Source organism: Dermacentor albipictus, chromosome 5 (genome assembly GCF_038994185.2).
Source record: "Dermacentor albipictus isolate Rhodes 1998 colony chromosome 5, USDA_Dalb.pri_finalv2, whole genome shotgun sequence".
Classification (NCBI taxonomy): Eukaryota; Metazoa; Arthropoda; class Arachnida; order Ixodida; family Ixodidae; genus Dermacentor; species Dermacentor albipictus.
The window spans coordinates 20,309,314-20,381,402 of NC_091825.1; the positions used below are offsets into that span (position 1 = coordinate 20,309,314).

Below are 72,089 nucleotides of genomic sequence, written 5' to 3' on the forward strand. Positions count from 1 at the left end.
AAAGAAAGCTTCACTTTGAAACAGCACCTTCCTTTCCACATTGTTTGTGGCGTTGACCACTGCGTATCGCCCCTAGCTGGGTTTGAACGTATCCGACGCATACTCCATTGTTCCCGTTCATATTGTTCACAATAGTACCAATGCAGCTGACAACCAAGCTAGGTTGCTATTATGCAGCCTTATCCAAAGGGCCACTGCTTGTTGCAGACTTGGAATAGGATGCAAAGTGTAGCGTCTCCAGGAAATTTTATAATTGTCTGCATCACAAAAGAACAAAACCTCTCATAAAGCAGGTTAAACGTAACTATTAAATGTTGGACGAGTAAAATAAATTCATATAGTAATTAAATAATGCTTAATTGGTTTACTGAACCACACACGACTGAAAACTCATTCCAGCATATCAAAAACGGATCTATGGACTTCGTGTTAATTTTTCCAAGCTGAAACACGAAGTTTGAGCTATCAAGCTCAGCACAGGATGAATACATAGGGCTTTGTGGTGTCAACATTATCAAACAAGATGTGATTTGAAAGGCAAGGAATGGAAAACAACTGGCAGTTAAGCAACCTGTTTTACTTATAACCAAGATACAACCTAGATTTAGGTTTGGTGGCTTCTTTAATCACGCCCCGTAACTACAGACATAGTGCTTGCCATCGCATCATCACTTCGCTGCAAGTTCCAAACTTGACATGTTAATGGTAGGCTAGCAACAACATCAGTCGACTAAGAGGGAAGGCACAGTCCGTTATTCAGTCTTCGTCTGCATACTTTTCAATTACAAGTCGTCGTTGGCAGCGTAGCCGCACTTGGAATCGGCCTTTGTCGGTCACACGGTCGTGATGCGTGGCCAGCAGAGTGACGCGGTCAACTTCCATGAGGTTTGGATTTTGTGCACTGAACCCCAGAACGTGGTCGACCTCGTCACCGATGCAAACCTGCACAGAATAACAACAGCCAACAGAGCGCTTTGGAACAGGGGCACTAAAGGGCAACACTTGGCTCGGTCCACTTACGAGAAAGCTTGGGGGCTCCCATCTAAATGCCACACGAGGACAGAGATACTGTTTTTATCAGTGATCACTACATTGAATTTGACTAGGTTTGTTGCATATAGAAGAAAAAGGTCCTAATGACTGTAAGAAGCAGATTTCTTATTCAGGCCATCAATTGCTTACTAAAAATTAATAAAAAGTGAAAAATTTCAGGAAACTCAAATATCAAGTTTACAACTTGGCAATAAAAAGTGATATCACAATTCTGTAAACTGCAGCTAATAACGCATCTAGAGCAGACAAAATTGGTTTAGTATACACAGCTATGAAATACCGTATTTACTCGCATAATGATCGCACTCGCGTAATGATCGCACCCCTAAAATTTGTCGTCAAAATTCGATTTTTTTTTATTTCCCGCGTAATGATCGCACCCCGAACTTGCCGCAGCGATATGTCGTGTGCTAAGTCTAGCGAATAATGATCGCGCTTACCACCTGTCGAATGCTACGCGAACGACTCTTCAAGACAAGCCAAGCGGCCTGCACGCACTAAACATTCTTAAGTAGATGCCTCATTTCATTACTTTCATCACTTTCCGCACTTCCATGACAAAATGAGGTACAACCAAACTTGCCTTTATTATGGGTTGGCTTTATAATGGCTGATGTCAACAAAAACAATAAAGGCGCATTTCGATTATTTCCATCTGCTTTTGCACTCAAGCACGCAACAAATCGCGCGCTGCAATGATAGTAGCCACGTTTACTCCGATACGTTAAAAGTGTACCCTATTCATACGCCGACGCTTGTAACACAGCTAAGATATTCGCCCACCCTTAGCGGAAAGTAGTGAAGACAGATGCCGCAGTTTCCGCAGCATGCCCGTCATGTGGGTAGTTCTGAACTTAGTGTCACACATTACTTCCCCCCTTTTCTTTGGCTTCTGGATTGGATTGGCGCGGCTCGCTACGTACTTGCGCAAGCTTTTCCGAGCGCAGATTGGTGTGCGCCTGGTTTCTGCACTAGGCTGTTATGCGATCGCTTTTTTGAGCGCAGATTGATGTGAACCTTGTTTCTGCACTAGGCTTTTGCACGATTGCCTGCTTTTTGCACTAGGCTTTCAAAAGGCGAAGTGAGCGTCGCTTACTGCGGAAGTGCAGCGCCGCGGGCCTACCGTGTATGGAAGCGCGCAGCAATGCCGGGAAACATTCATACAAAAGCAAAGGGTCAGAAAAGTGCGCTTTATTTTCCATTACTATGTCACACTGGGTAGCGCCGTGCGATCGCTTCTAATAAACGCAGAAACGAGTCCTTGCAGCGCATGTGCCCATTAATCGATGCCCACCATAGCCATATCAGGTGCGACTCGAGAAGCTGTAGAGTCACCCTGTAGCCGGCGGAGTCGAGGTAGCGCTTCGATTTTCTGGGTGTGAGCGCCCGTGATTGGGTCTACAAAGTTCATGCTGTGGTTAACAGCCTCCCATTGCAAATTCAGTCTTGCTCCGTTAGCCCCCACCAAGTTCGGGATGCAGTTGTATGCGGCCGATTCATCACTGTGGATGGTGGTTCCCGGTTCAACGTTGGCTGCAATAATGGGGCCTAGCGTCGCCGCGTCTCGTCGGTCGACCTTGAATAGTCGGAGCTCCCCGGTGGTCACGCAGATCATGCCGAATACCCATGGTCCACGATCTGCAATGCCACCGTAATTTTGGCGGCTCGGCGGAACCTTGTCGCCCGTCATCAGGCGGCCTCGATTGTATTTTCGCTTGCCGCGAAGGAGGCATTCATCAATTTGCACAATCCTCCCGGGGCCACCGAGTGGGGGTCGCGCCAGCAGGTCGTCCCGCACGACCTCACGAGCGTAGTTCCTCCAGTCGGCGATGACATGGTCCGACAGATTAAGCAAGTCGCCGGTCATCTCCTTCATGAGCCACGTGCCTATGTTTTTGCTCACGCAGTACGTGAGCCAAATCACTTGCCGCCTGCAGTAAGCGACGCTCACTTCGCCTTTTGAAAGCCCAGTGCAAAAAGCAGGCGATCGTGCAAAAGCCTAGTGCAGAAACCAGGCTCACATCAATCTGCTCTCGAAAAAGCGATCGCATAACAGCCTAGTGTAGAAACCAGGCGCACACCAATCTGCGCTCGGAAAAGCGCGCGCAAGCACGTAGCAAGCCGCGCCAATCCAATCCAGAAGCCAAAGAAAAGGGGGGAAGTAATGTGTGACACTAAGTTCAGAACTACCCGTCATGTGTTTCTGTCACTGGCAGCTAAGCGCGCCCACCTATTTCTGTCCCCTCAAAGTGGACATGGCTACGTTATTGCCGCAAACTTGCCGATATTAACGATATTATTCATCACTAATACGGAAGAAACTGTTTCAATGCACGCAATGTACTCACGAGAACAAAAAAAAAATCGCGTTCGGCGCGTTCGGCTCGCTCCGCTAGCCGCCATTTTTGTTTTGGTGTCCCGCACCCGGAATCTCGCATCCCGCAGCAAACGCGGACGAAATAAAAAATTTTTTTTTTCCCCGGGAAATTTAACCCGCGTAATGATCGCAACCCTGAATTTGCTTCAATTTTTCTGACAAAAAAAGTGCGATCATTATGCGAGTAAATACGGTATGGGTCAGTATTATGTGAGCAGGACTTCTGCAAATTTCTCATAAACACAGCAACAATTTCATGTAAGCTGTAAACTTGTATATCAAGTTTGTCAATCTAGATGCTCTAATGGACACAGTTTACAAAACTGTCATGTGTTTTTGTGTGGTTATGGATTTGTAAACTTTGACATTATAATAATTTTAATACCTTTAATATTACGGATTTTCAAGAACTAAAATATTCCATGCCCTAATCAACATTCTGCTTCCTACAGTCACTAGAATTTAACTTCACCTGTCGAATGCAACAAATTTCATTCAAGTCGGTCCAGTGGTTGTCCCATAAAACCACTTCTGCATTTTATTCGTATTTAAATATGGATGTAATAGTTCTGCGAAAACCTGCAAGGTAGAGAGAGGTAACTAAGGGAAAATGAGACATCCACCCAATCATAGCAGTTGCTAAAAAGAAAACCCATACGTGTTCCTTGAAAGAAAATCCTCACAGTTGAAGAAAAATTCGTCCTGGTCCGGGTTTCCAACCCGGGACCACACCCACCGTGGTTGCTCAGTGGCTATGGTGTTGGGCTGCTGAGCACGAGGTCACGGGATCGAATCCCGGCCACGGCGGCCGCATTTCGATGGGGGCGAAATGCGAAAACACCCGTGTGCTTAGATTTAGGCGCACGTTAAAGAACCCCAGGTGGTCAAAATTTCCGGAGTCCTCCACTACGGCGTGCCTCATAATCAGAAAGTGGTTTTGGCACGTAAAACCCCAAATATTATATTATTATTAACCCGGGACCACTGCCTTTTTGGGGCAGCCGGTCTACCATCTGAGCTAACCAGGCAGCTAGTGGATGGCAGGGAGAAGCCAAATTTGTCAAAAACTCGAAGCAAAGGCAAGAGTTTGACGTAGTAGTTCTGCGGAAATCTGCAAAGTGGAGAGAAGTAACTAATTAAGGGAAAATGAGACATCCACCCAATCGTAGCAATTGCTACAAATTTTAGAGAAGCACACTAGAGACTGATGTTTAATGAAATTTCGCATGTTCATAAAATGGTTACGTGATCTCACAGCCACATACTAATGTGGCTATATGTGTCATTACAGTAAAAGCTTGTTAATTCTGAAATTCGGAGGGCTCTATTGGTCCTGGCCAAAGTGCATGTTAGTCTAAGGTACCAAACCTTCATTAATTAGAATTTGGCCCCACACCACTTACTTCGGACAAATGCCGATGGCCACTTCTACAGGAAAGTGTCAAGCAGCACTGGCACCACTGGAGTGAAACTGAAACCTGAGAGGCATTGCCATCGTCATCAATTAGTGCGGGTGATCGAAGCGTCACCGAACGTTGGCGTTTTCTTTCTTCACTCCACTGCGCCTTTGACGCCATTTTCCCTTGTGTTTTCAAGTCGACATCATCTCTTCTTGCAGAGTTTTCTTTTTATGCGAAGCATATTACTAGAGCTCAACCCAGCTCCTCAGGCGCGGCGGTGCCGCCTTCAATACCACGTGACACCGTGACGTCACGACAGAGGAGAAACGGGGCTCCAACTCGCGCCGTCGCTCGTGGCGTCGCCTTCAAGGCTGACCACGTGACACCGTGACGTCACGACAGAGGAAAAACGGGGCTCCAACTCGCGCCGTCACTCGCGGCGTCGCCTTCAAGGCTGACCACGTGACACCGTAACGTCACGACAGAGGAGAAACGGGGCTCCAACTCGCGCCGTCGCTCGCGGCGTCGCGCCGGTATATAAGCAGCTGCGCTTGCCTCTGCTAGACACTCACGAGGTGAGATGCCTCCTGGAGACAGAGCTGCTCGTTGGAATGAGAAGCGAAGGTTGCGGCGTGCTACAGAGACTGTTTCTAGGTGGCTTTGCTACGGTGCAGCGACTACGCGCCCCGCATCGGACGCGGTGAGCGTCGAGCAACGCAGCGTTCGGCGCGACAACGAAATGTGCGCCTGAGCAAGCGCCGCACGCCTGAGCCGACGCCGACGACACCGGCTTTTCTGCGACACGAGCTTGTAGCGTTAAAATAAAGGCTAGTATGCTTCGCATCCTGGGCTTAACCTTAGCTAAGCCACAGCCAGTTTTTTCGTTGTGACTGTGTTTTGCATGCCACCACCATCGTGCGCTACAGTGATGGCAACGCTGGCAATGTGGCAGAAGTACGAAGCCAAGAACTTGGTGACTCAGGTGGAAATTTTGCAGGCTTTAAAGAATGGCGAATTGCGACAGCACGTTATGACCAAGTACAACGTGAAGCGTTGGGAACAAACATGAAAAATGAACAACAGATTCTTAAAGCCTTCGAAAGTGACAAGTTTCATATATCAAGAAAGCGATTGCGAACCGCAGCTCATCCCCAGCACGAAGAAGCTTTGCTCCAGTGGGTTACTGACTGTCGCAATGCGCATCTGCCTTTGAGTGGACCTCTCATCCTGGCACAAGGTGAGAAGTACGCTGCAATGATGAACATTGAATCGTTCAGAGCTTCAGATGGGTGGTTCGCGAGGTTTTGGGAGAGACACGAACTCGTCTTCAGAAGTGTGTGCAGTGAAAAGGCCAGCGTTGACGGAAGCGTAACCACCCAGGGGAAAAATGTGAAGCTGCTTGAGCACATCGCCGCATATTAACCAAGTGACGTGATCAATGCAGACAAAATTGCTCTACTTTTTCAGAGCTCTGCCCGACAAGACGGTGACTTTCAAAGGGGATCCGTGCATTGGTGGCAAGAAGTGCAAGCAAAGGATAACTGTGCTTCTTGCCGCCAATATGAGTGGCACGGAGCGCTTGCCACTTGTTGTCATCGGGAAGGTGCATAAGCCATGTTGTTTTAAAAACATCAAAAGCCTTCTTGTCGAGTACAGAGCGAACAGGAAGGGTTGGATGACCTGACATTTTTCGAGGGTAGCTGCAGCAGTTTGACCAGCACTTCACGTCTAAGGACCGCAAGATAATTACAATTGTTGACAACTGCAGTGCACATAACTGTACAGTCGAACTGAAGAGCGTCAAGGTAGGTAGTTTTTTTGCCGCCCAACACTACATGTGCCCTTCACCCGATGGACCAGGGTATCATTCACTATGTGAAGTTGAAGTACCGAAAGCACCTGCTACAGTGAATGATCTTAAGCTCAGAAGTTGGAAAGCTATATAGGCTTACTCAGCACAGTGCCCATCATCACCAACTGTTTTTGGCACAGCGGTTTTGTGAGGCCCAAGCATGCGGCAGTAGCCGACGAGGTGTCGGCTCAGTTCACCGATGATGACTGCCCCACCTTCGATCCTGTCTTTCCCACAGATGTGACCCTTCAGGACTACATCACGATTAATGATTGTGTCGCCACGACTGGTCTCTTGACCAATGGAGAAATTATTAACGCTTTAACAGTCAATGACATAAATATACGGTGCCGCGAACAAGTCCAAAAATGGTTGATGCCGTATATTTACGTCACCGTCTGTACGTTTAAAAAGCGCGCCAATTTCCTAACTATTTCTTTTCTGTCATGTGCTGCCACTATATGGGGATGCCGGGAATTTCTTTTGCGTGCCTCCCTCTCTCGGTTTTCGTTGCATGGTTTGTTTTAGCGCTAGTTTCCTCCCACGCGTCTATATACTACCGCTCGCACATTGGCACGCGCGTGGGCGGGAGGCTGTTGGGATTTTGTTTCGCGGGAGGTTATGGCTTTTTGCACTTGCAAAACTGATGTCTATCTCGTTACTAATCGCTCAAAGGACAACCGCTTGTTTCTCACTCGTTTAGTGCTCATAGGGGTGCGCATAAGAAGGACGTCGCCATGCATGCGTTTGTTTCCTTTCTTTTTTTTTTTAAGACTCGCGAAAACTATTGCCCTAGGTGGTTGGAGATAAAATGAAGATTAGTGCAAGTTCACATGTGTTGCTTTTTTGTTGGGCACACAACCAAACAGTTTTTCTGAGTCCGCGTACCTACGCAGTTCGATTACGCTATGGACATACATATTAGTGTAAGAGCAGAAACATTTGAAACTTGTGAAATATTCTCGTGTGCAGATTTTCAAAGCCTTGAACCATGTGCATGAAAATGCATCAAATTTGTAATTCTGATACGTTTATTTCCTTTTTTATTGTTGTTATTCATCAATGAAGAGTGCATATATACCAACGCAAAACATCTTTTCGGTCACCCTAAAAAAATTACAGTAAATTTTTTTTCGAAATAAGTTCCTTAGATGAATTGGAATCCGCAAAAAAAAAAAGACGACCCTGGGCAGTCGCATATGGCGAAAAAAATCGACCCTCAAAAAGTTAATGATGTCACGGGCACCCAGGAAGACCATGATTCAGACGAGTCATGCGAGAAGGTGCAGCCGCGACCTCATCGCACCTCACGGAAGTCATGGAGGCGCTTTTGATATTGGAGGACGTTTACCTGAGCACTTCCGACAGTGGGCAGGCCACTTGGAAGAGTTAAAGGGAAGCTAAAGAGTCTGTCGAATTCAATAAGGCACTCATATACGGATGCAGGAACCTTATGAACCATGCACAAAATTTTGTTTTGGGCGGGATTTTTCACTTGGGAATGACGTAATCGCCGGTTAAAATTGAGCTGTCGCTCCGCCCCCCGTCGAGCGCCGCGGGCTGCTGCTGACGCTGACGATGCAAGTGGAGACCGGCAACCGCGGCGTAGTGACGTCAGTCCTAGTGTTCTGCTCCTTTGCAGTCTCCGCGACCGTGCCTGACCGTGCTTGTTTCTGCGTGCGTGCCGTCATAATCTGCTTCGCTCAAGCCTGCATTCCTTTGTTTGTTAGTATGTAGAGTGGTAGTTGATGTGCGCAGCATCAATTGAAGTGGTGGGCTGATCATGCCGGCGTTCTGTACAACCTACAGTTGCACGAACACCAGCGGCCGCGACAATGTTCCATTACTTCCCGCAAGACAAGAAGCTTGCAGCTAAGTGGGAGGTTGCTGTGAATCGAAAGAATTTCAAGCGCTTAAGAACAACAGTGCTGTACTCTAACCACTTCTGTGACGACGATTACTACCAGAGTTTATCAATAATGCGTGAATTAGTGAGAGTAAGACTTGCTGCTAGTAGGCTTTCTAAACGCAGCGCGAAAAGGTCGGGGCAACGAACACATAAAGAGGGGACGGGTGCGGGCGGACGGATGGTAACTGGTCTTGGAAGACCTTATGAATACACAAACTCGTCCAAACCTGGATTTTGATTAATTGCTAGCTCCTTCATGTTAGCACACTGAATGGAAGGCACATGTTCATCTCCCACCCTTGACGCAGGTTTCGTCGCAAACCGCTGTTAATTTTCTATTCGCACATGTGTTGCAAAACAGCCAACATGCAGCTACCATAACCCAAGGCAAGTGTAAAGTTTTCATGTGTTAGAAAGCCAGCGCACGCCAGGACGCTGCGCTCGCCCTTCTCTCGTGCACAGAGAGAAACCGGCCGTCTCACGTAGCCGACGGAGTTCGCCGCCTTTACGTCTCCTGTTACGAGTAGCGTGCGGATGGCGCGCTTGTGGAGGTCTCTACACATGCTGCAAGAGCCAGAAAACTTTCCTGCATGTAAACCATCTGTGTAGATTGCCGACCACTTTGGGGCAGCGCACAAATGCCGATGATCACATTGCCGCTTACGTTCCACGAGGAGGCATGTAGGAACATAACAGTGCAGTTGTTTGCCCGGAAACGAACTCATTGGATCGCTGAATGCAGCTTTGCAAAAAACATACTCACCAAAGAACATTTCTAACATTAGGAGATGCTAACACTTCGCTTTTGTTCCTGTCGAAACCACTGCTTGCTACCAGCATCTTTTGCTTCTTCGAGAGGGCGGTTCCCCGCAATTGGCTCGTAGCTGTAGGGAGCAACACCAAACTCGTCAGAGAAACGCAAGCTCTCGAAATTTACCGTTACCGTCTCAGCAAAACAACAGCGCCAAACCACCTTGCACCGTGCTTCATATGTGGCGGCAGTGGCCGGTCCAGACGAACACCAATGTTGACGTCATGAGGGGCCTGACCAATCACAGGCGGAAACAAGGCGCGAGCTGCATGACTCTGCTCCTGCACTTTTCGTCGAAATAAAATCTGTTTGCGCTTTCTTTCGCTCAATTTCGATGCAATATTCTAATTCGGAGGGTTGAAAACCATTACGTACAGCTCCTCACTCATTTTTTCTGGAAAACTCTTCAGCTTCCCTTTAAGGCGTCCCGCCTTAAAGGGAAGAAAAATGAAATGATCGCGTAAAATGACCAAACAATCAATTTTTTGAAAAGCACATATTCCGTTTCTATAACTCCATTTTTATCCGGTTCTGAAATATGAACGCTGAAAATCGTGTAGAAGTGCTAAAAAAATTTTTAGTAGCAGCCAACGTGACGAAAAAATTCCGCAGAAATCACAAAAAAAGGCATTTTTCAAGCCACGATATCTCCGCAATGGTGCAACCGAGCACCGCCATTTTGCCCGTGTTGGAAAGCACATCTTTTTTTTCCCGTATTGAAATTTGCGACGCCAGCCACCTCCTCTATTCAGAAGCAAGAGCACGAAAAGCAAATGATTTAAGGCCATTCCGAGGCCTCCGAATGGCCATACGCATCACGTGGACAATTGGAGCTTCGCCATCGGTCTCGTTGGCGGAGCGCGTCTTCTGCCACCGCGCGCAGGCCGCGCCTCTCGGTGCGCGATGCTAGTCTGTATGAGCGGTGTATAGTTTCAGAAGCTTACATCTGATAACGCCCGCAGGCCGTTTATAGTCTGACAATCGCCTCGCATTGTTCATGAGCATGCACCAGGATCACCAGTACTTGCGCAACGTAGCTGACTTATGTTGTGATATGCACCTGTGTACATATCGGCTTGCCGTCTGTGCGTGAGGAGCATAGTTTCGGATGCTGGTTTGTGTTGTAATATGCTACTCTGGACATATTCCTACCTACCTTCCGTCCATCCATCCACGGAAGGTAGGAGCGTCCCCTTTGAAACAGGGTGATGGCAGTTGCCACCATGCTCAGCTTTTTATTTTTGTTTAACTGTGTTGGAAATTATTAAAATTTGCCATTTTCTTTAAATGCGTCTTCCTACACTTTTAAAGTTATGGCACCTCTCTGCTTTTGAGCCACCAATCCTCCAATCGCTTTTTGCTAATTTCCACTGCATATTTATTTACATGACTATTGTTATCTTTGAACCATAGGGCCTTGGGAAACGTGACTGTGCCCGCATCGACATCGGGATGGATACCATCACATTTAAGTATGAGGTGTTCCATTGTCTCTACAGATTTACCACACACAGTACATGTGTCGTCGTCTTTAAATTTTTTATTATAGCTCCGCGTTCTAAGACATCCTGACCTAGCTTCAAAGAGAAGGGCACTACCTCTTGAGTTATAAAACACTTCCTTCCTGATCTGCTGTTTCCAGTCTCGATATTGTTCAACACTATGCTTCTTTTCCATTTAATTTATCCAATTTTTACCTTCCGCGTTTTTAACCTGTCGTTTAATGCTGTCTTTCTCCATCCTCGTGTCTGGCATACTTACAGGTTAGCTTCCTAGTTCTTTTCCGCCATTGTGAGTCAACGCTCTTTCTGTATAGGTATTTGAATACCTTAGCTGCCCACCTGTTATCATCCAATTTCCTCAGGCGTTTTTCGTATTGGCCTCGAGCTCCACCACTGGAAAAGCTGGCGCCACCGTCGGCGTGACGTGCTAGGAGGGATCACGTGGACATAGCGGCCGCGTCGGCTGCTTCGGGCGCGCCGAAGCGAGCTGAAAACGAGTTTAAATTCCCTCGTACGCTGCGGTTTTCATTTAGTGGCGAAATTTTCCCGCTTCGAGTGTCTCCTTTACAACGCTTGAAAGCACTACAATAGGTAGTGGCTGCCTTTGAAGGCGCGCAACATGGCAGGCTACTGCTCGGTGCCGCAGGGCCGGACGCACGTAACGGAGGCCGGTGTCGGCCTTATTCACACGTAGCCGCAGGACAAGAAGCTGTGTGAAGCTTGGCTCGCGAAACATAAAACCGGCAGTCATCGGCTACAACTCGGGTATGCAGCAAGCACAGACGCGAGGAAGATTTCTGCTACAGCGCCCGGTATGCGATGTTCTGGAAACGCGCACTGAGACGCTCGCCTGAGTCCGCTGCCCGACTAATGTCATGACCGTTTGGTGTATGAACTTGTCGATACTATAGATACTGGCAAGTTCAGTGCAGTGAAAAGGCAGCGGTAAGAAGCACATTTAAAGAAAGCATGGCATATGGTCATGTTTGTGTTATGAATTAATGCACTGGATTACAAAAAAGGAGCAGCGGGAAATTGCACGCTGAGAACGCCGATAAACATACAGTGCGACGCAACTCAAGAAATAGTATTGAAAGGTCAAAGAATTTAGAAGAAAAAAAAAGATTGCATCGTCGCGACGGCACATGTCTCTGTAGGCGTCGAAGTCTCTACAATGAAATTATTTTCGAACAGCTCTGATAGCGCCCACGCAACAATGGTTGCCTGTATAATGTCAAATGCTCATATTCTGCGGCCTAAAGCTCATGGCACGGTGCGAAAACGCGCGCGCGGAGAAAGCGAAACAGTGCGCGGACAAGTATGCAGACGCGCAGTCGGTCGCTGCGAATCTGCGCGATCGCTGCATTGAGGCTTCATTCTATTAGGCTCCATTTCGTTATACAAACACTATAACAACATATTTCACATAGTTTGCTCTCAGCGTTTACCTACCTTTCACGCAAGAAGCGGGTTCGGTAGACTCCATCGTGGCGACCGCGCGCAGTGGCGTTCACTGTACGTATTCGGTAAAGAGATAGTGGCTGTAAACGATTGTGTGCTTTCAGCTTGCCCAAGATTATTATTTAGACAGTAAAAAACTTCTCTCGTTTCGAAAGTACTTACAGAAATGTCCGGGAGAGCTCGTGCGTGGTGTTTTCAGTGAGCGCTGACAGCAAAACCTATGAGGAGCGCGCCACGTGATCCCTCATACTACGGCAGCGAGGCGCTTCCGATAGAGGGCGACTCCGTAACTCCTCGCCGCCAATAGGATTTTACTCTGAGCCTCCCGTGCTTCGAAAGATCCCCATATCCCCCTGTACGGCTTCGTTTGTGGTTTTTCTGTGGGCACCAAGTGCTAATCTTCCAAAAGCTCTCTGATCTACCAGTCTCAGTCTCCAGTCTCGACTGAACCTCTGCCCTTAAGCACAGGACCGCATTCCCGAAAGTAAGCCCCGGCACCATTACTCCCTTCCAAATACCTCTCAATACCTCATACCTGTTGTACCCCCACAATGCCCTATGTTTCATTATCCCGGCATCTCTTCGCCCTTTTGCTATGAGAGACTGTTCTTGCTTTTCCATGTACCTTTGCCCTTTGTTTATCCATACCTCGAGATATTTGTATTCGGCCACTCAGGGTATTTCATGGCCCTGTATTGTAAACTCTTGATCAGTTGTATGGTTGAAATACATCCCACCGGACTTAGCTGCACTAAAACTGAAACCTAGACTGTCTCTTTCATCTCCACAGTAATTTAGTGTTGCGCTGCTAATGCCGCCTAATGGCAGGGTCACTTGGGCGCGGAAAGGGGAAGGCTCTTCCTCTTTGGCTGTGGGTCGGCAAGCGGCGCGGACATCCCGCGCATGCGCCGATCCATGCTTCTGCGAGACCGTCTCGCAAGGCCTCATTTGAACGCGCCACCGTTCGCGTGACCGCGTACGCACGAACGACCAGACGTTGGTGTCCAGCATGGGGCGAACATATTCGCTCGCTATTCGGTCGCGGTGAGTCGGACTTCCTAGATTTGTCGCGCGCCCATCGGCATGTTTTGTGGATAGCAACTCGGCTAGCAGGCAGTGATCAATGAGAGGTGCAATAAATGTCCTTGTGATTGTTTGCACTAGTACTGTGTTGTTCCTTTGTCCCAAGAGCATGGGTGAGAATCCCAGAAGCCTTTGTTACAACCCTTACCATGAAACCTTTGTAGCACTCTGCTAGGACAAGACTTATGTATTTATTCCATTTACAAAGGAGGACTGCATTAATCATGTCAAGAAAAGGATGGGGACGGCTCTACATGCTCTTATCACAAAAGGCAAGAAAGGGCAACCTCTTGAAGGGAAAGGTGGCCTCACTCAAGATTTCATAAACTGACAAATTACTATGACGTGGCTCTGCATGACAATGACAATGTTGAAGACATGCAAAAGGCTGTGATAGCAACACATTATCATATAACATCTACCGATGAAGACTCCCATCATGACCTTTGCCTGCAAGGGCCCCATAGTTGGTGCCAACGTCAGGCTGCAGAAGCAGAGAAGAAGCCTCCACCTCCTCACAAGTACTGGCTTGGAAAGCATGTTGCAGATGCATTGCTGCCCGTGTACCTTTCTGACATGCAGCTCCTAAGCCGTTGCCTTGGGGAAAAAATCCAAAACGCTGCCGAAAGCCTTCATTCGGTCACATGGTCACTGCTGCCAAAAGATAAAAACGCATCACCGGTTGCAACAGAGACAGTTGTCCATGAGGCAGTCTGTAAATACAATGCTGGGAGCCGCCATGCCTATGCTGAGTATTGTGCAACACTTGGACTGCAAATGCTCTTCGCAGAGCAGCGGAAAGGGATGTCTTGCAGAAAATAAAGTCAAGCAAGGCACACCAAACCAAAGGCAGGGCACTCAAGAAGCCGCGCACTGAAAAGGACACAATCACTACAACCCCAGTGCCTTTTGACAATGTAAAATCGAAGGTACAACTTTGAAAGCCTTTTCCTCAAAATGACTTTTCTTGCTTCCTGCTTTGCTTGTAACCACTAGGTTTATTTCAGTTCCGTTTTTTCTCCTGTATTCCTGGATGTACTGCCCAGGGCATGACACTCTTGCTCTTGCAGTTTGACTTTACTACAATGAACGATTCGGCTACTTGCTCACAGCCTAAATGCCTGTGATACAGTCACCTCTTAAAAAATGAGAACTAAAAAAAATTGCATTGCAAGTAAAAAAAATCTAAGAATGTGATGACCTCAACCATTCATCTTAGAATGCACAGTGCTTTGCACAAGTGTTCTATCAGACTTTAAGTGATTCAGGCTTGGAACAAAGCCAGAAGGAGAAAAACATTATACATAAGAAAGTTCTAAAGGTATCTTTATGAAACTTAAACAGTTGTAACACAGAAACGTTGCTGATAAATCTGCCAATTTTTATAAATATCCACGAAGAAATAAAAGTTGCTATCGAACGCCACGTCCCCCGTTAAGAAAAATTGTGATGTCAGCCGGACTCTGCGCGAAAAAGCAGACGACAATTGCAAAATACTTCAGTAAATAAAGGTATACTTCTCCAACTTGATTTTAATGTTGTTTTTTATGTTCATTTGTTAATTTGGCCTTCGGATAATTCGGACATTTTTCCTGGTCCCTCAAGATCTGAATTAACGAGCTTTTACTGTACACGGCTACGTACCAACGTGGCTAGGTGCTAACACACAGGGAATGTTCATGCGTGTGCCATCGGTTTCGTTGTCGCAAACAGAAATATTGTCACGTGGTGGTGATGTTGAAGAACACAGTAGCAATACTGTGAATGACAAAACTAACTTTTATTGGGCGAACCTGTGCCCACAAAACAGGCTACACTTATAGCACAACGATAGCGGCGAACACGGTCGGCGATCGTCGAAAATCTGATCAGCGGGTCAAGCGTGTCGGCTTTATACAGCAGTCGTCGAATGTTCCAGACTAATCGTTGGGACCCGCGTTCCTTCCACAAAGTTCTACACCATTCGCGTCACGCGATGAAATCAGTTAACACAAGGTTCGGCGACAACAGACAGCGGATAACTTTCCAGAAACTTCGGATACATGCAGGCGCGTCCCGCGCTGTGCGATAACATTTGTTAGACGGCGAAACGTGGTGGCCCGATAAGGATAAGTACACGTGTCAATATGTATGCTTTTCAAACTCCCACAAAAATAAACAGACCGTGTGCTACCCTTTAAACATCATTCACAAGTGCACTCCCACATGCCCCTTTGTGTACCACATTCGGTCCTTGTTTCAGAGCACATCCTACGCACAGCGACGTCTACACTGTTCTATAATTGGACAGGTGCTGCATCTTCGTTGTCCTGTGTGCCCCTTTTGCGCTAGGCTCCAAGTTATGGCGTGACATGGACTCATTGGCAGAGAAGAGCGCAACTTTTTTTTTTTTTCTTCTGGTTCAATTCCGTTGCATGCTGCCTTCTCCATAATTAAAGGGACACTAAAGTGAAAAATGATTTCTTCTGCATCACTAAATTACCGTTCTACAACACCAAAAACAGCAATCTTACAGCGATAAGACGTTTGGTAAGCCAGAAAAGGCGCAAGAACGAAATAAGGGTGGCGACCCCTACTTAAGTTCCCGCACCTGGGGGCTGTGACGTCTTGGATTTTGATGGCATTATCTAGGGCTTACTAATTATATACAGCGGTGCATATTGACTACACTGTGTTCTAAAGAAACCAAATATTAAACATGGCAAGTTTCGGGAACCATTATTAAGCCAACGCGGCCCAAATGCGAAAACATACTTTGGAATCCCTGACATCACGCTGACGTACCGGCGCTGGAGTTTCGGCGTGAAATTCAAACACTGATACTTGGACCTTCATTTTCTCATCTAATAATCAAAAAATTTTTTTTAAATGACTGCCTGCAGGGTTCTCACACGATGCTTCATTAGTCTAAACCGATTTATTGTTTCCCTTTAGTGTCCCTTTAAGAGCAGATAAACACTTTACGTTTGAACTCATTCATTTTGTTACGTAACATTCAGCACACACATAAATCATGCTGCTTTTGTGCATCCACGTTGCTAAGCCTGGATGCACTTGCTAAACGTAACTATTTTTTGCACGTCAGATATCTTTATTCGCAATGTTCTGAAAACCATGGAATAGCAAAAATTACAGCCTATATGAAGCCAATTATTATTGCATAATGTATCTGCTGTCAAAAATTAGCTTTGATAAGGTTAGTACAATAATCCACAGGGTTGCTTGAAGCCAGAAGGGCAATGCATATGGGCAAATCCATGTACTACTGGCAATCCTTTCCATAACCCGCCGTGGTTGCTCAGTGGCTATGGTGTTGGACTGCTGAGCACGAGGTCGCGGGATCGAATCCCGGCCACGGCGGCCGCATTTCGATGGGGGCGAAATGCGAAAACACCCGTGTGCTTAGATTTAGGTGCACGTTAAAGAACCCCAGGTGGTCAAAATTTCCGGAGTCCTCCACTACGGCGTGCCTCATAATCAGAAAGTGGTTTTGGCACGTAAAACCCCAAATATTATTATTAATCCTTTCCATAGGGGCCTTCAAAGGCCAACGACAGCTAAATTATGGAGCCCGTTGAAAGCCTAGTTTAACATTGCATAGATATAAAGGAGCCAGTGTGCAAAATTGTAAACTTTAAATACAAGCAAATTCGGCAAGAAAAGCTTGCAAAAATAGCTGGTTCTGAGGCCAAAACAGCAAAAAATGCCGCCATTACACCTCGCTGAAAGCAACACACGACCTAGAATGTACAGTTCCTCAGTATGACCTCCGAGATTATGTGTCATTTATGATCACCACCAGGTGCATGCATCTGCCTATGGACTACTTACGTACACATACATTACTTATGTTCTAATAAGAAATTTAGACACTTACCAACCCAGCAGCTTTGCAAATATTGGTTCAGTGTGATCTACTACTCTTTTAATACTTTTTTACATGGTACTCTTTTATAACCAATTTAGCCACAGCAAAATTTTGGTTGCAGTTGGCTCTTAGGAGCCATGCTCAGGAGCCACACAGTAGCACCAGATTACACTCGTTTTCAGTACATCAAAAATTTATGAGCATAGGACCCATTGCAAAGCCACAAATATGGCTCACCTGGATGCTCTTTTTGGGGACCTTCTGGCCATTTAGACGTATGCTGCCATTGTAGAAGCTCTCGAGAACTTTCCTGCACAGGAGAACAAAGCAGTCTGCATCCCTTTGTGCATTCCTCAAGGAGCATGCCTGCCAACCTGTGAACTAATATAGAGGGACAATAAAGAGAAACATGACTTCACCTATGTGAGTAAACTACCCTTATACGCTAACCAGTAAAGTTGTGCTCTTACCGAGGCAAAAGGCTTTGGTTGCCACGACACACATTTTGATGACATCTGCTTGGGCCTACAGTTAGCCTACATTGTATTCTAAAAGAGCCAAAGAGTGAGTTCAGCAAGCATAAAGAACTTCTCACTGTACAGTCACACTGATATACTGGTGCTGGTGTTTCAGAATGAAACTGAAAACATGAAGCTTTGACCTTAATTTTGTTTTCTAGTAATCAACTTCATACTGCAAAATAATGAAGAAAAAAAAGTTCAGAAAGAAGTGTCTGTCCGTCTAAACTGACTTGGCATTTATCTCCAGTGTCCCTTTAAAATTTGTGAAAATACAGACATGACAAACGAAGGGGGGTGCAAGGGGGGTACGAGGGAAGATAGCAGCAGGCATTTTTATGTTCGCCTTGAACAAACATACAATAAATTAATGAAAATTAAAGTGGATGAAGAAACAACTTGCCGCAGGTGGGAACCGAACCCACAACCTTCACATTTCGCGTGCGATGCTCTACCAATTGAGCTACAGCGTGTAGCTACAGCTACAGTTTCCCCATCCACTTTCTTGGGTACTTATGTGCCATAGTAGAACCCTGGGAATGTTAGCCAGCACCATAACTCACAGACCAATTTATTGTTTGTTTATTTCATTTAATAAGCACAAGTAATTTCCCCTTTGTTGTCCTTGGTGTCAGTGTTTGTTGGCTTCTTATGATATGACTAATAAAAATCGGCCCCTCGGTTAACCCCCTCTCTTCTCGTTTATTATATAACGAGGGTCTCGAATCCAGCAACATTGATGCCTTCAGGTAGCATGTGTGGGTTTATTGACCAGCTGCCTTCACCCAAAAAGATCACATTCTCGTGACGCCTGCGGCAGAAAGGACGTTCCACGTCTGCCACCAAGGTCTGTGAGTGGTGGCACTGGTTGACAATCCCAGGGTTCTACTAGGGCACACAAATACCCAAGAAAGTGGATGGGGAGACGGCGCCGCTGTAGCTCAATTGGTAGAGCATCGCACGCAAAATGTGAAGGTTGTGGGTTCGGTTCCCACCTGCGGCAAGTTGTTTTTTCATCCACTTTAATTTCCATTAATTTATTGTTTGTTTATTTCATTTAATAAGCATAAGTAATTTGCCCTGTTGTCCTTGGTGTCAGTGTTTGCTGGTTTCTTATGATATGAATAATAAAAATTGGGCCCCTCGGTTAACCCCCCTTCTTCTCGTTTTTATATATATATGCGTATGTCATCTATGTATATCGAGTTTTATACGTCTGATGTATTCATTTTTGTTCTCATTTTCTTTTTAGCTGCATTATCACAGCTTATTTTCTGTAATTATTTCGTATGTACCTTTCTGATACCGTTTCTTTATTATATTGCGCTACACAAAAGAAAAACAATTTACTGCCTGTACATTCATGTTATCTTTTTTCTTCATTTTCTGTAAAGTGCCTAGACTTATGTTGTTATGTACCTATATTACTGCTGCACACTGGCAAATTGTACCATAGGGGGCCGGGCTTAGTCAAGCTGCAGTAATGCAGCTTTTTCTCACCATCCCCCTACTCTCTTTGTTGAGAGATGAAATATTTTTTTTTTTAATGTGATATCTCTATTGCATGCAGACCTGTTAATGAAATAGCACACAATATTCAACCATTTATTTAGTCTTTTTTACTTTACTCTCCTATTTTGTACCATTGTAGGTATGCTAGTACATGTGTGCCCAGATGGAAGCCTTAAAGGGCCCCTCACCAGGTTTGGCCATTGCAAACCGATAAGCATATGCATAGATCAGTTGGTGACGATCCTACCTGCGAAGTATCAAAGCGGTGCATCACACAAACCCTTCATCTCGAGGATGCCTGCTTCCAGTCAGAAAGTTAAGGTCACATGCACAAATGCTTCTATGTAAAATGTACTGCTTGCAACGTCACTGGGCATGGCACACAAGTTTGGTATATCATCTAATGCCAAATGCACAACACCACAACTGGAGTGTTCCGAGCAGCAAAAAAGAAGAGAAGAAGAAAGAAGAAAGGAGGCACAGCAAGAAAGCAGCTTGCAGAGCCAATTAAATGCAAAGGAGATAGTAGCCCTGCTTGCAGTGATGCTTGTATCATATCGGGTATCAATACTTGCCTGCTATCAGCAGCCAGTTCATTGCAACGTGCTCCCTTACCCTCTCCCCTGTTAACTCCTACCTTCTCTCCCCACGGCCCTATAAATGTATGAACCGCAATAAACGTAGATTCATTGTTTCCTGAGTTCGCGCCGTTCGTCGTCACGATACATGGTGTCAAAAGTGGGATACGAACCCGCGCCCACATACGTGGACCAGAACTAGATGTCACGCGCCTTCAAGCTGAAGGGGAATCCTTCGAGCAGTTTCTGCGGGACCTGAAGAAACAAGCCAGGTACTGCAACTTCGGCAACATGGTCGACGACATGGTGCGTGACCAAATCGTTTTTGGCACGAACATTCCCAAGCTTCGGGAGAAGATGCTAAGGGACAAAAAGCTGACGCTGGAAAAAGCTGTCACGATATGCAAGACGGCAGAGACTGCAGCCCGTGAGAGCGAAGTTTGGAACACGCGAAAGGACAAGACTGCAGTGGATGCGATTAGTTCGAGCAGGCAAACGCCGAAAGTACCGAAGCATCCTCAACTGGACAACAGATGTACTCGCTGCGGCCGAATACACGCCCCACGCCGTTGCCCAGCGTATGGGAAAACATGCCACACATGCCAGGGGCTCAACCACTTCGCATCTTGTTGTGGATCAACAGGCGTAAACGAGATTCAGCATGAAGACAACTTCGAAGTGCTAAACGTCGCTGTTGGAACCATCGACAACAATCGCGACTGGCGGGTCAAGGCAAACATTGGCGGCCGAGAAGTTGTGTTCAAAGTCGACACCAGCTCACAAGCAAACATCATACCTTTGTCAGCGTACCGCAAGCTGCGCATTGCTGCATTGATGCCATCTGGCGCGACACTCCGCTCGTATAACGGTGGGCTCATCAAACATTGCGGCAAGGTTGCAACAAAAGTAATAGTGGGAGACTGTGATATAGCCGCTGACTTTTTTGTGGTAAAAAAGAACCACCAAGCGATACTGGGACTCGAGACAAGTGAGAGATTGGGCCTGATCCAATGAGTCGTAGAGGCAGTCACGACCACAGCGGGGGACGTAGCCCAGCAGTTTCCTAGACTGTTCGAAGGAACTGGATGTCTCCAGCGAAAACACAGAATAACACTCCGCAAGGACGCCGTACCTCTCGTCCGGCCGGCGCGAAGAGTGCCCCTGTCTCTTCAGCAGCCGCTGCATGCCGAATTGGACAGAATGGAACAAGAAGGCATCGTACGGAAAATGAGCAACCCGACCGACTGGGTAAGCCCATTAGTTATCGTGCGTAAAAAAGATGGCCAGCTGAGAGTAGGTATGTCTCGACCCTAGGCAAATTAACGACAGCCTGAAGCGCGAACATTATCAGATGCCTCGTCGAGAGGACATTGAAGCGGAGCTGACAGGTGCAAAATTTTTTTTCACGTCTGGACGCGAAAGCTGGGTTCCATCAAATTCCATTAGATGAGGAGTCATCTAAAATTTGCACGTTTTCAACGCCCTTTGGACGTTATCGTTTTCTGCGGCTCCCTTTCGGCATTCCGTCGGCCAGCGAAGTGTTCCAGAAAGCCCTGAATGAGATAGTTGATGGACTTCCAGGTGTGCGCGTGTACGTCGATGATGTACTAATTTGGGGCACAACTAGGGAAGAGCATGACGAAAGGCTGCGAAGTGTTCTATCCGTGGCTGAAGGGGCAGGCTTAACGTTCAATGCGGCAAAATGCCAGTTCGGCGTTGAAGAAATCGCATTCTTGGGCGACATTATTAGCAGCAGAGGCATAAGACCAAACCCCGCTCTAGTGAAGAGCCTTGTTGAAATGCCAAAACCGAAAGATAAACAAGCAGTGCAAAGAATGATTGGCGTTATAAACTACTTCCGCAAATACCTGCCAGCGCTAGCTCAGCGAACAACTGCGTTGCGGTCCCTTATCAAGCAGGACGTGCTCTTTGAGTGGACACCTAATCACGAGAGGGACTGGCAGGAAATTTGCAAAGCATTGATTGAAGCACCGTTCCTGGCAATATTTGATCCAACCAAAGAAACAAAAGTGACATCAGACGCCTCACAAGCTGGCATAGGCTCAGCCCTGCTGCAGCGTCAGGGTGCCGCCTTCAGGCCGGTGGCATATGCGTCACGAGTCTTGACGGAAACCGAACAGCGATATTCGCAAATCGAGAAAGAAGCACTTGCTCTTGTGTATGGATGCGAGAAATTTCATCACTTTGTGTACGGCCGTCCGGTTCTCTTGGAAAGTGACCACCGGCCGCTAATGGATACAGCGAAAAAAGCAATTGGGGACATGCCGCCCAGAGTTCAGCGTTTCTTTTTGCGATTACTAAAATACAACTACACACTATCATACGTTCCAGGCAAACAGATGGACCTCGCCGATATGCTGTCAAGGTCACCGATCCCTGAAAGCGACGTCAAGGTGGACACGGATGACATTGAAGTGCACGCCATCAAGATACTGTCGACAACCGTGAGTGAAAGAACAATGACGCACCTTCTGCGCGAGACTTCGGCGGATCCTTATCTGCAGGTTGTTGTAGAACGCATTTCGACAGGCAAGCCCATAGAAGGTTGCCTAAAGTCTGTTGCATCGGAGCTGTCATTGGTAAATGGCATACTCATGAAAGGCACTAAAGTGATAATTCCCACGAGCATGCGTGCTGAGACATTAAAGCGGATTCATGCAGGACATCTTGGTATCACTAAGAGCAAAGCAAGAGCTAGGCAACTCGTTTACTGGCCCGGGATAAATTCTGACATAGAAGCATGGAACCAGAAATGTGGAATCTGCAGAAAGTACGCTTACAGTCAGCCCGCAGAACCATTAATGCTTCATTCAACACCGACCCAAGCCTGGCAGCGACTTGGTGTCGATATATTTCAATACGGAGGAAAGTATTATTTGTGCGCTTATGACGCGATGTCAAACTTTCCAGACGTCGAGAAGTTGCCCGATCTCAGTGCGTGTACTGTCATCGAAAGACTTAGCGCAATGTTTTCAAGATATGGCATACCATCAGAAGTTTGCACCGATAACGGACCGCAATTTTCTTCCCGCGAGTTTGCACGCTTTTCAAAACTGTATGACTTTAAGCACGTGACATCTAGCCCACAATTTCCGCGCTCCAATGGCCTTGCGGAAAAGGGCGTACAAGTGATGAAAAGGATTCTTAAAAGGACAAGCGAAGGAAATGAGGATTTTTGGCTTGGCGTATTAAATTACAGAACAAGTCCTTTCGAAGATGGCCGGTCGCCTGGAGAGCTGCTTCAAGGAAGGAGCCTTCCCACCCCCTTGCCGGACTTCCGCTCGCAGCCGATCACCCAGGTCAGCAAGTACAAGCAGTCACGACACTACTCCCGGAACTTGCCACCCCTTGAAGAAGGTGATGTCGTGCGCATAAGAGGGTCCTCATGGGCAAGAAAAGGTCAGGTGATCGCACCGGACAGGCCGCCATTGGAACATGAACCTGGCAACGTTTAACGCTAGAACGTTATCTAGTGAAGCGAGTCTAGCAGTGCTATTGGAGGAATTAGAGGGCACTAAATGGGATATAATAGGGCTCAGTGAAGTTAGGAGGCCAAAAGAAGCATATACAGTGCTAAAAAGCGGGCACGTCCTGTGCTACCGGGGCTTAGCGGAGAGAAGAGAACTAGGAGTCGGATTCCTGATTAATAAGAATATAGCTGGTAACATACAGGAATTCTATAGCATTAACGAGAGGGTGGCAGGTCTTGTTGTGAAACTTAATAAGAGGTACAAAATGAAGATTGTACAGGTCTACGCCCCTACATCCAGTCATGATGACCAGGAAGTCGAAAGCTTCTATGAAGACGTGGAATCGGCGATGGGTAGAGCGAAAACCAAATACAGTATACTAATGGGCGACTTTAATGCCAAGGTAGGCAAGAAGCAGGCTGGAGACAAAGCAGTGGGGGAATATGGCATAGGTACTAGGAATAGCAGGGGAGAGTTATTAGTAGAGTTTGCGGAACAGAACAATATGAGGATAATGAATACCTTCTTCCGCAAGCGGGATAACCGAAAGTGGACGTGGAGGAGCCCGAACGGCGAGACTAGAAATGAAATAGACTTCATACTCTGCCCTAACCCTGGCATCATACAAGATGTGTATGTGCTCGGCAAGGTGCGCTGCAGTGACCACAGGATGGTAAGAACTCGAATTAGCCTAGACCTGAGAAGGGAACGGAAGAAACTGGTACATAAGAATCCGATCAATGAGTTAGCGGTAAGAGGGAAAATAGAGGAATTCCAGATCAAGCTACAGAACAGGTACTCGGCTTTAACTCAGGAAGATGACCTTAGTGTTGAAGCAATGAACGACAATCTTGTGGGCATCATTAAGGAGTGTGCAATGGAAGTCGGTGGTAACTCCGTTAGGCAGGATACCAGTAAACTATCGCAGGAGACGAAAGATCTGATCAAGAAACGCCAATGTATGAATGCCTCTAACCCTACAGCTAGAATAGAACTGGCAGAACTTTCGAAGTTAATCAACAAGCGTAAGACAGCTGACATCAGGAAGTATAATATGGATAGAATTGAACATGCTCTCAGGAACGGAGGAAGCCTAAAAACAGTGAAGAAGAAACTAGGAATTGGCAAGAATCAGATGTATGCGTTAAGAGACAAAGCTGGCAATATCATAACTAATATGGATGAGATAGTTCAAGTGGCTGAGGAGTTCTATAGAGATTTATACAGTACCAGTGGCACCCACGACGATAATGGAAGGGAAAATAGTCTAGAGGAATTCGAAATCCCAAAGGTAACGCCGGAAGTAAAGAAAGCCTTAGGAGATATGCAAAGGGGGAAGGCAGCTGGGGAGGATCAGGTAACAGCAGATTTGTTGAAGGATGGTGGGCAGATTGTTCTAGAGAAACTGGCCACCCTGTATACGCAATGCCTCATGACCTCAAGCCTACCGGAATCTTGGAAGAACGCTAACATAATCCTAATCCATAAGAAAGGGGACGCCAAAGACTTGAAAAATTATAGACCGATCAGCTTACTGTCCGTTGCCTACAAACTATTCACTAAGGTAATCGCAAATAGAATCAGGAACACCTTAGACTTCTGTCAAGCAAAGGACCAGGCAGGATTCCGTAAAGGCTACTCAACAATAGATCATATTCACACTATCAATCAGGTGATAGAGAAATGTGCGGAATATAACCAACCCTTATATATAGCTTTCATTGATTACGAGAAAGCGTTTGATTCTGTCGAATTTGCTCACCCTCTGGTGGCATGAAAACACAACCTTTCCTTCACTTCTATCTGCTCTAATAATCAATCCATTTGAAAAATTACTTTGGTGAAAGGCAGCCTGGACGGCGTCTCATAACTTCCAGTGTATAGTTAAACTTCGATTAACACTCTTCAATATAACGAAATTCTCGATATAATGATGTATTTAACTTTTCATAACCTCTTGTCAATAGAACACCAAGTAATTAGAACCTCAGTGTAAAGAAGTGTGTTTGTATGGTATTTCAATATAATGGAATTCCGCTTCCACCGCAAAGGAATGCCAAAACAATAAATGGAAGCTTCTGTGGACGCAGATAGTCGAATTATTTAATTACAAGCGGCAGCTTACAAACTCACGTCTCAAATCGCACCTGGCACCACAAAAGCACCCACCGAAGTGAAGCAGTATCATGTTCCCTACAAGGTCAGTGTGATGAGATCCTATCGTGCCCTGCACACTTTGCACTTTATGTGCGAGTGAAACGGTGTGAAGGTGAGAAAGAAGGATGGTGGCTTCACGCATGAATGCCACCTTCCTGTGCGAGCAAATGGAAAGAGGGGAAGGAAAGCGAGCTCGCACTAACATGATCAAGCGCACGTGAGGAGCAGGGTGGCTAAGTTGGCGTGCATCTTGGCCTTAGCTGCACAAGGCTGTAAGCGTGGCTGAGCACATACGCAGCCACGCACCCTGCTTTAGATATAATCTGCCACGTGTGCAAAGAGTGGGCGTGCCGAGACGGCATGGCATTATGTAAGCTGTCTTCCCACACATTTAGTATTGGAGGTTGCGTAATCTCAAGTTTTGATGACCTGTTGGAGCGAGGGACAGACGAAGCATTTGCTTCCCGCTGCCGGAGCTTTTCAGGATAACGTCGTCCCAGTGTGGGCGACGCTGTCAGCCATGAGGGCAGAGTGCACGCAAAAGCGTGGCTGGCTTCACTTAATTTGCACCGCCGATGTGAAGATATCGTCGACGTGACAGCGAAACCTTATCATTCGTAATTTCAATACAACAAAATTTTGATATAACGGGGCAAATGGCAGATTTTACCTGCTTCATTATATTGAGGTTTAACTGTACGACCAAAATTTGCAATGGGGCCTGGTGAGGGGTCCTTTAAATAAATATGGCTTGCTTTTCTTTGCCATTCACTTCACCAATCTTTCTTCCGCAAGCATCAGAGATCACCTTTGTCTTTGCATCACGAAACGGTATGTTGCTTTGTGGCAGCTAACACTTTGAGACGCTGTGTTGACTGCAGTGCATTCAATACTGGCCCACATTCCTTAGTACTTTCCTCGTAGCTAACAACACAGGAAAGGTGCCGTGCAACAATGTACCACCTTCAGGATCTGCCCAGGTTGTTAATGTTTTTTTCCCGGGAGTAAAGAAAGAACTGTAGTCACGCTATCGCCGTCATTGCTGTTTTGCTTCTGTCAACACATAGTTCTGCACAAGCACATAACTGCTTGCTTTACATAAACACACTGGTCGATCTGTTAACTCTCAGGAGAACCACAAACATGATGGATAGCCAGCTGCCTGCAAAATTCTTCGCACAATGTTGATTCCCACGGTACGTAGGCTCTGTAAATCTTTTTTACAGTGTTGTTCAATCAAAGTCATCACATCTGTCATACAGGCATGCGCTGCATTTTCTGGTGACAGACAGTGCACCTATGCAACACCATATGTGCATTTAAGGGCAACGAACAACAAAACATTGGACGACATGGAAAGCCTAGTTTAAGACAGTGAATGTATACAGCAGCCTCAGTTCAAAACATTACGTATGAAATATAAGTGTTTGCATCACAACGAACTTGCAAATTTATACATTTCTGATACCTAAACTGAAAGAAAGAAAAAACATTGGCATTATCACTTCCCGGAAATAACGCAGGGCCCAGTGCACTGGGAACCAGTGCACTGCCTACCTTTGGCTTTTAAAACTGGTAATTTTCTCTGCTCCTGCGCTAAAATAAAACTGTTCCATAAACCTTGTTCTTCAACATGAAAATTATTATATAGCAAACAGCTGCAAGTGAGGTCCTGACCTCGCTTGCATGCAGTGGTGATAGTTTCACTTGCTTTTTTCAGTGTAGTGAGTGTTTGTAGGACATGAATATATGCCAGATGTAGCGGTTGATACGTGCCACTGCACCCTTGCTTGCGCTGCATGCCTGTGTCTGCACGCTCATGTATTTATGCGTAACCATGTAATAAACTCGGTCGATGTCCAGTACATGTTCAGTCTACTTGCCTCTTTCTGCATATCTGTAGTAAGCTTACGCAGAAAACATGAATGCAAGTTCTTGCCACCAACTAGCCTGCCTCATCACATTGCCCGACTTACACATTTACAAAAATAGCTCCTTGGGGAAAAGTGTTTCCTTTCATATTGCTGCATGCTGTATATCACGAATCATGCAAGTCCTCAGTGACATGTCTAGTTTTTGGGCATCATGTTGCACTGCAGCTATAAGACACTACCATAGCCAAATGGCAACACCAGGCAGCCGGGAGAAATGCCAACTGTATACGTACGTCTTGGACATGTTGATGCCAGCTTTCATAATGCTGTCTATTCGAAGTGAGCTCACAAAGGCCACCCGCTCATTGTCTCCATACTCCTGGCTCTCTGCTTCCTCCTCCTCCTCATCCTCATCCTCTTCTTCATCCTTCATAGTGAGGTGCAAGTCTGTCAGCAACCAGCACAAGTGCCAAAAACGTCTGCACGCTCTCGCCATTGAAGCACTTTACATCAAAAAAGAAGGTGAATTCAGCACTCCTCATGGTGGTACCTGAAAGCATGCATGGTACTGTTAGACACTAAGCACACCTTTGTGGATGCCAGCTCAAGAGCGCAGGTGCACGTGTGTGCACTATATCTGAAGCAGCCAACCCATAAGGACCGTCTCGCTCAGAGCAGCAAAATGTTGAGTCAAGCCCATAAAACAATAAGTTTCCAAAGCCCGAGCTTGCATGTGCACTAACTGTGGACTGCTGGCTGCTTTCACAAAACATGTATTACCATTGCTTGACAAGCATTGCACAAGCGACAGCAAGCTGCCACAAAATGGTTTTTCAAATGACATGGCAATGACAGCTAAACTTTTTTTCACTTCACAACTTACTGTAACTTGTGCAAACCTTCGAAGCCACCAGTAAGTTTACCAATGCAAGTGGCTGGATCCCCATACGTGATGGCAAACTCAAGAACAGAGTAACAGAAATTGTAAGGGTGCCTGTGCACATATATTCAGAAATACTCTCTATCCCATTAATTCTTTGGCATCTGTGCAATCTTAATGTACAAATGAACAAGGAGTTGACATAATTTACATGGCTAAGACAAGTGCAGACTTACTACTCTCTGTATTGTTTATCACATTATAGTTTTGAAAAATGAATCACAGAACCACGAGCAATAGAAAACAAAAACAAAACTATGCCAGTGTCAGCTTTGTAGCATTATTTTACCTTAAAAAAGAACAGGTGCAAGAGAACTGTGAAGCATAAACAATCAGCCTCTATGCCTGGAGAGTTACGATTAATTTCTTTTTTTCTTTCTATTACACCCTGCCTTGTACAGGATAGCCAACCAGACACTTTCCAGTTAAGCTTCCTCTATTCACATTGCCTCTTGTGAATGCACAGCAGTTTTGTTAAGCTCCTGTTAAGAGAATGTGCCTGCATTAAAGAGAGCATCAATAATAGAGAATTTTAGTGTGTCCAGTATTCTGGCAAGTGCAGGCGGTTTGCTGTTAGTGGGGGCGTAAACGTGAGCAGCAAGATTGCTGGCGCCAGCTGGTGATGCAAAACACAAACACAAAGCTAATTACTATATTCTGCTTAGCTTCTGGTGTAAATTTTCGACAGCAGCGTAATCGTGTTCACAATTATGCCGCTGCCAAAAATTTGCACCAGCAGCGAAGCAGGATACTGCAGTTCTGGCTCTGTGTTTGTCTGGTTGAACTCTACGCCACCAGGCGGCTGCACCGCTCCGACCACTCACGCTTACGCCTCCATAAATCCAGCAATCCGCCCCCATTTGCCAGAATAGCAGACAGGCTAAAAGTCTCTACTGTGTCACATTTCTGGAGAACTATGACAGCTCATGCTTTGCCTCTTTCATAGTTTTCCATCCCATCGACTGGAAGTCGACCATGTCAAGTACTGCAGTGGGAAAGACTGATGCACTCTGTGAAGTTGGTATTGTGCAAAGTACTGGATAAAACACACTCCTGTGAAATTGCTACCAAAAGTATAATACTGTGCAAAACACAGGTGAGGGACAAAGAGACATAAGCACTTGTGTCAGCATTCTCATTTGTTATGGATTACCGACAAGCCCAATCCTACAACCTGCTGCCAGAACTGGAGGCCACACATGATGAAACCTAACCTAAACATACACCCACGATCAAAAGTATGCAGACCAGATTTTGTGGGAAAATAATAGGAATATGAATTTTCTTGCAACTCACACAACAATCTAACACTGACAAACATTCTGCAATGTTCGCAAAGCCACTAAATCTGGACTACCACTGAGTCCGTACTGCAGACTTCTGTTTCAGGTTACACGCCAAAGCATCGAGGAGCTCTCCTTTATTTCACACAGCCTGGTCACATTTTTTTTTATCCCAAGTGCACACACGTTCAAGCATGTCTCTTGCCTCACTTGGAAACTGCCAGTAAATTAGTTCCTTCTCAGTCCCCACAGCTACCAACCTAGGCTGATCATGCATATTGGCTGTTCACACTCTCAAGTGCTGTCTGCAATGTTCACATAATCACTTCCCACTGGTTCCACTCCTCAAGACTGGCGAGTAGCTAAATTCAACCAATTTTATAAATCCAGTGAATGTTTCTCACCCCTTAACTACCGATCAATATTATTAGCCAGCACATTTTGCAAATTTATAGAACACATTATCCATACGCAAGTCATCAACTATCTCAAAGATCACAGTTTAATATTTCAGTACCAGCACAGCTTTAGCAAAGGCTACTTTTGTGACACATAGCTCGTGGGGTTTCTTGACGATTTGTAACCAAGTATTGAAGCCGGATTCCAGGTTAACGATTCCTAGACTTCTCCAAAGCTTTCGATAGTTTGCCTCATTACAGATGCCTGGTTAACTTTCAGGACTTAACCCTATGTTTTAGAGTGGATAACTGATTTCTTAGTATCTAGACTAAAGTGCACCTAAGCTAACAACTCTTACTCCACTGTTAGTTACGTCACATCCGGAGTGCCTCAGGAGAATGTGCTTGGGCCATTACTGTGCCTTGTGCATATTAATGAGCTACCTAACTCCATTTCATCCCACATTAGTGTTTTTGTTGATGATTTCGTACTTTGTCATTTAACATATTGTTGTGACGTTAAAAGAAAGAACAGGACACAGGAGCAAGATGTGAGAAACAAAAACTAGCTCTGTATTCGGAGACCACAAGAGCCAATGTGGCAACTTCGTCGTCTTTCAAAGGGAGCGTGGTGGCTGCTCATGTCCCTTCATTCGTTTTCTTCTGTTCTCTTGCTAGCCTTTAGTCATGACATTAGCCTCTCTTCCTAGAAAGCATTGTCCCGATGCATTATCATCACAGCAGCAGGACCAGGACGCGCTTGCGGAGCAGTAAATTCACTCGGACAAATAGGGCTTCATCCACATCACGTGCACAAGCTCCCGTAGATGCCGTCGACGTGTTGAGCAATGTGGACTATCAGGAGCAACCTTATAGTCAACATCAGTGAGCCGCCGAAGAACTTTATATGACCCGAAGTAGTGCCTTAACAGTGTCTCCAAAAGGCCGCAAGGGCGAATGCTACTCCAAACTCAAACTCTCTCTCCGGGCTCGTAAGAGACTGGTAGGTGACAAAGATTATAGCATATCGAGTCTCAATCCTGCTGCCTATGAATACGTATGTGAACAAGTTGTTGGGCTTCTTTAGCACGCTGAGTGCAGTCTTCAGCAACCGTTTCAATGCCATTGCATTTATGTGGCAGCATCACACACAACCATGTAGGAGACAGAACGGTGTCATTGGTGTGCTCTCTTGCTGAGCCGTGTTGTATACGAAGGTGACACACGGCAAGATTTCATCACAATTCTTGTGCTCCACATCCATGTACACGGAGAGCACATCTGCGAGAGTTCATGGGTTCTGTCAGTTCATTCATTTGCAGGTCGTATACCATATTTTGCTGGTGAGCTGTTTCACTAAGTCTTAATACAGTGTCCAATAGCTCAGCTGTAAACGCAGTTCCCCTGTCAGTTAATACTACTGCTGTAGCTCCGTGCCTCAGTACAACATTCTCTATAAAAAATCGGGCTGCTTTACTTGCCGTGCTCCGCTCCAGAGCCTTGGTTTCGGCGTAGCGAGTGAAGTAGTCTGTGGCTATGATAATCCATCAATGACCCACAGCAGAAGTTGGGAATGGGCCAAGAAAATCTATTCCCAAGATCAGGTCTTTACAACACTCCAGCAAAATGACAAAAGTAGCAACGAAGGCCGAGGCACCGATATTATTTCTAGCGGTAACTTTGCCACTATAGGCATCATTAACTGCCTTCCTGCAGTTCTTATGTGGGGACCCGACCATGAAGTCTTGGCCTTCTTAAGGCAATCAGCGAGTTTTTGGCTTACTATAGAGAAGTCCGCACTGAGTTTTTGGCTTACTATAGAAAAGTCCGCACTAGTATCTACTAGTGTTGTCACTGTCCATCTATGTAAACGGCGAGGTCGGCGGTAACAATTTCCATTGGGGTCGGCGACGTATAGTCCGGTTATACTGATGGCGTTGGGGGTGTTGTAGTATCACGACAGACGGCAACTTTCCCCCGCAAGTCGCCACTTTTAGTTTCCCCGACGAGGACTAGAGGACCTGCACTGGACTACATCGACGTAACTGCAACAGGGCGGTGAAGTGCTCGATGTAGGTGATGGACAGCGGGATCGACGATACAGCAGAGTGAATGGCTGTGCTGGCGTGGATATGCTGGTGTTGCGTCGGTTGTCACAACAAGCACAAGGGTAGGTGGTTGCAAAGGTCTGGTATCCAGGGTCACAATGCAGGCAAAAACAGTAAGTATGGCCGGCTTCACCACAATGGAAGCAAAGTGGACGTCGGCCTATGGAGCGCCACAAGAATGTGTTGCAAACAAGTGGTTAACTGATGGGCGGCCTTTGCAACCAAGTTTGAGTAGTCGGCGGAGAGTAGTAGGACAGCATTTCCACGGGCAGATTAAGTTGCGGGGTTGGCGATGGCAGTGGGTGGTACGGAGGGGTTAACAACTTGTTGTAAGGGCGAGGCAGGGATGACGAGCTGTGCGGCACTAGGGTTGGATGACAGACAGCTGATGCATAGTTTATAGACTACTAGTCTGGTAGCAATTCGGGCAAAGAAAACAGCTGGTTTCTTGTCTTACAACCTCTGCGACAAAAGCTACCGCAGGTTCTTGCGGAGTCACCACGAGGTTGTGAAGCTCCTACCGAATGACCTTGCTGATGAGCTCACGCAGGGAACACTTATTGCCATCAGTCAGTGTAGAGGCACTGATTGAGGCATTGTTCGGTCGGTCGTACTGGTGGCATCGTTGTTGAAGTGCTCGCTCGATCGTAGTAGCCTCCTTGATGAACTCCGCAACAGCTGTTGCAAATAAGACCGGTGAGCAGTTGCTCCTTGATGCCTCATATCAAATGTTGGATTTTCTTTGTTTCAGGCATCGCGGGGTCAGCTTGGCGAATGAGGTGGCTCATGTACTCCGCAAACATGGCGACACTCTCATTTGGTTTTTGTATATGCAATTCTATGAGCTGAATCGCGACGATCGTTGTTAACGAAGGTACACAAAAGTTGCTACCGAAATTAATTCCAAGAAGACAGTGTGCCCTCCCAGTTCCCGTACCATGTACGAATGCTGCCCGCCAGGACGAAGTACACCTGCAAGAGTTTCTGTTCCGAGGTCCAATGCTTCACCTTGGGGACTCCCATATTGTTCAAGCCAATCCTCGAAGTCCTCAAAAACATCACTGTGAAAGGTCTCACGAATCCGAGGGTGCTCAACAGTCATCTGGGAAGCGCCTGCTATTGCCATTTCTTCAGCTGGAGGACTCCTTGGCTGGGGGAGTTCCAAGGAAATGACCTCGGGGATAAGACCTCTCTGTCGGTGACTGTAGCGGTGGACAGGAGTATCCACAGCCGGAACTGGTTGTGGGTTCAGACTGGAAGTGCTGTTCTGCATAGGAGTCCCCAGCATCAGGTGTTGAAGTTCAGCACCTCCACCAGGTGTTGCGATGTCAAAAAAAAAGAACAGGACGCAGGGCCAGGATACGAGACACAAAAACCAGCTCTGTATTCAAAGACCACAAGAGCCAACGTGCCAGTTCATCCTCTTTCAAAGGGAGCACGGTCACTACTCGTGTCCCTCAATTCGTTTTCTTCTGTTCTCTTGCTAGCCTTTGGCCATGACAATATGTTGCGATAGTGCTCACATAACTCCCCAAAATAATTTAGACATATGTGGTGCAAGTCATGGTTAATTCCCCTAGATCTTACTAAAACCAAATTTATATCTTTTAACAACCAAACCATTGAAGTCTACACTTCGTATAATTTAGAACATAGTAGTGCGGAACTCATCTCAACCTATAAGTGTCTAGGCGTTCATTTACATTATGATTTAACCTGAAACCATCACATTTACGCCACCCTTGCAGCTGCTAATCACTCTCTTGGCATCATCAAACACAATCTAACACATTGTCCTGTTAACATACATAATCTTGCTTACACTACACTAATCCGCCCGAATCTCGAATACACCTCGGCAGTACGGGATTTCAGTCAGGCACACATCATCAAAGACATTCAATCTCTTAAAAATTGGGCTGCTTGCTTCATCTTTTCTGACTACTGATCTTACACTAGCCTTCCAATATGTCATTAAAAGCATATGCCGATTTACAAGCACTACCCCTTCGCCGCTAATGAACAAGTCTTTGCCTGCTTCACAAACTTTATCATCATGACGATTTAGCAATGACGATTTCTTTCAGTCACCACTTGTCATCTTTCCACGCTGGGATCACCATTTCAAAATCAAGCGCATATTGTCACACATTACAATATGCAGGCTCTTTTATACCCCGCACCCCTATTGATTGGAACGGCTTGCCCTCAAATATTGGCACTGAACCTGGCCCTGTAAAATTTCCTGACAGGCTATGCACTATTATTTGCCTTTTTATTAGCCTCCCGTTTGTTGCTAGTTACTAGTAAATACTTGTCAAATACGTGTTAATGCCGCAGTCTATGTGAGCACGCATATTTTCACCATATGATTGTGCTCTGTGCATTATTTTTTTGTAATTTTCATTACTCTTTACACTTTCTTTCTTACAAGCCAAACTCTGTTAGCGTACTTTTGTTCAGCACTTTGTCCTATTGTATTTTGCGACTACTACATTGTAATCACTTTTATATTCATACTACCCCCCTTATGCAATATCCTTAGCTGAGGACCTTTAAGGGTACTCTAAATAAGTAAACAAATAAATAAATATGGTTTGCGACAGCAGCTCAATTTGCATGTGCAGGATATGTGAGGAAACTATTTCTCAAAGTGCAGTAGGATGGCATGCAGGCACATCAAGCCCTCTCGGAAGTAGCCACCGAAGCATTCTTGACTTCTCACTGACTACAGCATTAACCAGTGACAATTAAAGTTACTTCCCAGCACGTGAATTGCTACAGGTGCATTTGGCAGCCTGGAAGGGCCACCAGAGTCTACTTTGGCCATCCATGTACACATGTGCCATCAAAAGACAGGATGGCAAGTTTACATGACCTGTGCAGAAGCTGCCCTCACTACACACGAAGCCTCTACATTTGCACACGAAGCCTCTACATTTGGAAAGTGTAGAAAATAAGGATGACAGACAGAGTGAAAGGCACCTGTTTTTGCAGCTGATAATAACAAGGACAGGTGATCTGGTTCAACATCAGCCCTCTCTCTCAATTTTTCACATCAAGTGCTTATATTCAGCTAACTACAATTACCTTCCATGATGTTGAAGTTGCAATCATATCAAACTTCATTTATTTCATAATTGATTCCCCATTTTCCTAGTTATTGCCCCACACTGTCGCCATCAATCTCAGCTGTGTTGCCAGCGTTTGCACAATTTACAATAAAGTTTACAAACTGAAAAATTCGCCCGATTTTTCCCCCTTCTTGAATTGGTTCCTTTTGATAACATACCTTCAACTAGACCAGAGAAGTTCGCGTGGTTAATTGGTTGCCAGTCTCTTCTGGAGTCTACGAACAATGTCTTCAATTGCACTATCAGTGCCAGCGCTTAATATACAACTTCATTTTTCCTTCAACCTCACGCGCAGCTTCGATGCTGCTAGCCAATTAACAAGAACCATAAACTACTACGCAATAAAACAACCAAGGGCCACTCGGTAGTTCTGAACTTAGTGTCACACATTACTTCCCCCCCTCTTCTTTAGCTTCTGGATTGGATTGGCGCGGCTCGCTACGTGCTTGCGCGCGCTTTTCCGAGCGCAGATTGGTGTGCGCCTGGTTTCTGCACTAGGCTTTTGCACGATCGCCTGCTTTTTGCACTGGGTTTCCAAAGGCGAAGTGAGCGTCGCTTACTGCGGAAGTGCAGCGCCGCGGGCCTACCGTGTATGGAAGCGCGCAGCAATGCCGGGAAACATTCATACAAAAGCAAAGGGTCAGAAAAGTGCGCTTTATTTTCCATTACTCTGTCACACTGGGTAGCGCCGTGCGATCGCTTCTAATAAACGCAGAAACGAGTCCTTGCAGCGCATGTGCCCATTAATCGATGCCCACCATAGCCATATCAGGTGCGACTCGAGAAGCTGTAGAGTCACCCTGTAGCCGGCGGAGTCGAGGCAGCGCTTCACCTTCTGCCAGTACCTTTCGATTTTCTGGGTGTGAGCGCCCGTGATTGGGTCTACAAAGTTCATGCTGTGGTTAACAGCCTCCCATTGCAAATTCAGTCTTGCTCCGTTAGCCCCTACCAAGTTCGGGATGCAGTTGTATGGGGCCCATTCATCACTGTGGATGGTGGTTCCCGGTTCAACGTTGGCTGCAATAATGGGGCCTAGCGTCGCCGCGTCTCGTCGGTCGACCTTGAATAGTCGGAGCTCCCCGGTGGTCACGCAGATCATGCCGAATACCCATGGTCCACGATCTGCAATGCTGCCGTAATTTTGGCGGCTCGGCGGAACGTTGTCGCCCGTCATCTGGCGGCCTCGATTGTATTTTCGCTTGCCGCGAAGGAGGCATTCATCAATTTGCACAATCCTCCCGGGGCCACTGAGTGGGGGTCGCGCCAGCAGCTCGTCCCGCACGACCTCACGAGCGTAGTTCCTCCAGTCGGCGATGACATGGTCCGACAGATTAAGCAAGTCTCCGGTCATCTCCTTCATGAGCCACGTGCCTATGTTTTTGCTCACGCAGTACGTGAGCCAAATCACTTGCCGCTTGCAGTAAGCGACGCTCACTTCGCCTTTTGAAAGCCCAGTGCAAAAAGCAGGCGATCGTGCAAAAGCCTAGTGCAGAAACCAGGCTCACATCAATCTGCGCTCGAAAAAGCGATCGCATAACAGCCTAGTGCAGAAACCAGGCGCACACCAATCTGCGCTCGGAAAAGCGCGCGCAAGCACGTAGCGAGCCGCGCCAATCCAATCCAGAAGCCAAAGAAGAGGGGGGAAAGTAATGTGTGACACTAAGTTCAGAACTACCGGGCCACTCTCCACGTCTCCGTACGATGAATGGAGTAACTTCATTGAGCAAAGTGGAGTGCTTACACGCAATTAGCAACTACCGCAAATTGTGGCAACCTATAATAATGCAGGCAGACCGTAGACGCCAAGCAAGATCACAAGCACTGGCCACTGCTACTAAACCTGGGCGGCCGGTGACTTGCTCTTCGCTTTCTTGGACTTGCTCCTCAGGGGCTGCAAGCACGGAACGTTGCGAGCTGTCAACAGATAGGTCGTATGATCGCGGAGCAACAACGCACAGCGATCCGTGACCAGAGACTTCGCCGTGCTTGGCCTCGCCGCTGTCGCCAGGAGAATACATCGGCGCACTGACCAGCGGGTCATCACGCGTACGGCGCCAAGCGCAAGCATAGTCCACGGCCTGACGCAGTAGTACAGGGCTGGCTGTGGCTGCAGGAGTGACGAGCGATTTATACTCCGCGGTTTGAACTGCAATGAACTCGCCTGCGATTCATCGGAGGCACATTCAAACAACGAAGTCGGTGAGGTCAGAGCTTCCACTGTTTCCTACTACAGCGGCCACATGTGCTTGCTGCCATAGAGTTTCTCACTATAACTCTATGAGAGACTCTATGCTTGCTGCAGCTCACGGAGGAAGGAAACTAAGGAGAGGCCCTACCCCCTCCGCGCGCTAGGAGAAAAGTGTGGCGGAAATGACGTTTAGATTCTCATTTTTTGCTGCTTTTTTTATTTTTTTGCTGCATGGCCACGCCTTTTGGGCCACAATGGCGGCGTTGTTCTGATTTTTTGAGCGCTCACACGTGTTGCTCTGGTAGGTTTCGTGCCGTGGCAAAGGCGCTGTGTGGGCGGGTTTGCGTTAGTCACCGTGTCTTGTTGCGCTGTGTAACCTGCACTGTGCTCTGCCGGATGTTGCGCGAGCGAGCGCGCTCCGCGCGCGAAACCACCCGCAGCGCGGCGTGGTTTCGCGAAAGATGTAAACAAGAGAGGAGGGTGGCACAAAAGGCGGAGCATCGCCATGAGCAATGCCAACTTCCGGCTTCACTTTTGCTTCACAAAGAGTGACGTCAGGGCCTCTCCTTAGTTTCCTTCCTCCGTGCTGCAGCTGTTCTTATAGCGGAAAACAGCTGAGCCGCAGCAACGAAGCTAGAGTGTAATAAATCACGACCTGCTGAACTACAGACCTGCACAGATCTCCCTCCTCCAGCACGCCTGGTCTAGTTCGCCCCTTTTGCCGCTAGGGAAAGAACGTACGAGCAGAGTGGCGCTAGTCATAACCTGTTCGCTGTCGTCTGCTTCTGCGATCTGTTCAGCGCTTGTCTTGCCATTTCGGCAGGCACAAAGCGCTTGTTTTGGCGGTAAATGAATAAATTCACAAATATACAAAAGAAGACAACTTTGCGAATGCTTTGCGTTTGAATACTGAAACTAGAAGAGGATGAGCGGTGCAAGAAATGTAAACAACGAGCATAGGTCATAGAGTTTCTCACTACTGAGAAACTCTATGGCATAGGTGGCCGCTGCAATGCTAGATCAACGGCATAAATTTCCCTTTCCTAGCCTCCTTAAGAGACTGGAAAATTTGTTTAAAAAGATTCATAGGATAATCTAGCTTTCTTTAGTTGATTACAGACAGCCTAATGTCGTAGATGACGTTAGGATTTACTACTGTGTGCCGTAGTGAAAGGAAGATGATCTGGTAAAAGTATAGTAAAAGTATTCACTAGTAAGTCCTCCACCCGATATGGATTCTGTTTCAAGGGTAGGTGAGCATATCTTGTTTTTAATATCGTTGGATGTCTAGTTCAGTAGAAAGCTTGCAAAAAATTAAGCGATCCCAGTGCTTTAAAACGTACGTGCTGCAGTGCAGGCCTTAAAAATCGTGTCACGGAACTCTTTTCAAACTGTAAAGTTAGCTTTTCCGCGTAGTACGCGGCAGCATAACGGTGGTGCTGAAGATACGCACGCAGTGCAGCTGTGTGCGCAATTCACTTTTTGAACTCGTGACGCATTCACGGACAACTTTTAAGAGTTATAATGAGTGGTAATCGTTCTGTCGTCGAACATTACGGTGGCTTCAAGTTTCTAAAGAGCGCAGACGCGAATTTTACAACGTGTGCAGTGAAACTGTTGGGTACGTTGCGAACTCTATACACAATTCGATTTATAATAATTTCCTTGAAGAAGGCAGTGGGGGCGGCTATTTGACGCTATTTTAGAGAGCAGCGGACTACATGCTCCGACATTTTTTAGGTTCGGGGAGTCAACTTTTGGAGCCAAGTGACCAATCAAAGCCTTGTGACATCTCTGTCACTGTGTTAGCAAAAATCGTCAACTAGAGAAGCAGTCGCAACACAACAGCTGCCGTACTACTTACAACGCCGCACAACCGCCCACCGCGTAGCAGACGAACAGGTTATAAAAGCGCCACCTACGGCGGTCGGTTGAACGAAAGTGGGCGCAAGCTGCTCCCATAGAAGCCGGATATCTGTGCAGGTCTGGAGTTCCAGTAGGTCGTGGTAATAATCATAGAGTTTCTAAATATGGTAATCATAGAATGAAGTGCTCGGCCGTAATCTGCGCTCGTAGCCAAAAGCAGTTTATGCTTCATTCTATAAAGTGCAAGCAAGTACTGGTGTTTAAAAACATCTCAAACAACTTAGACTACAATATGCTACCCTGTGAGCGATGTTTGCTCCCAATTAGACGAGTAGTTTGTGGACAGGATTTTTTTTAAAGTCCACCGGCCATAATGGAAGGTCATTCCAGTGACTGTAGGCGGCGCGACGGTAAGTCAAAATGGCTGCCGAGACGGTGAAGTCGGTGCTATAGTGTACTAGAATAATAGCAGTGCTATAGTGTACTAGAATAATTATTCTAGTACACTATAGTCGGTGCTATGGTGTCTAGACACCTTAGTCGGTGCAATGGTCGGTGATAAGGCGACAATAAAGCAATCTCGCAAGCGCGTGCTGGTCTTTATTCTTGTTGGCGACTTCAACTGTGTGTTAGAACAGGTTGGTCGCGTCTCCCGTAAAGGGACTCCATCAGTTAAAAATATGCGTGGAAATTCTGCACTGCGAGAGCTCGTCGATGGGCTGGGTCTGGTCGATGCTTGGCGCGTGCTTCGCCTTCCACACTGCTCTCGCCATTCAAATATTATTAATAAAGATGTTTTACTCTCTCTCTCTCTCTATCTCGCCTTAGACAGGAACGGGCCTGCAGAGCCGCATCGATCGTTTTTACATCTCGTCGTCACTAGCTTCCAGTATGCATTCTTCTTGGTTGATTCTTTCTGCTCTTAGTGACCACAGCTTCCTAATTCTGTGGTTTGGCGATTCTAACATAGTCCCACAAGGGAAGAGACCGTGGCGCCTAAATCCACGTCTCCTAAAAGACAGGCAGGCAACCGCAGAGGTATCATCCATTCTCTTTCGATCGCTGCACAACAAAGAAAATCTAGGTGGCACAGAATGGGATGACGTGAAGGTCAGAGTACGTGAGTGCTTCAGGTCTTGGAGCAAGCGTCAAGCGCGCGAGGAGCGTGAGGAGATTAAAATTGTATCCGACGCAATCCTCCTGCTCTCGAGGCCACTGTCCGGCGGACCTGGTGTTGCTCCGGCGCCGGCCTCACTCTGAAAGGAACTTCGGATTCTCCTGCAGGGCGCTTGAGGCTCACAACCCTAGCAGAGCAATGGGAAACGGAAGCGTGATGCAGCAGAAACGTCCTACTAGGTATCTTTCAAGGAAGAGCACAACTCTCTCTTCCCTATTAGATCCAACTGTTGGTAGCATAGTCGATTCACCAGATGGAGTTCTTGCACTGGCGAGGCAGTTTTACATGACCGTGTATAACGAACCAGTTGCCTCTCTAGCTGTCTTTCCTTTTGCTTCACCAGCTGAGCCGCCACAAGTATGCGACTCAGCCATAGATGAGGACGAGCTATTTTCGGCTTTGAACTCTATGAAGCGTATTGCAGTCCAGGATCCGATGGTCTGACAGTCGAATCTTATGTTAAGTTTTGGACACTGTTGGGGAAGCCGTTCACATCACTGGTGAACGGGCTACTCAGTGAAGGGACTTTGTCAGCGTACTTAACACTGTTTTGGGTCCATACCAGGTATATTGTGTCTAGGGGCGCTCCCCTCAGCTTCACGGTTTAACAGTGAGCTAGGGACCTTCTCCTGTGGGCAAATACCAGGAAATTTCCAGGTATTTGATCCTTCGATCAGGTGAAGGCTTTCGACATCATTAGCCATGGGTACCTTTCCTGTGTTCTGGAAGAGGCTGGTTTTAGTGTGGGTTTTCGGCAGATGGTCCAAGCTTTGTATTCTCGACCTACTTCGGCTGTTCTCATATGGGACCGCATCTCGGAGGCGTTCATTGTGGAACGTGGTGCCTCTCTCACCTGCGTACTCGCTCTTGAACCGCTTCTGCAGAGGTTGTCCTGTGGCAGTAGAATTGACAGGTTCCTCCTCCCACTATAGGTTCCCCTTCAGTTGCATTCTTCGCCTTTGCGGATGACTTGTCCATTGTCGACCCGGACGAGGCATCAGCTCGCAGCGTCTTGGAGGTCATGGACAGTTTCTGCGTGCCGAGCGGTGCAAGGTTGAATAGGTCGAAAAGTGCAGCCATGTACTTGAACTCCAGTCCTCAGCCCGTTCATGGTCTCCCCGTGAAAACGCGCTTGCGCATTCTACGTTTCCAATTCGAACCAGACGGTCTCTCTCCTGAAAACTGGCAACAGGCTAAGGATAAGCTTGAAACCAGGATTCGTGAATTCAGCGCGTTGTCATGCCCATTAACTGCTCGAGTGACAATTCCTCGCTCACTTCTGTTTTCCTTCCTGGCGTATGTGGCGTGTGTGTTTCCTATTCCAACCCGAACCAAGCTTATCTTGGAGAGGGTCCTCTTTCGCTTGTTGTGGAAGGGGACAACTGGTTGTGTATATAGGCAGGTGCTCAAGTTGCCCAAGGATAAGGGAGGACTCGGAATTCATGACCTTGGCATCGTGGCTACTGCACTACACGTCAGGTGGACCCAGGTTGCTCTTAACTCTGATATGCTCCTAAATCAAAGCTTAACCTCCTTTTTTCTTAGCACCCGACTGCGCTTGTTTTCGCAGAGCAGATTTTCCCACTGTGTGCCTCGCTCAAGTTCCCTGTCCACCATTTATGCGGCGGCTGCCAATTCTCTGGTAAGCCTCCACAATATTCACCCCGGCATCGACGTAGTTTCAACTCCAATCCAAGGACTATTCGATATCCTCACCCCAGGTCTCCCCCCGCATTGCCAAAGGTACGATCTGTCCATCCACAGGCCACACTGGAGGCTCATTACAGCCAGTTTCTTCAACGCTAGGCGAGCTACGTTCATGTACCGCCTGGCGCGCGAGGGTGCCTGTCGTTGAGTTACAGGCCCTTGACAGCTCTCCTGCTTTGTCGAGTGTGCCCCTTTTGTGGCGGTCGTGAGGACTCGTTACGTATCTTTACGCAGTGTTCGATTCCTGCAGTGCTTCTCCAAAGGATTGCTAGTCTCTTGACGCTCCCATGTGTTTCATATCAGACGGTTCGATTTTTGAGCCCTTTGCCTAATCAGGCAATCAACCAGTTCGTGCTTTTTCTCGGCGAGTGCTCATACCAAGTTTGGTTGGCACGCTGTGATGTAATTTTCGGGGCACGGGCGCCAGGCCTTCACGAAGTGCTTGTGAAAGCACGGAAGGAGGTCTGGTTCCATCTCAGCCGGGAGCGGCATCGCTTGGGCGACAAGAAGTTTCTCGAAATGTGGGCTCGTCCTGCCTTGATTTCTTATTAGTCAGGTGGAAAGCTCTCCATTAAGTTATGTTGCACGCTCCTAAGGTCGCTCGACTCAGCCATGTGTGCCAGTCGATCTACGGGGTTTGGCTCAGTGGAACCCAGAGCCGGAACCGGTCGTGGCGCACCCTCGTGTGGTCGCGCTGCTCCGCGGATGGCTTTAGTGGTCTCCATGGTTGTATGCCCTGACCTCTTTTGCGTCAAGACAGTCCTAGGGTCACTAAGGCTTGTGTCCTATAAGACTGACATGGCTGTTTGTGTGTTGAGTGCAGTAACTCAGTTGTGCTGCGCAGGGGCGTAGCCAGGGGGGGGGCTTATGGGGCTTCAGCCCCCCCCGAAATTTTTTCGTGCTGTCATGTGCCGCCGACCAAAACAACTCCCGGCGCCAGAAATCATGCTCGATTTTGTCTAGAATGTCCTTAATTCACGCTCTAAAAGACATTTGAGCGCGAACATTGCTAAATCGGGCTGGATTTCTGGGCAACGTCCATGCATCAGGAGTCACATATCGTAACGCAAGGAGCCCCACCAGGCACAAAATTTCACGGGCGTTTTGAAGGCGAGCGGGCTCGTCTCGGCATCTCGCGGAGGCCGCAGAATCTACGGAGCGCTTGGATTTCGACTCTGAAACGTTGTGGGTATAAAGTTCTCATAACATTTTGATGCGAAAGGTCCATTGACATTTTCAAAATCGTGCTTTAGATTTTCAATTCCGGAACTTTTGGGGTTTAATGCTGTTGTAAACATTTGACGCCAAAGGTGCATCGACTTTTCTAAAGTCGTACATCGGGCTATACAACGAGACAAGCCAAATCAACATACTATCAGACAAGTTGACAAAGCACGCAGCGAGGTCCGATGAGACAAAGCGTTATGGTGGTTCATTTGTGCCGTCAGGTCACAGAAAAGAATATACACATTTTTTTCACCTGCGCCAAAGCATCCATGTCAAGACACTAAAGCCACCATTGTAACTAAGTTTTTATTTATTTTTCTACCTAGACTTTTATTCGCGAGGATATATTGAGCCTCTTTCTCATTTCTTTCTAATATTTTTTTGTTGTTCTCGCAACCCCCGGGCTGCCGATCCAGCCAGAGCGCATGCGTTTTTCTCGTGCTGCATCGATAACCGCGCGGCGCACTTGGCTGCGCGTTTGTTTTTCTCTGGCCGACTGCATTTTCGCCTGGCAGAGTTTTGGACGCTTTCTGGCTAGCAGACGAGAAAAAGAAACAATGCATAGTCGCTCGCCGCCAGCACTGCGGGGACTCGATGGATTGTAACGCGTTCGCTTGAGCGCAACCTCTCCGGAAAATTTTGTCTCGCCGTTGTAGGATACCGAGCAGTACGCGTATGGTTTTCTGTGGACCAAGCGTCATACCTTTTCTTCGATATTCCTTCGGTAGCCACACTAGGTGCCCAAAGTAGGCATTCGATTGTAGCCAACATGCTTTCCTTTGCGTTATTCTATTTCGCCGCCCCCCCGCACACACACACACAAAAAGAAGCCATTGAAGCCATTTCCCCAGCGAATTTTCGCATGGGGAAAGTTCGATTTTGTTACTTCTTTTGCGGAAAGTAATGGGCGACGGGACGCTTCAGTTGCCGGATACTATTTTATTATTGCGATGGCAGCTCTATGAAGAGTCCAGGCGCATTCCTGCCGTTGCCCTCATGTTCCGTATAAATAAAGGCCAAGGGCGATAACATCGTGACCGCGCGCTGCATGCTCTATGTGCGAGTGAAAACGTGCGGGGGGGAGGGGAGGGGTTGAGCCGACGATGGTGGCTGCGTCTGGTGTGCGCAAGAGAGAAAAGCGGGGAGGAAGCGCGCCGCCTTCCGTCGCACGCGATACATTTTGGGAGTGGAGCGAAGGGGTGGGTGGGTGCTGTGATCTGTGAATCTCTGGTTGCGCAACCTATTTATTTGCCTTGTTTGACGCATTATATATAGTGACTTTTTCTTAGGTACGTAGATTTATTGGTGACTTATGCGTATATTTAAATATCTTGTTGCGAGGTTTTGTGCATATGCGCAGTGAACATTGTTTCCAGTGACAATTTTTTGCCCTGTATCAAGCTGTATCTTCACATTTGTATATTCCGTTGTATCTTCGCATTTCTAATGTACGAAGGCGAGTCAAATGAAAGTGAGAAAACCCACCCCGCGCAATAATGGTTCGGTTCATTATTTTCGAGGCATGCGCGTAGCACATACGCATCTCATTTACAAGTGACATGCAGAGGTGAGGTTAAATGTTCTTTAATGCTCTCATACATGGGGTTGAACATGGTTGCGTGACATAATGGACACTTCAAAAGTTGAACAGCTTGGTGTCGTGAAGTTTTTGACAAATGAAGATGTTTCCCAAAAAGAAATTATTCGCCGTATGGCTGCCGTATGCGTTGAACATTGAGTTTCATTGGCGCCTAAGAAGCGTTGTAGCAAACTGTTCAAAAAAGCACATGAAAGTTACAAAGACGATCCATGGCCGGGCCAAAGCCACCGTGCAATCACCCCCAACACAATTGAAAAGGCCGTGGTTGCTCAGTGGCTATGGTGTTCGGCTGCTGAGCACGACGTCGCGGGATCGAATCCCGGTCACGGCGGCTGCATTTCGGTGGAGGCGAAAACACCCGTGTACTTAGATTTAAGTGCACGTCAAAGAACCCCAGATGAGGGTGACGACTTTTTGTCTGCAATTGTGACCGGGGATGACTCATGGTGCCCCTACTACTAGCCTGAAACACTACGGCAAATCTTACAGTGGAAACATTTGACTCCACCACTCCCAAGGAAAAGAAAGGCCGTCATTTATGCCGGAAAAGCGTTGACTTCTTTTTAGATCGTTAGGGGCCACTATTGATTGAATTTTATAAACATGGAGAGACTCTAAATCGTTTCAGATATTGTGAAAGATCGGATCGGCTGCGTGTCGCAATTAAGAACAAACAACGTGGAAAATTGAGCATTGGGGACATCTTGCTTCACGACATTGCCCGTTCCCACGTCGCTGTTGTGGTTAATACAAAACTGGCAAAGTTCAAGTGGGAAACGCTGCAACATCCCTCATGCAGCCCAGACCTGTTGCCTTGCGTCTTCCACATTTGGTGAAATTTGAAGAAACTGCTCAAGGAAACCAGATTCGTGTCGGAAGATGACGTGTAGTCATTTACAGATTTTTGAGGCAGCAACCCAAGGAGTTTTATGAGACGGGAATTACGCGACTCGTTAGTAGGACAAGTGTCTAAATACTCATGGTGACTACTTTTAATTAAAGTACCCCGTTTGTCATATATTCGCACTGGCTCACTTTCATTTGACTCGCCCTCGTATATGTTGCAGAACTCCTGCTTTTTATATGTGCTCTCTGTTGCGACTGTAATTTCGGAGCAAGTACTCGCAATGCACAACCGGTGACAGCTGCTCCTGCGCAATACATTCTAACAAAGGAGAACGTCATTGAGATTTTCCCCTGGTCGTTGCATATGTACAAAAATGTAAACAAGGTTCTTGAATGACAGATATATATATATATATATATATATATATATATATATATATATATATATATATATATATATATATATATATATATATATATATATATATATATATATATATATATCGGATCGGGCCGAGCTGCAAAGTGAGCCCCCCCCGAACGAAATTTCTGGCTACGCCACTGGTGCTGCGCCACAACAGCCCCTTGTCCGGGAAGGACCATTGGCCCGAACCAAAGCCCCTCGCCCAATCAGCCCGGGTAGAGTGGAAGTGCCGGGGTCAATGTATCGGATGATGTTGGGTTGATGAGTACGTGTAAGCTCTGGGACGCGGCACCTCCGTGTGCCAAGTCCTCTTCCCATCTGACAACGTCATGGTGTGCATCTCGAGCAGCAAAGCACGTCAGGCCCCTTTAGTTTCGCTGCAAATCATACTTTCTCTCTCGCTAAAAAGACGCAAGTTGCGTAAACGAAGGCGAAGCTACGATGCTGCGGCATCAAGTTCATTAGAGACGATTTTTGCAAAGGGGAGCACAGAAGCGTTGCGGAAAAAGGAGACATGAACAGGAAAGACGCTCACTTGCGACTAAGTACATGTTCAGAGACAAACCACCAGGAAAGTTAATGCGCATGCGCTCTCATCTAAAATTGTAAACAAAAAGTTTACATTTTATATATACACATAAAATTCACCTAACGGGGCAGACCTCACTATATCAATAATGACAGCTATAGTGTCGGTGATAGCAACAACGGCACGTGCAAGTGGCCTGACAAAACTCATTCCAAAATAACATTCGGGGGGAGAGTGACAGGGCAGGTGACTAAAAGAAACTTCAGCCAAGGGCGAGGAACGTAAATTTCTTATGCATCGGATGCACCAATACGAAGGTTAGCACAAGCGTGAATCTGGCCTACCGTGAGGATTTCCCTTTCGAGTGTGCCTTTTATCTGCTTTTGATCTCGGTTTTATCGAAAAGGGTCTTAAGTCACAATCCCTGCAATGCGCAGGAAGGTGCGCGGAGTTGCTCAGGGCCTTTGAAAATGAAGAATGCTCTCTTAGTGTGTCATTGAGACAGCGCCCCGTCCGCCCAATGTAAACTATCCCACAGTCGACTGGTATCTTATATACCACTTCGGTAGCACAGGAGGCTAGCGGTTTCGTGTGTTTCTTTCCACAGGTATTGTTCTTGCTGTGGCCGTTTTGCAAAGGCGCACAACCGATAAAAAACTTGAGAGGAGCTGCGAACAACGCCGTGTTTTTTCCCGATCCTTTTTAGGTTGTGTCAAATCGTTTTGTCTCTGAAAATATACTTAGTTGCAAGCGAGCGTCTTTCCTGTCCCCGTCTCCTTTTTCTGCAATGCTTCTGGGCTCCCCTTTGCAAAAATCATGTCGAACCAACTAGCCCCACAGCTTACTATTCCACTAGAGAAACCGAGGTCCGCGTCGAATAGCTCTGCCTGAAGACGAGTGCAAACAAGGGCCCGCGGCACTGCGTTAACCCCGCAGTGTGTGAAGGTAGAGGCTCTGTAAAGGCCACTCTGTTGTTACTAGCCTTCAAAATGCTCTCGGGCATGAAGCCATACATTTGTGTTCTCGCAAACACTTAGTAAACGCAAGTGCATACCAGTAACAGTCGTTAGTTGTTTTTCAAGAACTTAATCCTATACAGTAACAAATAAGCTTTAGTACATTTCAAAATGTAAACTAGAAAACAAAAACAGCTGTATGATACAATTTACAAAACTCGTAATGCACAGGGGTTATCACGCTCGCCTCCAGCAGCGTACGGCGGAGCAAATGAACTGAACTTAAGCGTAGCTGTTTGACTAAGGACAAAGTACTTGTGCCTGAACGGGTTTCACGTTTTTCCACTTGCGTTTCGAGTTGTTTCTTCGTAACTCTGTACCTCCCTTAAGATTTGTTTCTTCCTTGAGCAGAGCTCGGCTCGATCGCTGTAGACAAGTGGAAACCCCCTCTGTACGCGATTGAATGTCATGCAAATGAGTACGAGCTCCGTAACTGGTTGCAGTGCCTCAGGTCGTTACGCCTGTCTTGAAGTACATTTTAAAGATCCCTTGGCAGTGAACACTCCCTACGGCACGGTTTGAGCGCTGCGGCACGCTGCATATGCGATTAGTATTCCCATTTTTTTCCTCATCCGCGGAAAAGCCGCTAGGGGGCCGTGGAGAACAGACGCGCTTCACATGGGCTCCCGCTTCTCGTGCCTGTCAACCAGGATCACGGCCAGCGACCAACTTAATTTTGCCAACTGTATAACCGGCAAGACGAGAGAAATCGGCGGACACTAGCCACCATAAAGTGAGTGTCACATTTACTGATTTCTGCAACGGCTGCACAGCCTCCTAGCTGAGCCCAACGCCGAACGAGCGGCTGCAACCCCGTGGCGCGTGCTCGCGCCGCTCGAGCGTATCTGCGAGCATAGCACGGGCGCCTGCCCACGCAGCGACGAGCTGTCGAGATGAGCGAAGCAGCAGTAGAAGCAATCAACACACCGAGAGAACAACTGGAAGATACAAACACAATGCAGACGGACCCGACTGAAGTAAACAACACAGAAACTGCCTGGATATGACGCAAGCAGCGGAAGAGCTATTGAACGCGAGAGCAGATCTGGATTACGAGGGGCAGAAAAGGCAAGAAGGATAATAATAATAATATTTGGGGTTTTACGTGGAGTTTTACGTGCCAAAACCACTTTCTGATTATGAGGCACGCCGTAGTGGAGGACTCCGGAAATTTTGACCACCTGGGGTTCTTTAACGTGCACCTAAATCTAAGCACACGGGTGTTTTCGCATTTCGCCCCCATCGAAATGCAGCCGCCGTGGCCGGGATTCGATCCCGCGACCTCGTGCTCAGCAGCCCAACACCATAGCCACTGAGCAACCACGGCGGGTGCAAGAAGGACGCAGAGCATCAAACGACACAAGAAAGCAACCCAGCCAAGCAACAAACGAATGGAAAGCCACCACCACCGCAACAGCGAAAGCCCCGAATGCTGCCTCTACCAGTCGACGACTACAAGGTCGTATTCCGCCCACAACCAGGCCTCGAGCTTGCAAAGTGGAACAATGTCGCCATTATGCACGCCATCGGAAGAGCCAGCGGTTTCTCGCAGCAAGACTTCGGTGCAAAAGTGTGTGTTCATGTGCAGAGAATTGAGAATTTGATTATTGCAAGCACGGCCGACTGGGAAGACGCGAAGAAACCCGAAAATAATATCAGCAGAATACAACTTGGCGGCACTTTCTTCACTGTAAAAGGCAACACGAGAACCCCGTACGATGTATCCAGAGGCGTAACAAGCGGGCTCTTGCCCGGCACGACTCAAGGCAAGTCTTCGCGCACCAGCGAGGTCCTCCACGCTCGTACGCTCGGGCAATCGTCCGCGGCCGTGATCTTCTTCCACGGACCGCACGTGCCTTATTACGTCCGCTTCCAGAGTCTCGACTTTCGATGCCGACCCTACCGCAAGTCAGTGCAATACTGCTGAACCCGTGGAAACACGGGACACCGCCAGGATGTCTGCCCAAGACCATTGCCAGCCTTCTGCCCTAAATGTGGCAAAACCGGTCAACTACCCGACCACGAGTGCAAACCCGCATGCAAGTTATGTGGAGAAGGGCACGAAACCGCAAGCAAAGATTGCAAGAAAAGACTGAAACCCAACCCGCCGCCATTCAACATACGACAGCAACGCATCGACAGGCTCAAAGTGAGAGACTGCCGCTGGAGCTCAGGCGGCGAACAATTCCCACAATTAGGAAGCTCAACCACCAGCTTGAGGGGCAGTGATGGCAGCACCCCCAAACGAAGTAGATCTAGATCTATACTCCGATCGCCGTCCCGATCACGCTCGCCCAAACGCGTGAGCTACGCGGATGTGGTAAGCGGATCGAGTGGATCGAGATCCACGAGCAGCTCTAAATTCTTGTCGGCCGAAACTGCGGCCCCTCAGGCTCTCGAAAATAAGGTGCAAATTCAACAAAACACGTTGCACAATCAAAATAGTCAACTACAAAGCCAACAGGCCCTCATTGACAAGATAATCCAATGTCAACAGATACAGCAAGACAACATAAACAGGCTTCTACAAAAGTGCGAGGAGCAAAAAGATATCATTGATAAACTGCAACAGAGATGTACGAAAGTCCAAGAGAACATTGCACGTGCTTCTTCTTCCTTCTTATAGACGAGGCAACCTAAAGTTTGCCCGCGCGGCACCAGCGCCGAATGCTCCCCTAGCGGACCGATGGAAGTTTCGAGGGTCGTCGCTGCGCTAGCGCGCGCCCGTGTTCTGTACGGCGGGAGCGCTCGTGCGCGTGGTTTTTGCGATGCCGAGTGCGACCTCATCAGCCAGGAAAGGTGGCACGCAATACTGATGTGTTGTTGATTGCCACAGCAGCCTCGAAAACACGAAAGGTCGTACGCCTCCCATGAAGTTCTACAGATTTCCTGGGAAGTGGTACGAGAACAACAGACGACAAGCATGGATAACTGCAGTGCGCCAAGTCAAGTAAGTCTCATACTTTTGCATTCGCGTGTAATATCTTGAAAGCGGAATAGTCATATGCCTGTTTTTAGTGCACGGCCGTTTGTTTAGTCGTGTCGCGTTGTTGAATTTTGGTGGCATCCGCCGTTTGTTAGCGGTAAATGCAGGCGTGTTGCGCCGCTAAGCTCTACGACGCGTGCTCGATTCCCAGCCACGGCGGCCGCATTTCGATAGGGGCAATACACAAGAATACCCTTGTTACCGTGTGCTTTGATTTTTGTGCACGTCAAAGAACCCCCAGAGGTTAAAATTATTCCTGAGACTCCCCATTACAGCGGGCCTCATAATGATTTCGTGGTTTTGGCATGGTTTTGGCACTTAGAACCCCCGAATTTATTTGATTGCACTGTGCCTTCCCTCGCGATCGGCATGGACGAGCTCGAGATAATTATTTCCCTTTTTCAAACGCTGCAACTTAAATTACTAGTTGTGCAGGTAACGAAAGGGGCCGCGCGCTACTTTTGTGTGGTAGCAGACCGTATTTAATGCAAGCCGCGGTCGTCGCGTGCGTCGGGAAGCGGCAGATCGGAAAGCAGCCGCTCGAGAGGTGCGCGTTATGTTTGTTGTTTGCCCATGCTTTCTGAGTGTCTAAGTGTACAAGTATCATAAGTTGTAGTGGCACCACTCTTGTAGAATAATATATGCACACAATCGGAACGTTACCTTTGCAAACATAATATTGGGAGTAATTTAATCCCCACAACTAATAGGCACGCATACTGTTTCATTCATATGCGATGCAGATGGAAGCGGCGCCAAACAGACCAATGGCAATCACAACAGTCTTCAGCAGTCAGCACCACAGGGGCATGTGCTTTTCTACTGCAGCGACGCAGCTCTTGAGCAGCAGCAAGACACGTGTGAAACAGACTCCAGAACATGCCTTCGTGAAGTGACGCAACCGTCAAGAAGCAGCCCAATGGATCTGCAGTCATCGAGTAGTATGACAACAGAAGTTCCTGCTGCCAGTGTGACTTATGTTGTAGTTGAAATAAAAGTGGCTAAATTTCTGAACATGGTGCGTACCTCTAACTCGACGTCATCTACGATCTTGTCGGACACCTGCGACACGCACTTGGCTTTCACTATCACATCACCGTCCACAATTTGTTCAACGCCGTACACGTTCGGAAGCAGACGCTCCCCTATCGTGAGGTTGCCGCCACGAAAAAAAGCTGTCGGCGTCGGCAGCCTTCTTGAAACCGCACGGCAATCTTTGCATCGCTGTTGCGCAAGCAGGCGATCTGCCGCCGTCGAAAACGGAGCGCCGCGAGAACGAGCAGCGAAGAAAAGCGCGGACGGCACAACGTAAACAAAGCGGAAACTACGCCACGACGCGACCGCGCTGCTTGACGCATCCACATTGGGGGCGCTGTCAGGAAGCGCAGTAGCGCCGCCTGGCCATGGTTTTCTCGTCTATATCTCGCTTTATAGGTGCGTGTTCTAAGGCATCCTGATCTCGCTTCGAAAAGTAATGAGCTTCCCTTTGAGTTATCACAAATGGTTTCTTTCCTGATTTCGTTTTTTCCTCTTAAGTAGTTACTCATGGCAGGTTTCTTTTCCATTGCCGGCACCCATGAGATTAATTCAGCATCTCTGATTTTCCGCTTGACCTTTGTTGTTGTGTTGTCCACCCTACAGGCCGCATACTTGCTGGTAAGCTTCATAGTTCTTTTCCGCCACTGTGAATCAATGTTTTTCCTGTACAGATACCTGAACACTCTCCCAGCCCATTTACTTTCTTCCATATTCCTCAGCCGTTCTTCATACTCAATTTTACTGCGAGCTTCCCTCACCTCAAAACTAGTACAGCCCATATCACCCTGCACAGCATCATTTGTAGTCTTCCCGTGAGCGCCCAATGCGAGGCGACCCACTGACCTTTGCTTCCCATCGAGTCCTGATTGTACCCCTGATTTATAGCAAACAACCGCATTTCCAAAAGTAAGTTCTGGAACCATTACACCTTTCCACATACCTCGGAGAACCTCGTACCTATTGTATCCCCATAGCGCTCTGTGCTTCATTATGGCTGAATTTCTCTTCCCCTTTACTGTTATGGTTTTTTCCTGTGTTTCCATATATCCATTGCCTTCGTTTATCCATATACCAAGGTATTTATATTCTGTTACCCGAGGTATTTCTTGGCCCTGTATCTCCACTGTCTGTTCACTGTTTTCATTGAATACCATAACACCTGATTTTCTAACACTAAACTTCAAACCTAAATTGTTGCCTTCCTGTCCACAGATATTAGCCAGACGTTGCAAATCACTTTGATTATTAGCTAGCAAGACAATGTCGTCCGCATAAAATAAACCTGGGAGTTGCTGCTCTAATTACTGTACCCGCCTGTTTGTATGAGAGATTAAACCCGACATTACTTCCTTCTAGCGCCCTCTCCATCCTCACCATGTACATCATAAACAACAGCGGGGATAAAGGGCACCCCTGCCTCAGTCCCTTGTTGATATGAACTTTTTTCTCGCTCCTCATCCCTTCCCATTCGACGCAAACGGTATTTTCTAGCTAAATCGCTCTCAAAAGCTGTATACAATCGTTACCTAAGCCTTCCCCTTCCAGGATATCCCACAATATGTTGCGGTCCACGTTGTCGTAGGCTCCTGTAATGTCTAAAAAGGCCACATACAACGGTCTGCTTTCTGCTTTTAATATTTCAATACACTGAGTAAGAACAAACAAGTTGTCATCCAAACGCCTATCTATTCTGAAGCCATTCTGAAGCTCTTCCAAAATGCCATTATTCTCTGTCCATGCTTGAAGCTTTAATTTGATTGCCTGCATTGCTAGCCTGTATATTACCGATGTAATGGTCAACGGTCTATACGAGTGAATTCTGTCTTTCTCCCCCTTTCCTTTATAAATCAAATTCATTCTACTTTGTTGCCAACTGCCTGGTATTCGTCTATCTTTTAAAGTTCTTTCCACTGCTTTCACCAGAGCTTCCTTACTTTTTGGTCCTAGTTCATTTATCAGCCTAATGGGAACCTCGTCTAGCCCTGTGGCTGTACGCTTAGGAATTTTCTCTTCCGCTTTCTTCCAGTTTAAATTTGTTAGCACCAGCTGCTTTTCCCCTTGGGTCTCTTTCATGCTCTTTTTTTCATCAACTATAACCTCGTCATTGCCTTGGAAAGATTCGGCTGTTGCTTTTCGGATGTAATTTATTGCCGCTTCTCCTTCGAGTCTGTTTTCATCTTCGTCTAGGATATGTTGTTGTATTGTTGTTGACTTAATATGTGCTTGCTGTGGTAAAGCTAGGGAAACTACGGAGCATGTTTTATCACAATATGAAGACGTCTACCCAGCGGTCGATTTAGGCACCACTGGCCTCCTTGAAGCCCTTGGGTTCAGAGGGAGCAGTGGTAAAGCAAACATGTCTGCAATAGACATTAGTAAGAGGCGACTGGAGGATTGGTGGAAGAAAAGTAGGGAAACGACAAAAGACGGAGACGTACAAAAGCACAGTTCACAATAGGGGATCAGAAAATTTGGGCGTGGTAGTTCATAGTGTTTTTTTGTCTTTTTTCATTGTTTAACCTAGGTAGAATATTAGGCAGTATAGTAGCAAGAGCTTGGTGGCGCAACCCACCGCCCCGTTCCAAAGGGGATGCTCATAACATCCATCCACATCCATCCATCCATCCAGCTTATAGCATCCTCGATCACCTGCACCGGTGCCCACCGGGACGCCTTGGTGCGCACTTTCATCCTCGATCAACCGCACCGGTGCGCACCGACCATCCTCGATCACCGGAAGCGCACTCTGTTGGAGCGGTTTTCCATTGCCCCGTCTCGCACCGAGAAAATCGGCGGTGCGCCGGGGTGCAATCCCAGCAAGCACTGCGGGACGCGCGACGCGCACAGCCTGCTGCAGAACCGCAGACGCTCTGGCCCGAGAGCTTGCTGCGGTTGCAACGGAGTTGGCGGAGTTAGCTAGTGGAGATGTCGGCAATGAGAAAGGAAGCGCTAGTAGTTGCCGCAATGGATGAGCTTTCTTCAAGTTTGTCTGACAGCGAAGACGACGTACATGCTGATCGACCTCGTCCAAAAACAATGTGGTGAAGAGCGACCGAAAGTGGACAGGTTCGTTGAACGGGTCGTCAGGATTAATTATAATATCCGTTGGTGTTTGCTTGCAACCAGGTATGTCGGAGCACGCTGTTTGACAAGGTTCGAGCGCTTGCCGCGAATGCTCAGCACCTGCAAACGTGCGCACGTTTTGCGCGCCAGGGGTAAAGTGGCGCTGCATGCAAGCACTCTGCACGGGGTGCAGTTTTGTCCTCGATGTTGACCCTCCGCAGTGTGCCACCACCGCGGTGCAAAGCGCACCTTTTTGGTTTCGGGGTAATCCCGGGGCAAGGCGATCGTGGACGGTATTAGGTAACTTAGGAAGCTTAGGCTTAGGTAACGATTGTCTACAGCTTTTGATTGAGATCTAGCTAGAAAATACCGTTTGCGTTGAATGGGAAGGGATGAGGAGCGAGGAGAAAGTTCATATTGTAATGAAGAAAGGCAGATACTGACATACCGATCATCATCAAGAGCGGAGGGCACGAGACCGGCGCTCGAACACAACCATCTTCTCCCTGCTCACTGTTTCGAGCTACCGCCCGTTCGTTGGACTCGCCCAATAAACTTCCTTACATTTGGTGGATCGTGCTGGGTACGCACATCGCCGGCACCCTGGAACTCCGATCCCGCACGCTGCACTCGACCATGCAAGCTGACGCAGCCCAACAGCCGCCACTTCTCCCGGCCCGGTTCGCCAGCGAGACCCCCCGGTATTTTCGTGTACGGCAGACCATGACGTCGAGGACTGGCTGTCGTCCTACGAAAAAGTTAGTGGACCCAACAAGTGGGATGACGCTGCTAAGCTGAGTACCGCGAACTTTTACTTGGCTGGCGTGGCGAAGCTGGGGTATACGAACCACGAATCGGAATTTGAGGACTGGTCTGCTTTCAAGGAGGCAATATCTGCCGTTTTCGGTCGCCCTGCCGTGCGGAAGTTACGCGCCGAGCAACGGCTGCGCACACGGGCACAGGAACCGAATGAAACTTTTACCGCCTATATTGAGGACGTAATCGATCTCTGCAGGCGCGCCGATGCCTCAATGAGCGAAAGTGCCAACATACAGCATATTATGAAGGGCGTCGACTACGATGTCTTTCACATGCTTCTTGCGAAGTCTCCCGGCACTGTGTCTGAAGTTGTAACTCTGTACCACAGCTATGACGAGTTGAGAAGGCAGCGGGCTCTCACCCGACGTTCATCGCAGACGTACAATCAACCGCTCGCTGCACTGGACATCATGCATGCCTGACCAGTCATACCTTATCGCACAAATGAAAGAATTTGTGCGTGAGGAGGTGGCCCGTCAGTTGCCTCTCCTGCCGTTTGTTCAGCGTCGGGAGCTCCCACAGCAGCAGCAACTGCAGCGACCAATCCCGTTGGCTCCCGTGCTTCGACACGTCATTCAAGAGCATATTTCCGAGGCCATGCCGGTGCCCATTCAGCAGCAACCTGTCGCCGTGCCTCTTAGTTACGCTGAGATAGTAAAGCGTGTTAGATATGGCGCCGTTTCCTGAGGCTACTTCGAGTTCCCCCGACCACATCGAATCGGAGCACACCTAATTGAGGAATGCAGAAGCAGGAAAGCACATTCCAGAGGAGCGCCCGAGCAAACAAGTTCACGTGCAAACAAGTTTGTAAGCCGCCGGTAGCTATTCTCTGCTTGACTCTTCCAGAAAGCGAGGGGATAGCACGGCATTGTTGGAAGTGAAGTGGGTGCCAAACCAGGACGGCGGTAATGCGCCGTGACAGCCAGACATGCCGGGAAGGCCCAAGCGTACCTCTTCATCACCTTTGAAGAAGACAATTGCTACCGCTGAGGGGCCGTAGCACCGGGAGCAGGTGAACCCTCGGACAATGGAGCATGAGCGCCCCTTCCCTTCTCCTCCTTTGAAGAAGCGGATTGCACCACTGCGAGGCAAGACCGCAGAGAGCCGCCGGGTGTGACAACGCGATACGGGCGCCAACCATTGGCTGAAAGTGGCGTCATCAGAGCGGACTCTCCGATTGGTCGAACATGACGCGACTTCCAGTGCTCGAAGGGTTTATAAGAAGTCCCTGAGTCCCTGATTCCCTGATTCACCTCTCTCGAACTTCTTGCCGCGGGTCGCAGCGTCCGAGTTGCTGCCGGCCCGTAATGACTGTACGTCTGATACTGGACGCTCACCTCCCTGTACATAATGTAAAATAAATACTCCCAAGTTTGGTTTTCATCCCGAAGTCCGTCCCTCAACCCCTACATCTGGTGGCAGCGGTGGGACCGCCTCCGAATGCATCAGCTGGTGGCAGCGCTACGGATAAACCTTCGTCGAGAGAGATCCTAAGGAACCGGGAAGAGCGAAGAAGAGAGAGCCTTCGTCGAAAGAGGTCCGAAGAAACTGGGAGTAGGGAAGAAGGAGCGAGCCTTCGACCCAGGGAGTCCGGAGGAACCGGGAACAGCGGACGAATGAACCGGATGGCAGGGTGCTGCAACCGTAAGTGAGCGCGTGGTTTTTTTCCTTATGATTCGCCAGACTCAAATGTTGTGTGTTCATTTTGATAGTTCTGGGAATCGGGAGTTTGTTGCATTGTGTGTTTGCACAAATTAATTAAGGAAAACAGTTTTAACCACCTGTCGGGGCAGCTGCCATGGATCTTAGAAGGTTGACGAGGTTAGACTTGTTGTTGGTGTGCGACGATTTGGGAGTTGAGGCGGACGAACGGATGGAAACGCCAGCTATCATAAAGGCGATTCAAGATAGTGGCAATGATGATGAAAGCATTAAGCTTGCTTGGGAGGTGATACAGGAGCCACGGGAGCGTGTACGTCGTGTACGTTTGCGAGAGCGTCGTGAACTTAAGAGTGAGAGTAGGCGTGAAGAACGCGAGAATGAACGGAAGCATGAGCTTCAAGAACTTACTCTTAGGTGTCAGCGTCACGAACGTGAGAAGGAACGCGAACGTGAGTATCAGGAACGTAAGCTTGAGCGTGAGCAAACGTATGAGAGAGAGAAGGCAGCACTGATCAAAGAGATACAGCATTGTGATCAGTTATTGGCACAGAGACAACGGCTGTCTGAGAATTCTGTAGGTAGTACAGAGCGAAAGAATCAGGCAGCATCGAGTGGATTTTCGCCAGAAGCCGATGAAAAGAGTAGTGCCTGTGAGATTGGCTGCAGATACATAAGTGAAGGGAAAAGGCTAGCTGCTAACGATGCCTTAGTGGCAACAGAGGCCGTTAAAGGCCGCAAGGAGAGCGACGAGGTGCTGTGCCAACAGATGACTGTAGAGACAGCTAGGCCAGCTGCGAACAAATTGGCACAGTTACCGAGCGTGTGCGTCGCTGGTAATGTTAGCGAGGTTGCTAGCGAAGAAAAGGGTACTGTTAACGCGACAGACGCGAGCACCCATGTCAAGCCAGATGTGCGTGCAGAAGTGAGGTGCGAACTGGACGATGCAGTTGAGAGTAGTTCTCGGGATGGCGAGCTCCGTAGTCCACGAGAGAACAACTGCATTGTTCAGGGATCGGTGCGGCTCTCCGCCAGTCTAGATGGCCTAGATAGGGATGATTCAGTTGTTAATCATTCGGACTGTGCGCGTGAGACAGCGATCGATACCGACGGGCTGTGTGCCGATGCACAGCGTGAGCTGGGCAATGTAGCAGAGGGCAGTTCGCAAGAGTGCGAGTTGTCTAACTCGAGTAAAGCCTGCTGCATTGTGCCAGAGTTGGTTGAGCTGTCCGCCAGTCGAGGCAGAGCGAGTGTTGATTTAAGTGAGAATCACTCAGACTGTGCGGGTAAGAGACCGATCCGGGCCGACGAAATGTGTACCGGCCAGCACGAGGCACTAGAAGGCGACATGAAGGCGAGTGCAAAGAGAAAGCGCCGTAAAAAGAAGCGCGGTAAAGACCGAAAGTCGGTAACTAATGTAACGCCGCCAAAGATGGCGAGAAACCCAAATGGGCAGGGCGCGAGGAAAAAGATGCGGTCGTCTGGGACGATGTTGACGCATCGAAAACGTTCAAGCCACCGGTCAAAGGGGGACCGCGAAGAATGTTCTGCACGGACGCGGACAAAGGGCACGAGGCTGTTAATCTCCTCGTCGTTCCGTAGTTCTTTTCATTAGTAAGATCATGATGAGGGCTAGTTGGTTCATACTTAGAACTGAGGTGAAACAGCGCGAAAAAGACGAGGACACAGGGAAACAAATACCACAAACAAGCGCTGACTGCCAACTGAAAGTTTACTTGAAAATCACCGGACATTTATAGCTTGATCAGCATAGGCATGCGCACATCATTCACAAAAACATCTGCAAATCATCATTTTAATCTTTCTTCCAAAAATGTTATTTCTTTTCCCGACAAGGCAAGAGAGGGAGTGCTCACACATTTATCGCCTTCCTTTCTTATATGAAAGGCCTCTATTATCTCCCTTTCCTTCTTGCTCTTCCCTTTCCCTATGAATTTAGTCTTTTCAAATATGGGGGTGCATTGACACTTGTTACAGTGTCCAGCTAAATGACTCCCATAGCCATTCTTTAGGTTAGTGCTGTGCTGACGAGCTCTTTCATTGAAGCACTGTCCCGTTTGACCTATATAAGATTCCTAGCCATCGGTAGAAGCATAGGAGACCGGGTTGAGGATCAAGACCGTGAACGAGTTGTCGGTGAAGCCGTGGACTGCGTCCTAAAACACGCACCGTGTGGAAAATCAGGTACGCCTCCCATAGAGAAAATTGTAAAGAAGCTAAAGAATGATGAGCTTGAAATACTACAGGCAGATAAAGAAGGCGGTTTTGTTGTTCTGCCTAAAAACCTTATGAACCAGAAATCCATGCAAGCTATTATGAAGAATTTCAAAGCTGTTCCCTTCGACCCGAAAAAGCAAAAGAAGGCCGCCCTGAAGTTACTCAAAGACTTGCACCTAGACTCGTTACGGCAGCTTGTGAACAAAGCGGAGACGGATTTCCTTGATGTTTTCTTCACTTGCAAGACACACAAGCCTGAATACCCTTTCAGGGTTATTGTGTCCGAGAAGACGTCATGGCAATGTCATGTAGGAAAAGTTCTGCAAGGCCATCTCAAGATGTTGCAGATAAATGACCCTTTCCTGGTAAGAAGCTCGGAAGAAGTTATCTCGGCCATAAATGAAGACCAGGGAACCGCACTAACCGCATTTTCAGTAGATGTAGAGGACTTGTATTATTCTGTGCCGCGAGATGATTTGATGTGCGCTGTGCGCGATAGGATAGAAGATTTCGGGGAAGTTAATTTTCAGAATTCTGTATGTGTCAACAGCGACAATTTTTTAGCGCTTTTAGACTTTTATCTTCATTCGACTGCTGTTAATTATGATGGCCAATTTTACATCCAACGTACTGGCATCTGTATAGGATCAGCCATCGCCCCCATTTTATGTGACATTTTTTTATCCTCGGTTGACAATGTAATTTCTGCTAAGTTGTTTGACATGCCTGTAACGCGAGTGTTTAGATATGTTGACGACTACTTAATTGTTATGAAGAAAGATTCCTGTATGCATTTTCATGACGCGGTCGAAGAAATTTTGAACGTGTTCATCAACTCATCGGGAGGACTTAAGTTCACGTATGAATTGCCAATTAACAACCGTATTCAGTTTCTAGATATTAACCTCTGTTTTTCTTTGGACGAGCACGTATGCTGGCGATATCATCCCAGATCTAAGAAAACTTTGTTGCGTTACGACAGCGCACACTCTAAATTGATTAAGAGAGGCCTAGCGACAACGTGCATTAAGGCAGCACTTAGTAAGTCATGTGAGCATGAGTGCGATCATAGTTTTTTAAATCAGATATCGCGACTACAGAACGCAGGCTTTCCCAGTTCTGTGATCACTTCAGTATGCGAAGCCATTTTGCAGAAAGAGAAAAGAAGTTCGGATGCTTCCCAAGAAAAAGACAAAGACAAAAGACTAGTGCAAGTGGTGCCATACCTACACAAGCTGTCTCACAATCTGAAGAAAGTTTCTAATAGACATAATATTAATTTGGTTTTCAGTGCCCCGTGCAAGTTGTCCTCGATATGCAATCGCATGAACAAGCGCGAGAGGCACTTGTGCACCACTAATCATAAAACACGTTTCACTGAGTGCAGGCGCAATGTCATCTATCAAATACCGCTAAGCTGTGGGAAATTTTATATAGGTCAAACGGGACAGTGCTTCAATGAAAGAGCTCGTCAGCACAGCACTAACCTAAAGAATGGCTATGGGAGTCATTTAGCTGGACACTGTAACAAGTGTCAATGCACCCCCATATTTGAAAAGACTAAATTCATAGGGAAAGGGAAGAGCAAGAAGGAAAGGGAGATAATAGAGGCCTTTCATATAAGAAAGGAAGGCGATAAATGTGTGAGCACTCCCTCTCTTGCCTTGTCGGGAAAAGAAATAACATTTTTGGAAGAAAGATTAAAATGATGATTTGCAGATGTTTTTGTGAATGATGTGCGCATGCCTATGCTGATCAAGCTATAAATGTCCGGTGATTTTCAAATAAACTTTCAGTTGGCAGTCAGCGCTTGTTTGTGGTATTTGTTTCCCTGTGTCCTCGTCTTTTTCGCGCTGTTTCACCTCAGTTCTTTTCATAGCTCAGCGTGCAGTTCGAAGAAACGCAAGGTGGCAGGACGAGACCAGGTGGGGAGTAGCGACGCGGTCAATCGAGTTCGTGTTGAAAGCGGGGCGCCAGGACGCAAATTGGCAGGAGACCGTAACGTCTTGGGGGAGCTGATAGTTAATCAGCCCTTTTGTTGTCTCTCGGCAGCCAGAGTAGCTTTGAGACCACGCCCACCTCGGGTACGACTCAAAAGTGAGTCAGACATAAGCGTTTGGAAAGGGAGGCCAAGAGAGCTTCCGTAGAAGTAAAACGTGTTATTTTGTTTATTTTGAGTATCGGAAAGTTTTTCGCGATTTGAGACTAGGATTTCTTTCAATGTGTAAGGTTTGAGCTTTGTTTGTGTTTTCGTTTGAGAAGCTCCGTGATTTGAAAGATGAGGTTTATGTAAACATGTAGTCTCGCGAGATGCTCATTAATAAGTACATAGGCTTTCTTTTTTTGTGTGTGTGAGTAACCTGAAGGTCAAGGTTATCGTCGAAAGGCCTATGGTAAACCGCGTGTGTTATTTAACCTTCTTTCTTTTTAAGTGTTTTTGAATTTTGTAAGGTTAAGCGCGTAGATTTTCAGTGAGTGCATGATTTGCACTGAGAAGCGTTCTTAGTTCCATTAGCCCGTGTCCTGTGTGGACGGAAGTAAGCAGACTTTATGACTGGGTTGCTAGTGTGTGTGGAGGGCAGCCGCATTCTGACTTCTTTAGTGAGCGTGCGTGGAAAGAGTTAGTAGAAGACGCATCATTTTAAGGGTTCTGCGGAGTGTGTAAGTCCCGCAAGTTTCATTGTTCGTTTACGTCACGTGTCCTGTAGGACTTTCAGGGAAGAAACGTGAGTAAGCGTAAATGAAAAGTTTGCCTACAACGCAAGTACGCGTTTTGTTTAGTGACCACAAGGCTAGTGCGCTTGTGATTACGTACTTGTGAGGTTGACCAGATTGTTCAGTGGCATCGGCACGTGCGGTAAGTACGCCACTGCGATAGATTGGAAACATGCTGTTCGTGTAGTTAGGCCACTTAAGTTATGTTCGGCTGTTTTCATTTGTTGTTTGCATCGTCAACGACCCTTTTGTTTTGCAACAACAATAGTACTCTGGTCTAGTCGGCAATCGAGGAGAAATGGATAGCTGTTTGGAAGGGTGGTTGGAACTGTTTTGTCAAAATTGGGGAAATAAAAGATCGGGGTTCATTTTGACTCAGTAATAGCCTGGCGAGTCAGGGGTGAAGAGCCTGCGCTTACACGTGGGGCAGCGCTGTGTTGTTTGGTTTGTTTGACGTTTGTTCTCCAGGGCCTAGGATCCCGAAGTTCGTCAAACGAGGCTCGACACCAATACCCTGCAGGTTCTTTCAGCGTTCCTCATGGCCAGCGAATTGAGTTCACCGGCCATTCAGAACAACCGGGGCGAGGACGAGCTGATAGATATGGCGCCGTTTCCTGAGGCTACTTCGAGTTCCCCAGACCACATTGAATCGGAGCACAGCTAATTGAGGAATGCAGAAGCAGGAAAGCACACTCCAGAGGAGCGCCCGAGCAAACAAGTTCACGTGCAAACAAGTTTGTAAGCCGCCGGTAGCTATTCTCTGCTTGACTCTTCCAGAAAGCGAGGGGATAGCACGGCATTGTTGGAAGTGAAGTGGGTGCCAAACCAGGACGGCGGTAATGCGCCGTGACAGCCAGACGTGCCGGGAAGGCCCAAGCGTACCTCTTCATCACCTTTGAAGAAGACAATTGCTACCGCTGAGGGGCCGTAGCACCGGGAGCAGGTGAACCCTCGGACAATGGAGCATGAGCGCCCCTTCCCTTCTCCTCCTTTGAAGAAGCGGATTGCACCACTGCGAGGCAAGACCGCAGAGAGCCGCCGGGTGTGACAACGCGATACGGGCGCCAACCATTGGCTGAAAGTGGCGTCATCAGAGCGGACTCTCCTATTGGTCGAACATGACGCGACTTCCAGTGCTCGAAGGGTTTATAAGAAGTCCCTGAGTCCCTGATTCCCTGATTCACCTCTCTCGAACTTCTTGCCGCGGGCCGCAGCGTCCGAGTTGCTGCCGGCCCGTAATGACTGTACGTCTGATACTGGACGCTCACCTCCCTGTACATAATGTAAAATAAATACTCCCAAGTTTGGTTTTCATCCCGAAGTTCGTCCCTCAACCCCTACAAGCGGCAGCAGCTTCAACAGCCCTCACCACCCCATGGTGTGTCGTATGCTGCAGCCCCGATTCAGCCGTCCGTGACATGGGCTGCTCCCATCCCTGCAAATCCCAGGCGAACGCGCGACAACCGGCCGATCTGTTTTGCATGTGGTGGCGCTGGTCATATCGCCCAATTCTGCCGCCGTCGCGCGCCATTACACTCAGACGCCCGTTCACCGAACTATAGACGAGACAACCTAAAGTTTGCCCGCGCGGCACCAGCGCCGAATGCTCCCCTAGCGGACCGATGGAAGTTTCGAGGGTCGTCGCAGCGCTAGCGCGCGCTCGTGTTCTGTGCGGCGGGAGCGCACGTGCGCGTTGTTTTAGCGATGGCGAGTGCGACCTCATCAGCCAGGAAACGTGGCACGCAATACTGCTGTGTTGTTGATTGCCACAGCAGCCTCAAAAACACGAAAGGTCGTACGCCGCCCATGAAGTTCTACATATTTCCTGGGAAATGATACGACAAGGACAGACGACAAGCGTGGATAACTGCAGTGCGCCGAGTCAAGTAAGTCTCATACTTTCGCATTCGCGTGTAATATCTTGAAAGCGGAATAGTCATATGCTTGTTTTTAGTGCTCGGCCGTTTGTTTAGTCGTGTCGCGTTGTTGAATTGTGGTGGCATCCGCCGTTTGTTAGCGGTAAATTCATGCGTGTTGCGCCGCTAAGCTCTACGACGCGTGCTCGATTCCCAGCCACGGCGGCCGCATTTCGATAGGGGCAAAATGCAAGAACACCCTTGTTACTGTGTGCTTTTGATTTTGTGCACGTTAAAGAACCCCCAGAGGTTAAAATTATTCCTGAGACTCCCCATTACAGCGGGCCTCATAATGATTTCGTGGTTTTGGCATGGTTTTGGCACTTAGAACCCCCGAATTTATTTGATTGCACTGTGCCTTCCCTCGCGATCGGCATGGATCAGCTCAAGAGAATTATTTCCCTTTTCCAAACGCTGCAACTTAAATTACTAGTTGTGCAGGTAACGAAAGGGGCCGCGCGCTACTTTTGGGTGGTAGCAGACCGTATTTAATGCAAGCCGCGGTCGTCGCGTGCGTCGGGAAGCGGCAGATCGGAAAGCAGCCGCTCGGGACGTGCGCGTTATGTTTGTTGTTTGCCCATGCTTTCTGAGTGTCTAAGTGTGCAAGTATTTTAACTTGTAGTGGTACCACTCTTGTAGAATAATATATGCACACAATCACAGGAACGTTACCTTTGCAAACATCTTATTGGGAGTAATTTAATCCCCACAACTAATAGGCACGCATACTGTTTCATTCATATGCGATGCAGATGGAAGCGGCGCCAAACAGACCAATGGCAATCACAACAGCCTTCTCAGCAGTCAGCACCACCGGGACATGTGCTTTCCTACTGCAGCGACGCAGCTCTTGAGCAGCAGCAAGACACGTGTGAAACAGACACCAGAACATGCCTTTGTGAAGTGACGGAACCATCAAGAAGCAGCCCAATGGATCTGCAGTCCTCGAGTAGTATGACAACAGAAGTTCCTGCTGCCAGTGTGACTTATGTTCTAATTGAAATAAAAGTGGCTAAATTTCTGAACATGGCGCGTACCTCTAACTCGATGTCGTCTACGATCTTGTCGGACACCTGTGACATGCACTTGGCTTTCACTCTCACATCACCATCCACAATTTGTTCAACGCCGTGCACGTTCGGAAGCAGACGCTCCCCTATCGTGAGGTTGCCGCCACGAAAAAAAAGCTGTCGGCGTCGGCAACCTTCTTGAAACCGCACGGCAATCTTTGCATCGCTGTTGCGCAAGCAGGCGATCTGCCGCCGTCGAAAACGGAGCGCCGCGAGAACGAGCAGCGAAGAAAAGCGCGGACGGCACAACGTAAACAAAGCGGAAACTACGCCACGACGCGACCGCGCTGCTTGGCGTTTCCACATTGGGGCGCTGTCAGGAGGCGCAGTAGCGCCGCCTTACCATGGTTTTTTCGTCTATATGGATCGTCCCCGTTCTCGTTATGAAAGTCCGGGTCCCCAAACAAGCACGCCTTCACGTGACTATCCGCAACCCACGTCTTGTCGCTCACCTTCACCCCGTCGCCGATCCTTGTCGCCCATGCGTCGTCGGCCAGCCCCTGAAAATGAGGGAAACTAGCCCCCGCATTTCGTGAGGCAAGAACTGCGCTGTCAAAATGCTCAAGTCCTCGAACTTTGCCGTCGAATATTGTCGACGTTTTCGTAGAAGGCACCCGTGCATATGCTCTTGTCGATACTGGTGCTGCCGTTTCTGTTATGACGCCACACTTTGCCGCAAGCTTCGGAATGTGACCACGCCTCTTGAGATGATGCCCTTACGTACAGCGAATGGAGACCCTGTTCGGCCTATAGCTGCCTGCACTGCTCGACATATTATAGCCAAAGAGCACTACATTGTTCAGTTTATCGTCCTTTCATCCTGCTCGCACGACATCATACTTGGCTGGGACTTTCTATCGTATAATCACGCGGTTATTGATTGTGCCAGATCTGAACTTGAGCTCTTCCCGTTGTGTGACCTGTCCTACAACCCTGCTCATCAAGCCGCACACAAAGTAATCGTCACAGAAGACACAGAAATTCCGCCGACAGCAGCTGTTTTGCTCCTCGTGTTCTGCAACAGCATATGTGATGAAGCTGTATTCTTTGAACCATCACGCCTTCTTCTAAGTCGGAAGCCACTTCTTTTGCCTTATTCGACCCTCTCTATTTCGAATGGAACAAGCGCTCTCTACCTCACAAATCATCTTCCATATCCCATAAGACTGCTTAAAGGTGAATCCCTTGGATGCGTGCAACCCATTGATATCGCCCAAATTTTTTCCGAGCAGCAAGATTCAGCTCGACGCGACCTCGACGTCGTCAGTGCTCTTAGTCCTTCTGATGTACCAGCTGCCGACCTATTCGATTCGTCGATCGCAGACGGAGTGTCACCATTTGAACGCTCTGCTCTACTCCAGCTGCTCTACCAGTTCCGCGACTCTTTCGATGTTGCCCAACGTGCCCTTGGCCGAACTTCTACCATTGTTCACAACATCGACGCCGGCTGTAACTCGCCAGTGCGACAACGCCCTTACCGCCTCTCCACCGCGGAACGTCAAGTTATTACCGACCAGGTTGACGATATGCTTAAACGCGACGTTATTCGCCCTTCACAAAGTCCGTGGGCATCCCCTATGGTTCTCGTAAAAGAAAAAGATGGATCGATTCGCTTCTGCGTGGATTACCGGCGCCTAAACAAGGTCACTCGAAAAGACGTTTACCCTTTACCCAGAATTGACGATGCCCTTGATTGCCTACAACGTGCCGAGTTTTTTTTCGTCGTTATATTTCCGTTCCGGGTATTGGGAGGTGCCTTTAGCAGAAGCCGACCGTTCAAAGATAGCCTTCGTCACGCCTGACGGTCTATATGAATTTAATGTCATGTCCTTCGGCCTCTGCAATGCGCCTGCCACCTTCGAACGCATGATGGACTCGGTTCTGCAGGGTTTGAAGTGGCACATGTGTCTCTACTACCTAGACAACATTGTTGTCTTTGCGCCAGATTTCGCAACCCATCTCGAACGCCTCAACCACGTCCTGACGTGTCTGAAGACCGCTCAGCTGCAACTAAATCTTAACAAGTGCCGTTTTGCTGCGCGAAAACTTACAATTCTTGGTCACATCGTATCAAAGGATGGTGTGCTTCCGGACCCAGCTAAATTACGTGCCGTGACTGACTTCCCCAAACCGACGACTCTAAAGCAGTTACGAAGCTTCATAGGGTTATGTTCCTACTTTCGTCGGTTTGTGCGCAACTTCGCCTCTATAATTGCGCCTTTGACCCAACTACTAAGCAGCGCCTCCAATATCTCGTCATGGTCTTCTGAGTGTGACCAAGCCTTCTCCACCCTTCGCCATCTCCTGACGTCACCACCTATGCTGCGCTACTACGATCCTACGGCCGCAACTGAGGTGCACACAGACGCCAGCAGTGTCGTCCTCGGTGCTGTTCTCGCGCAACGAAAGCCTGGGTTCGCAGAGTATGTCGTCGCATACGCCAGCAGAACGCTCACCAAGGCTGAGTCAAACTATAGCGTCACAGAGAAAGAATGCTTGGCAATAGTCTGGGCGCTTGTCAAGTTCCGCCCTTACTTATATGGCCGCACGTTTGATGTAGTTACGGGCCATCATGCATTATGTTGCTTGTCTTCGTTGAAGGATCCGTCAGGTCGCCTTGCCCGCTAGGCTGTTCGACTTCAAGAGTTTGACATCCGCGTTATATATCGTTCCGGACGCAAGCATGCCGATGCTGATGCACTGTCGCGGTCACCACTATCCACCGAAACTGCATCCATATCCACTATACACCACCCATTGTCAGCTCTTGACGTCGCCACCGTCTCCTCTGCACAGCACCACGATCCCTGGATCGCTTCGCTTCTTGGCGTTTTATCCGAACCACCCACTCTTTCGACCACGCGAACACTGCGACGCCAAGCTTCGCACTTCAGCACCCGTGATGGCCTCTTGTACCGGCGCAACTACTCGCCAGATGGTAGGAAGTGGCTTCTAGTTATCCCCCGAAAGCTGCGCTCTTCAATCTGCGCTTCCTTTCAGTCCGACCAGCAGTGTGCTCACGGCGGTGTCTTCAAGACCTATGAACGCTTACGGAAAGGTACTACTGGTGCGGAATGTTTCGCTTTGTCCGCAAGTTCATTCGCGGCTGCCACGAGTGTCAGCGACGAAAAAAAACCACCGCACCCTGCCGCAGGTTCATTGCAGCCCCTTCCATGCCCAGACCGCCCATTCGACCGCGTTGGAATTGACCTTTATGGACCTTTACCTTTGACCACGGCGGGAACCCGATCGGCTCTGTCATTGCTGTCGACCACCTTACACCATACGCCGAAACCGCTGCTCTTCCCACGGCGACAGCACAGGACGTCACCTTTTTCATCTTCAAGCGTTTTGTGCTTCGGCACGGTCCTCCTCGCGAACTCCTCAGTGACCGTGGCGGCGTATTTCTCTCTGATGTAATTCAAGCACTTCTCCACCAGTGCAACATTGTACAACGGACGTGTACTGCCTACCACCCTCAGACGAACGGTCTCACTGAGCGGTTTAATCGGACTCTGGGCGACATGCTTGCGACACATGTTGCATCTGATCAATCAAACTGGGACCTGTCCATTTGCGACATACGCGTATAACACCGCTACGCGAGTCACAACCGGGTGTCCCCCCTTCTTCCCTTTGTACGGTCGCCAGCCGACGCAGACTATCGTCACGTTGCTGCCATACGCACCAGATGCCTCAGAGTGCACGCCCGTGTCAGCAGCGGCCCGTTACGCTGAAGATTGCCGACAACTAGCCAAGCGCTTTACTACAGCCGACCAAGAACGCCAGAAAAACGCCCGCGATGATGATCACTCTCCTGCCGCAACATTCGCTCCTGGAGCACTTGTGTGGCTGCTTGTACCACCCTGCGCCCCTGGCTTGTCGTCCAAACTGCTCCCAAATTATCATGGTCCCTACCGCGTCGTCGAGCGTACTTCGCCCGTAAACTATGTCATTGAACCTCTTACGCTGCAAGGCGACTGTCGTCGACGTGGACGTGATGTTGTTCGCGTAGACCGCCTCAAGCCGTACTTCGACCCTCTTGTACCCACCTGTTAGATCGCCAGGATGGCTCCACCTTTCTTGACGGGGGCAATTGTAATGAAGAAAGTAAGAGAATGACATACCGATCATCATCAAGAGCGAAGGGCACGATACCGGCACTCGAACACCACCATCTTGTTCTCCCTGCTCACTGCTCCGAGCTACCGCCCGTTTGTTGCACTCGCCCAATAAACTTCCTTACAATATCAAAAAGAGACTGAGACAGGGGTGCCCTTTATCCCCGCTGCTCTTTATGATGTCCATGGTGAGGATGGAGAGGGTGCTAGAAGGAAGTAATATCGGGTTTAATCTCTCATACAAACAGGCGGGTACAGCAGTAGTGCAGCTCCCAGGTTTATTTAATACGGAAGACATTGTGTTGCTAGCTTACAAGCAAAGTGATTTGCAACGTCTGTGGACAGGAAGGCAACAATTTAGGTTTGAAATTTAGTGTTAGAAAATCAGGTGTTATGCCCCTTGTCGAGCCCGAATCACGCGGAAAAGGACAAAGGGAAGCAGGGGGAGGTAGGAGGGAGTGTAAGGGTGATTATCGCCGGCGACTCAAACCCAGCTAGGTGCTTAGCAGCAATTGTGGAGAGGGCGAAAGGCGATAAAATAGTGGCGGCAGGGACATTTCCAGGGCGGACACTGAGTTCTCTCATGGGACGAGCAAAAGAAAAGCTCGCGGAAAATGCCCACGTGCGCAACCTTGTCATAGTAGCAGGTGGGCTACTATGACAACAGGAAAGGGACAGGACTAGCCTAGCGCTTGGTGAAGGGGGTGGAACACTTGCGCGAGCTGTCCCCTCAGGTGCAGATCGTGGTGCGCACGGTGCCGGAAGTGCCTGTACGTGACAGTCAGGGGCGTAGCCAAGGGGGGGGGGGGGCTTATGGGGCGTCAGCGCCCCCCCCCCCCCGAAATTTTTTCGTGCTGTCAATGCACCGCTGACCAAAGCAACACCCGGCGCCGGAAATCATTCTGGATTTTGTCTAGAATGTCTTTTTGCCGAGAGTCACATACAAGGAGCCGTAGTGGCTGCCAATGAGGTGTTATGGAAAATGAGCCGAGAGAAAGGCTTCGAGGTTGTCGAAGTATACAGGCAAGTGAGAAGGTGTGGTGGTTTTAAACGAGACGGGATCCACTTCAATTACAGGCTGGCGCAAGAAGTGGGCTGGCGACTTGGTGGTCGCGCTGTTGCTTTTTTAGGGGGCCCGCGGGCGCTCAGGAGGCCAGAGTAGATAGTAATGAAGAAGGTGCCCTAGGGGAACCTCAGAAGAGCATCGCGATCGATAACAGAAAAAGGAGGAAAGCAAGGAAAAGAGCTCGCCATGCAATAGGCTGCATAAACATGCAGGGCGGCAGAAGAAAGGAAAAGTGGGCAGAGATTGAGGAGCAGTTACATAGAGAACAAATAGGGGTTTATGCGGTTACAGAAACGCACCTTAGAGACGTATTATGTTTTAGAATTATGTTTGGGAAGGGTGCAACAGAACTAAGTCGGGAAGAAAGGGAGGGGGAGTCGGAACGCTCATCCATCAGGGAACCAAATAGAAAAGAGTAAATTCACAATGTCAAGAGGAACTTTGGTTATCAGGTACAATGAGTGGGAAAGAAACTTGGCTTGGCGTTACGTATTTGTGAACCGGAAAAAAATTGCACAGAGAAGAATAAAGAGTTAGTGGAATGCATAAGCGCTGATATTAAGGGTTTCGGGAATGATGCGGAAATTGCCCTATTAGGTGACATGAATAATACCCACATACAAGATATAGATGACTATACCGACAACAACGGGAAGTCAATGCTAGACCTTTCTGAGCAACATAACCTCGTTATCGTGAATACAGTGCCTAAATGTGAAGGGCAGGTCACGTGGAAAGTGGGGAACCGGCAATCAACCCTTGATTACTGTTTGATGACAGAAGGAATTAATGATGAGTTGAGAGAAATGGTCATTGATGAGGAAAGGCATAGCAGCAGGGAGGGACCATAAACGCATCATTTTGAAAATGGGATATGTAGTTGGGAAAGACAGCAAGGAACGCAAAATGGCCAGTCCGAATTTGAACGCTGAACAAATAGCAAATATAGTCACTAGAGTCGAGGAAGATCTTGGCAAATGGCCAAGCAAAGATTGGGAATATGGTGAGCTTCTAAATGTAATGACAGAAATACGGAAAGAAAAACAACATGTTTGTTGGAAAGGAAGAGAGAAACCGAAAAGCTGGTGGAACAGGGAGATACGAGAACCGATCGCCGAACGACAGAAAGCATCTCGAGAGCACTGGCAGGCAAAGAAGGCGCAGTTGCCGTAGGATGAAGTGAACAGTAAATGGGAAATATACCGGGAGAAACAGTCTGTTGTTCAATTACTAGTGCAAGCAAAATTAAAAGGTGAAAGTGAACGGTGGTTTTCAGAAATATGTGAGAAAAAGAAGGCCGCACCTAGAATATTTTGGAATCACATAAAATTATTAGGCAGGAAGTCAACAACAATACAACAACATATCCTAGACGAAGATGAAAACAGACTGGAAGGAGAAGCAGCAATAAATTACTCCCGAGAAATAAATGCCGAATCTTTCCAAGGCAATGACGACGTTGTATTTGAAGAAAAAGAGAGCATGAAAGAGACCCAGGTCTAAAAGGAG

General features: G+C 47.8%; 1 protein-coding gene and 1 non-coding gene across 6 annotated transcripts; one reads left to right on the forward strand and one right to left on the reverse strand.

The window, feature by feature from the left end:
- Window positions 1-556: 556 nt before the first annotated feature.
- LOC135914789 (mitochondrial transcription rescue factor 1) lies at window positions 557-37,656 on the reverse strand. Of its 5 annotated transcripts, none has more exons than XM_065447715.2 (4): window positions 37,150-37,651; window positions 27,740-27,873; window positions 17,554-17,626; window positions 557-942 (listed from the first exon to the last, which is right to left on the reverse strand). In XM_065447715.2, the coding sequence occupies exons 1-4, from the start codon at window positions 37,375-37,377 to the stop codon at window positions 757-759; spliced, it is 621 nt and encodes a 206-aa protein (XP_065303787.1). In that variant the 5' UTR covers window positions 37,378-37,651; the 3' UTR covers window positions 557-756. The 5 variants fall into 5 exon arrangements, with proteins under 5 accessions (XP_065303787.1, XP_065303789.1, XP_065303788.1 ...); XM_065447717.2 differs by having other exon boundaries at window positions 27,740-27,996; window positions 37,471-37,650; XM_065447716.2 differs by having other exon boundaries at window positions 27,740-27,996; window positions 37,150-37,650.
- Window positions 18,765-18,837, forward strand: TRNAL-CAA (transfer RNA leucine (anticodon CAA)). The gene has a single exon. It is a non-coding gene; the product is annotated as a tRNA-Leu (tRNA).
- Window positions 37,657-72,089: the final 34,433 nt, after the last annotated feature.

Excerpts from the sequence above, each read along its gene's own strand:
- LOC135914789 (XM_065447715.2), bottom strand. The coding sequence starts at position 37,377 with ATGCTTGCGCTTGGCGCCGTACGCGTGATGACCCGCTGGTCAGTGCGC. Across the intron at positions 27,874-37,149 it reads GCAAGTCACCGGCCGCCCAG|GATGAAGAAGAGGATGAGGA; the intron begins GTTTAGTAGCAG and ends CTCACTATGAAG. Across the intron at positions 943-17,553 it reads TCCCCAAAAAGAGCATCCAG|GTTTGCATCGGTGACGAGGT; the intron begins GTGAGCCATATT and ends TATTCTGTGCAG.